Below are 72,089 nucleotides of genomic sequence, written 5' to 3'. Positions count from 1 at the left end.
ACACTGATTTGTATTTGTGTCCATGTTCCTCCGCGGGTCAGAGATGGCTTCATGCTCATCATACCCACTCCCAACCCAAGTGACTCAGTGTCTTGTTTTTGTCCCTTTCCTGTTTCGTTGTCTTCCTGTTCTCACCTTGTTCTTCCAGGGCCAAGGAATGTTGCCTTATTTTGCTAACTTCCGTCTGCTTGCCGAGTTTTCCACTCCATGTGTGAACCAGCGGTACGTACCTCGATACCACGACCCGGGCATCGGGTCCTCGTAGTCAGGGTTGGGGTCAATTGATGTTTCGCTTATTTAGCCAGCCATGTTGTCTTCTTTTTTTGTATGTTTCCTTTACACTTTAAATTCAAGTAGGTAATCTACAGTTTAGAAGACCAAATCTTATGAGAGCAAAGGTTTGATGATAATAGGTTGCATGTTTTAAAAGACTTGAGTCACTGTTACATCTATGGCCAAAAAGCATAACCGTCCTTTTTACATAGCTACATAGCCTACAGTGTAATGCAATGCCTTTTTTTCTTTGACAGTCATTCTTATTGTGTGGCCTCAAGACAGTAATGATTATTACAGTGGTGCTTTGCAAAACAGATTATTGCAGCACATGCTCAGTGGTTTCTGTGTTTATGAGAAGAAATTCACAACTCTTAGATGTGACTCAAAGCCAGCTAAAGAGCAAATAGATGACTGGAGTATTTGCCCTTAATCTGTGTCACACAAGTGGAGGAAAAGATTTGAGCAGGCAACGAGTCAATCATGAGTCACTGTCGCTATGTGTTTCAGCCGGTTCTACAAGATGATTTGAGGTTTAAACCGGTTTATCTGAATTCAAGTTTGTCATTCTTAAAAGAGTTTAGAAAACAGTCATGTAGCCAAGGCTGCATTTGCCCAAAGCAAATTGGCAGGGAGTTTTTTTTGTCCCATTAGATAGAAAATCTTAGCCACTGCGAGGACTTGTCGACACATACATCTATTGCATGTTGCATCAAACAACTATGTGTCAATGCAACTCTGCCTAGTTTACCATAAATTAATTTGCTATCACAAAATGGACAAACAAAGGGAAACGGTCTCCTGATGTGTGTGTCAGCGGGTTTTTGTGAAGTCATTCCAGGTTGTCTAACACTCATTTTGTCACCATCTCTTCGTCCTGCTCTGCACTGTTGTCTTGACTCTGTGTTGTGTTTCAGCTGGTTCTTTGAGGTACTAGGTTACCCCAAGTCCTCCCGGCCCAACATGGCTAACGGCGTTGCCATGGCGGCGGTCTTTTTCCTGGTTCGCATCGCCGTCATGCCGGTCTACTACAGCCGCATGTACGCTGTCTACGGCACCGAGGCCTTCTACCTGGTGCCCTGGGGTGGCCGTGTAGCCTGGATCTGCTCCAGTATCTGCTTGGATATCATGAACGTTATGTGGATGCACAAGATCGCCCGCGGCTGCTACAAGGTGTTGCGCTCGGGACGGCGGAGCAAAGCAGATACACCTCAGGAGAACGGGAAGACGGATTAAGAGAGCCAGGGTGTCGGTGGTGAAGAAACACCTCAACAGAGCCAAGGAGACGTCACTCTCAGTGCACCAGTCGGCACCGACTTGGACCCTTACCTGCCAGGCCGCTTCGGTGGCAGCAAAACTTGGGAAGTACTATGTTAAAGGACTGAGGATAATGAGGGAAAACGTTTTTTTTTTTTTTCTGAAAAGCAGGAGCAGTGCACTGAGATGTGACCTGATGGACCATTAAACCGGCCATCTCTAAGCCATGAAATGGCCTCTTAGCAATACTCTGTGTGCATGGCCAATTGTTTTTGTTCTCTTTAACAATGTACCACTCGAAATCAGAGGTCGGTCTGGGACAATGGACTGTTATCCCAAACACAAATTGTCAAAAAAGTTTACCGTTCTTTATCATACTTAACACAATATATTGTTCCTGAGAGAACTTTATGGACCTCTCGCTTTAATGAAGTTTCTTTTCGTATTATTACTGCTGCCTGAGTCCCAGAGTTTAAATGATGAAACACAAGTTCAAGCTGATGACATAGCAAAGATTTGAGGGGACCTCAAAGGTACTCGGTGATTCCTCAGTAATGGTCAGTGCCATACAATTCTTGTCAAATGCCCTTTTGAGGGAGAAGGCTCCAGCACCCCATTTTCCTCAGTAAATCATGAGCTAATTGCCAGGGACTGGACTGAGACGGGATTGGATTACATCAAGCGCAATCACAGAGAGGAATAAGCATGACTGAAATAAATCAGTTCATCGCCCACCTGCTGTCAGTCACTAAAGAGGTTCTTCCACACAGCCGATCTTGAAGGTGTTTGTTGAAATTAACAATATGTGTCCCGGCCTCCATTGCATTAAATGGTAAACTTGAATGATGTAGGGCATTGGCACACTGTATGTATAGTTTATTTTCCTTTTGTCTTGCTGGGATCCAGGCAAATGGGTTTTTAAGGATTTACACGATTAAAGATATGTGTTTTTAATCAACAGGAGACTGATGTGCAATTGGCTGGCATACTGTACCTTAGGATGCTGAGGCTGAGCCCATCTGTTAGAGAGAATGCTGAAAGGGAAACTGAATGTCAACGCTGCTGTACACTGAGAAAAGTAATGCAAGGAGAAGCACTCGTTCTACTAAAATAAATGCTGAGGCAACAGTTTACATCAGTTTTGTAACGTCACATGATGTAACGTGTATACAACCTGAGATTTCACCCAATGACTGTACAAGTCACAAAATATCACATTGCATACACAAAGATATATTGTTGACTTGCTGTTTTAGTGGGAGGTGGCATTATGTTTTTCTGTTCTGGGGTGAAACCGAGCTTGAGTGCTGACTCTGAGTCAGCGTCATAGACCCAAATTGTACCCATTTGTGGGAAAACAAAAGCAAAAAATTGAACCCAGATTTGCGACAAAGGGCGACTGCTTCACATCCTACATCTGTGCCAAGAGATTACAGTGGGAGGTGTTAGCAGGATTCTGACATTCTTCTATTCATTATCTATTATTAGGCCTGATGCAGATAGTGTATTAACTTGAGGTTTATGTCATATACACACATACTATATATGATGTCTTTTTTGGGGCACACACTGTTAATTTTACCCCTGTACGACATTTGCCAACAAGCTGCATGCTGCTATTTTCTTCAGACATTTGTGTTTTCTATGAAGGGATTTGAAATTTTTGCCAGCAAATTGATTTCAGTACATGCTAGGAATCTATTTGATATTGAACTTTTTCTCAAAACATTTAACCGTGTTTCAGATGGTAAAAGACATGTTTTGTAGCAGTGTGATGCAAAGAGCCTCTGCATCATGTGTAATATACTACCACCACTCTGCTGTCGATGTGTACGTTGTTATTAATTCGTCAGATGGATTCATTATACACGACTTGGGAACTCTGTGGGTTTCAGTGGATATTATGTGTGGAAAAGGTTGCAAGAGTAGTCAATTTTTTTATGCATCAATCTGTCTAAGCAGTTTTAGCGTTGAACAACACAGAATACACTGAGCATAGGAACAATTCAGTTCAAAAGTTTTTAACACAAAATTAACTGTTCAAATCAAAGTAAAACTTTGATAACTTGTTTCATAAATATGTACTTGAATCAGTGTAGTTTTATCTTTATATATTCTATACATCAAAAGCTTCTTTCAGATGGTTTGTGAGACAGAAACAGGGAACTCCAGTCTTTAAGGTAGGCCTTGCCATGTTACTTTTTGTGCTTTGTTGCCTTTTTAAAACGAGTTTTTATTGCACAGTAAATATTTTTGCTACATCTAACTCCTCACAATACTGAAAAAATGTGCCGTTTTCAATGTGCTTTTTGTTGTGTGTTTTCCATTTCTGATGCCTGTTTAATGTGATTGTGAGGCCTTTGTAATAGACCAGGTTCAAAAGGACGACAATTACAAAAACCAAGATGCTTGTTCAGGAGGGGAGTTTTAGTTTAATTTTGTGTTTTGTTAGGCTTCTAGTTTTAACATTTCAAAGGTTAATGTGGGTAACACTTGTGCCAGTACATAGGCTATTATTACTCAGTGGTGTGGAAATGTCAACATGGTGTCATCATGGGATGACACACTGTCCTAATGCGTTTCTGTGTCAAGTCCATGAGCATTTTCACACAAGAGTGCCAACCTGCAACCGATCAATTCAGATCAATTCTGTTCACATTACAGTTTCCACATGCTGTGGCTAACTAAACAGGCACAGCATGACTAGGCTCAGTTCAGTTTGGCTTGGTACGACAAGTGTGAAAGACTTCTTTCAGTTATGCTCACTGATTACAATGTGTTTGGAACAGGATGGACGTGGCAACTGATTATGGGTGGATGCCATCTGCAAGTGGATGTCACTACAGACCTGTATCTCAGATAAAAGAGTCAGGGTATAATGCCAGTGGATGTGATGTCTGTCAGTGTTTCATAGAAACCAAAAGCAAATCATTAAAGCGTTTCAGGACAGTAGGACACTTCTGGTAGAGACAGAAGTGGCTCTGTATGCAAGGTTATGCATGGAATATGGTCTTCTTCATGCACCCTCTATAACTGCATGTGGTATTGCATGGGGATTGCACTGTAAACAAAATAGCATATACATTTGCAAGATGTATTTTGTTCATTGTTTTGTTTTCTTTTTCTGGGTACATGTACATAATGTTTACTTAAACGTATTCTTGTACTGTGCCACCTAATGTAATCCACAGATGATGACAATGAGATGGTGAGAACATGATAAAGCAGATATATTTAGTATAATACCCAGCACAGAAATATCCGGTGAGGGAATACTTGAATACTAATCAGCACAGTTTATAACAATCTGGGCAGTGCAAATAAACATTACTCTTATGTGCATCTTGCGTTATATGCGTACCATTGTCTTTAATTTATTAATCCAAGAAAACTACACATAATACAAAGTAGGTGCCATGGTTATAGAACTTGGTGCAATTACTAGCCAGTCAATGGTTTGATATAGTTTCTGCTCTGAATGTTTTATGGCAGAGAGGTTTGAGCAGGGGGAGTGTTGGGTCTGTATGCCCTGCCATTTTATGAATGTATTGGAGAAGAGAAAATATTGGTCATTTATATTTTAATTTATCCTTTACAATAAATGCCAAATTAACTGAGGTGTATCATCATTTTGAAGATGTCATTTTTTTAATACACTTGGGTATCGTATGAAGTGAGCCCATGCTGTATTAGATGTGGAATCCAGTATCCTACCAAGAGCATGATCAAAATCGCATTCGCATCAAGGGACACGTCAACATAAGAGCCTCACTGCTCTTATGAACCGTTAATTGAAAGTACTAAATGAGGTCACTTTTGTTTGTCTTAATTTTACTCACATGATACCATTTGCCTCAATAAAGCAATATGCAGAATATTTTCAATGTCAATAAATATTTAGAGTGAAATTTGCTTTGGTAATTTTTGTGCTGACTTTTGTCTCTGGCATTCGTTGAAGTCCATAGTTTGATATATTAATGTCCTAATTTAAGGCCTGTACAACACTGGAAATATCTATCTACTTATGTTTGCATTATGTTGTGCTACTGACACTGGAGACAACCAAAAATGTAAAATTTGACATGGCTAACTAACATTATAGCTAATAAACAATTAAAAAACAAAATAGCTGACAAAACACTGATGTTTAGATTTCACTACCAATGATCCATATATTCTGTTTTCACAAATTCTACATATTCTTCTAAATCCTTCACTCAAAAATGCCCTATAAAGTGAAGTTTTGAGATTTATCCCTAAAAGGTTTGTTACCAAGGACATGGCAAAGAATGATACATTTTTGAGTGGACAAGATCAATGCTGCCCCCTGCTGGGAAAACAAGTCCACATCATATCTGAATTCCAATTAGCCACTCTCATTCGCCACCACCTTTTATTCAAACTTTTCATTTTACTATTTTGCTGTAATAGCATTTTAGTTAGTGACAGTGTTTGCAGTATTCCACACATCAGCTGGCCTGCTGTCGTCGCTCTGTGCTGCTGTTATGTATTTGGAAAAAGAATACATTATTTCAGTATTTAGAATAGGCATTTGGCACTACTTTTGTTAAGTGATACAATGGTCAGTATACCTTTAATAGGTTAAGTGATACGTCAGCGTAGGGATACCTGTTGTGATTGGATTTGCACTTGAACAGTAAAGACCCTAAACTGTATCTCGTGGTTCAACTCATCATTTTATTGCTGTTCGTGTAAGAGAAGAAACACAACAGCTGCACATTTGATCAGAGAAAACATTGTTAGAAGTGAGCAGCCTTTTGTTTTTATCTTGATCCTGTTGGTTCCAAATGAAAGTGAAAAAGATTTAAGGCAATCAAAATTTGGGTCTTGACTAATATTTACAGATACACTGGTGTAGATAAAACTGAGGGGGCAAAGATGAGGGATGGATTTATAAAAGACCCTGCATGACAATGCGCAGCAAGCTGGACTACCAGCTGTGGCCCTTGAAGGAAAAAGGAGCAGACAGTATTGTTGCATTCAGTCACAAATGGACTTGACTCAAGAAAGTCTGTTTAAGTACAATGAATTTTAGCACACTAATTAGTACAAGTTGAAGTGCATTTGCAATTAATATATTTAAGAACACTCTTAAAATTCCTTCTACTTATTATTGCACTTCTGTGCACTTTTTGGGACATAAATGTTTGTACTTTTGAAGCTAGCAACGCCATTCAACCTTTCAAATGTATTCCAATAAAACACTACTGCTACTGCTGCTGCTGCTGCTGCTACTACTACCACTACTGCCACTACTACTATACTACTACAGTTTTAAATGTATTCTGCTTGAAACATTATTACTACTACTACTACTTCTTATACTTTTCAAGATGTTTCTGCTATGTCACCATTACAGTGTTTAAAACTTTTTCTCTTAAATTCTACTTTTTAACCATAACCTTTTCTGGTTAATATACCAAAGTTGTTAGGTTCTGTAATCCCAGCACTATAGCTAAATTTGGGGCATCACACGTTGGACTTGATATGTATTATTGATATGTATTATCAAGATCAAGTGTGTAAATTCGCAAGTCAGCTGCAGAGGGATGGAAGGCTTATATGTAAATGGAGATGGTTGGAATCTCAAAACATTCAAATACACTGAACATAATATATATGAATTTGAACAAAATATTGACCCTGAGAATAATTTCTTCAACAATCTAAACAATAATTGCTGTTACTACACAGAGGATCAGTTTAACATGAAGGTTAATTCAGATCATGGAATGTCAATTATTCACTTTAACAGCAGAAGTTTATATGCAAATTTTCAAAACATCAAAGAATATTTAAGTCAATTCAAGAAACCATTCAATGTCATAGCTATATCTGAGACCTGGCTCAACTCTGAGAAGGGTGTGGATTTTGAGTTGAATGGATATGAATTGACTTACATGAATAGGGAGAATAAAAAAGGAGGGGGTGTGGCTCTCTATGTGGATAAAAGCTTTAATTATAAGGTAATGGAAAGTATGACAACTACTATTGATGATGTGCTGGAATGTGTCACCATTGAAATCTGTATGGAAAAAAAGAAAAATGTAATTGTTAGTTGTGTATATAGAACACCCGGATCTAACATTGAAATATTTAAGGATAGTATGGAGGGAATGTTTGCTAAGACAAATCAGAAAGTTATGTTCATTTGTGGAGATTTCAATATAGACCTGTTAAATCCTAATAAGCACAAAATGACTGATGAGTTTATTGATGCAATGTATAGTATGAGTTTATATCCAACGATCACTAGACCAAGCAGAATAACATCACACTGTGCCACTCTAATAGATAATATATTTACAAATATTATGGAAGACAATACAGTGAGCGGGCTTCTAATGAATGACATCAGTGACCATTTGCCAGTTTTTGTGATCTATGACTGTGACGATGGGAAGGATAAGGATGTCAATAAATTTAAATACAGGCGAGTGAGAACGGAGGAATCTATGAGTGCATTTAGAGATTAATTACTAACACAAAACTGGAAAAGAGTATATGAAGAAGATGATACTGACAAAGCCTATGAAACATTTCTAAAAATATTCAAATCATTATATGACAAAAACTGTCCAATAAAACAGTACAACAGAAAGCAAAATTATCCAGATAGGCCGTGGATCACAAAGGGACTACAAAATGCCTGCAAAAAAAAAATACCCTATATAGAGAATTCATAAAATATAGAACTATAGATGCAGAAAATAAATATAAAAAATATAAAAATAAGTTAACTAATATTATGAGGATATGTAAGAAGGAATATTATAATAAAATATTAGAGAATAATAAAAACAACATCAAGGGCATATGGAGTGCATTAAATAGCATTATTAGAAATGGATCAACAAACATAAGTTACCCTCAGTATTTTATTGATAATGATAAGACTATAAATAATAAGAATGATGTGGTTAATGGGTTTAACAATTTTTTTGTAAATGTGGGACCAAAATTGGCAGAAGAAATCAATGGCCCACAGCCAGAAGAGGGGGGGGCTGTTGATGTTTATGGGGATAGAAATCCAAGCTCAATTTTTCTAAGAGCAGTAGAAGAACAGGAAATTATCGATATTGTTAGTAAGTGTAAGAATAAAACGTCTACTGACTGGAATGAAATTAATATGACACTAGTCAAGAAAGTCATTGACGGCATTGTAAAACCACTAACTTACATTTGTAACTTGTCCTTCAAAACGGGCACATTTCCAGGTAAAATTAAAATTGCTAAAGTTATCCCATTATATAAAGCTGGGGATAGACATCACTTTACTGATTATAGCCCTGTTTCCTTACTTTCCCAGTTCTCTAAGGTATTGGAAAAACTATTCATTGAAAGGTTAGACAGTTTTATTGAGAAGCATAAATTGTTGAATGACAGTCAATATGGATTCAGAACAAACAGATCAACATCTATGGCATTAATTGAGCTAATAGAAGAAATAACTAGTTGTATAGAAAAAAAGAAGTATGTAGTGGGAGTATTTATAGATTTAAAAAAAGCATTTGATACCATTGATCATGATATATTACTCAATAAAATGGAAAGGTATGGTATCAGAGGGGTTGTGCTGAATTGGTTGAAAAGCTATATAGGAAATAGGCAACAATTTGTACAGATAGATGACTACAAATCAACATGTATGGATATTACTTGTGGAGTCCCACAGGGGTCAGTATTAGGCCCGAAATTGTTTATTTTGTACATAAATGACATATGCAGGGTATCAAAGATACTGAAATGTGTTTTATTTGCGGACGATACCAATATTTTTTGTTCTGGGGAGAATTTGCAGCAGCTTTTGGAGGTGGTTACGGCAGAAATGAGTAAATTAAAACGGTGGTTTGACATAAACAAGTTATCATTAAATTTGAACAAAACCAAACTTATGCTATTTGGAAATCGTAAAATAAACACACGTACAAGTGCTGATAGATAATGTTAATATAGAAAGAGTATATGAAAATAAATTTCTGGGTGTGATATTAGACCACAAAATCTGCTGGAAACCTCATATAAAATATGTGCGAGCAAAGTTGGCAAGGAATGTTGCAGTTTTGGGAAAAACAAGGCATATTTTGGATCATAAAGCATTGCACACTCTGTATTGTTCACTTGTATTACCGTATCTGAATTACTGTGTGGAGGTGTGGGGTAACACCTACAAAAGCACCTTACACTCATTATGTATACTACAAAAAAGAGCCATAAGGATAGTAAACAATGTAGGATATCGTGAACACACTAACATGCTGTTTTTAAAGACACATGCTGTGAAATTCATGGATCTGGTGGAATTTAAGACTGCACAAATAATGTACAAAGCAAGAAATAATTTACTTCCTGGCAACATACAAAAAATGTTCTTAGACAGAGAGGGGGGGTATAACTTAAGAGGAAAACTGAATCTGAAAAAACGTTGTGTTCGTACCAATCTTAAGAGTATGTGTATTACAATTTGTGGGGTGACTTTGTGGAATGGTCTTGATGTAGAACTCAAGCAGAGTAAGAATATCAAACAGTTTAAGAAGATGTACAAAAAAATGATTTTCGCGAGGTACAGGGATGAGGAAGGGCCCTTGTTTGTCTCAAGAATGTGACGCTCGCTGATGATGATGTTGTTATTGTTTTTGTTTTGTTTTTTGTTTTGTTTTGGGTTTTTTTTTTCTTTTTTTGTTTTCTCTCTGTGAGTGTTGGGACATGCCGGATGGGCACCTACAAGTTGATTATGTATAAAGACGATGAACATAGAAGTAACTATTTAAGTTGTGTATGATGGACACTGGGGTGGATAGTTGGACTATAAACAGTAAGTTCATTGATTAAGCTTAGCAAAGGGGTAGGACCAAATAAGTATTTTTACTTCTTCCTACTCCATTTCGGACATGTAATATTTATTTATTTATGTTGTTTATTGAGAATTTGTTGTATACGTTTACTGTTAATTTTATTGGTTATTCTTGTTTTGTTTTCTTACGTATGTGTATATATATATATATATATATATATATATATATATATATATATATATATATATATTTATTATTTTTTTGTCTTTTTAACATGTTCGAAATAAATCTAAATCTAATCTAATCTATTATTTCACATGCAAGCTTGCTACAAAAGAGACATCAAGTTATTCTCAAGCACCATAATTGGATGTAATTAACTTGATAATTTAATGACAGTGTTTCATTTCAGCTCAATATATTTTGAGTACATCTATTACAGCACTGAATAACATTTATGTAGTTTTTGTCATAATTAATCAATTTTATTCACAACAAGAAGAAGAACAACATGTTATGGCCAAATTATGGCCAGTGTATGAAACTCCATGTGATGCTTCATGTCCATAACAGACAGTGTCTTATATGAGCCACCAGAGAACCTCGTCCTGCATTCAAACTGAGCCTTTTTTTTTTTCCTTTTTTTTTTACTTGCTTGGAGTACCTGATGGGAGAGCTTTACTGCATCAGAAGAATTGAGATTCACTGTCAGATTAGTTAGTAATCACAGAAAAATATATAAAATCCACATTCAAATGCTTTTTTGGGATAATGTTCTTATCCCCTGAAGGAGAGATTCATCACGTTGCTTGCCTGTCTCCACAGGCTGGTCAAAGTGCAGGATCGTTATCAGGGCAGATGTGTCCTACCTTGAGGGACTGAACCGGTTGAAGGACACACACCTGTTTATCTGTGACTAACTGTGACACACGCTGTTAAAATGCATTGGACTTGATCCACACATTTCCACAAGACAGTATTTTCGATGTTTGACACATTTTTGTAATTTATCTTAGCTCAATCTATTTCATTCTAGTGTTTACCAGTGTTACATGTTACCAAACCTTTTATATGCTTAAATATAGCTAAACCCATGTTTACCTGTCACATAGTGTCAGCCCTTATATCCACTGTTTGCCAGTCATGGAGCATGCCAATAGGTGATGGTATGCTGCAATTACTGATTTTAATATTAGTTTTTTTATTTGTATTAGGTTTGATCTCCACAAGGAAACTGGGTCGTCATGCAGGAAAGAATAGGATATAGATATGAAATGACAAATAGAGGTAGACAAGTAGCCTAATCACATCAACTGAACATATTGAAAATAACGTATTGGTACAACCCATTATTAATTAATGAAGTATAATATTAACAAACAAAGAAACATATAACAAACATGTAACACAGTATAACACTTAAAGTATAACATTAAGTCTAGCCTGGGCCTGTAAGTCAATGTAAGTGTAAATGCCCACATCCTGCCCAACATTAGCATATGTTAGGATGATGTGGTAGGGCAGTGGTTCTCAACGTGGGGTCCGGGGACCACCAGGGGTCCTTAAGGGGGTTCCAGGGGGTCCCCAGCAAACTGATGAATTGTTAAACTTCAGCATTATTTCATTTACAAGAAGTTAACACAATAAGAGAATGTAGAAGAATGACTGTTCTGATCATAGTTTATCTGTTATCGCTCTACCTACAATACAGACAGTCATGGAGTTCTGGACAAAATCATATCTGACAATAAAAATATTCTCAGATTTGGGTCAGAGAGACAAAATCTCATCAAATGGGGGTCTGTGGCTCTAATGTGGACTGAATTTGGGGTCCTTGATATGAAAAAGGTTGAGAATCACTGTGTTAGGGTGTCAAAATGCTTTCTGCTTCAATGAGAAGATCTGAATGAATATTAACATGAAGAGCAACTATGGCGCCATTAAAGGCTCACTTACACCCCACTGTTTGCCATTATGTTGAAAAGTGATAAATTCCGTTTTGTTGTCCATAGTGTCATGTCCTTCTTAACCAGGCTACAAACTGGTAAACAGTCTGTGACCAGCCGCTGATCAACTCAGCTACTATTGGTGCTATAATACTGTACTGTAATAAGCTCTTAATTACAAAAGCATGTCTCTAAGGACTGTTTGGGGAACGAGCCTACCTAGACCTAGCTAATCAACAATCAATCACAAAACAAAATTATGCAATACATAATGCAACTGCATTCAATTCAATTTCTACCCAATACACAGGTTTTAAAAACACACTGACACAGACCATGAAGCCCAATATACAAGACAAAACAGCAACGATATAAAAAAGATAAATACCTGACATTCAAATGATAAAACCACAGAGAGAATCCAACTAACTGAATACAATGCAAATAAAATGCTGATAGTAAAGTGCAAAAGTGCAATTAGAAACCACATAATTCCAGTGACTTATTTCATGTGCAAATGAAGCACATTGCTGATTAAATAAATGAGTCTCTGGTCCTTTTTGCTGCTACCTTTTGCTACGGCTGAGTGAGAGCCGGGACAAAACAATGTAATGGACAATAACATGAGATGTATGCAAAAGATATATGCAGAAAGCAGATAAGACAAAGAGAAACAGAGGTAAATTCTCATTTCTCTTGCTCTGCTTGAGGTCAGAGGTCAGGGCCAAACCCTGGAGCTAGTAGGGATTCAGTGGCTGCGTGCCGTTTGTCTTTAGGACAGCTGGTTTCCTCTCTTCCTTCACTACCGCTCGTCTCCCACCGGGAGGTAACTCTGAGGCGAGGAAAGGAAGGGAGCAAAGTGAATGAGAGGAGGAGGAGAAGGGAACTATCGTCACAAAAGTACGCCTGCGTCAATTACAGATTAAGTTGACCCTATCACGAATTTCCAATAGGTCTCCGATTTGCAGAACGGTCCAACTGTTGTCTGGTGTCCAGACAATTTCAGATTATCACCTATCAGAGAACATAGTCTTGTTGGCACTCCCTTAACAAATAAATATGCTGATAACAATGAAACAAACAAGTCTGCCGGTCAGAATCCAGCATTACAACTATAGTAGGAGTTTAATCCTCCGATTCATTTAAGAGATAGTACTCTACTTACATATTTGCTTGAAAAACAAACACTATATTTGAGAATAAAGCCATGGAAAGTGAGTACTAACAATACTATAGTGTAGAACAACTTCTCTCTTTGACTACACCAACTCGTGTGTCATTTATTTTTAACCCACAGAGCAAGACAATTTACCTCGCACTCAAAAACACAACATTAAGTCGAGCTGACGTCAGACTCAGAAAACCAGACTTTCTTAAAGGGACCGTGTCTCCTTAACCCTGAGAAGCACACAATATAACTGCGTGTGTTAAACATACCCAAACCACAGATTATGGTGAATAATGTCCGTAGAGTCCGCCACAATAGGACCTTAGTCACACTTTCTGTTCTTTCCGCTCACTACCAAGCGATCGCTCAAAAATATGCATTTTCTTTCCTTGGATGAATATGAGCTGCTTATACAATCTCTATCTGGGGGTAACTTTAGTGATTTTCCCCAAGCCTATTCGATCTGGACTGAAATGAGGCAAATTGAGACATGCTTGCTGTAGGCTGTGCCATGTGTAAAACACTCCAAGAGACTAAAGGAGAGAGGATGTTTCTTATTTTATTGAAATGAAATCTTGCAGGGTGAAGTGCCTCAGTTCAGCTGAGCAGTGTCAGACTAACACTCACAAATCTTTTCATGTCAAAGATCCCCAAATTGATTTTAATTTTGTCTGAAGGAACCCCATTCTGAGAAGATCTCAGTTATTTATGATTGAGTATAGCATCGCACAGCTGGCCATGTGGAAAGGTAATAGGGCAATTAGTATGTCAAGGTGAAGACATCCATTACACATTGAAGGATTTTCTAAAGAAATGCTTTTCTGAGAGAGTAGGTGCGAACAGTGGAATAGCTGGCCCTTCCAAGAAATATTATTCCACAGAAAAGTAATAACAACGACATAAAAAAAAAATAAAAAAAAAACATAAAGTAGATAAGGTCGCTATAAACGCACCAGTGAGTGATGTAAGGCCTTAAAGGAATAGGAAATTGAGTGCATACAAGGTCTCTGTAGTGACCTTATATGCACTTATATGCAGTGATAGTGACTTTTCGTAGGGGTTCAGTTGGAAATATATATATATATATACATATATATATATATATATATATATATATATATATATATATATATATATTGTTTGTTTGTTTTTCACTTGTTGAGTACTGGATTGATCCAGAAAATACTCAGTATACTGTATGGCAATCGCGGGCCAGAGAGATAAGATAATGCGTATTGACCAACCCCCCTTGTCTGAAAGACAATTACATAAAGGGGAGTGGTTTGCCCGCAGTATATATGCAGACAGCTCCGGGGGTTCTCCACAGCTGCAGACATGGCCCCTGTCTTCTCCAAGAACATTGACGAGAGGCCCGAGCCTTACAAGGCAGAAGTCCAAGGTAAGTCCAGTAGTCTATCTTTATTATAGGGTCAGAAAAATTTTGTGACTTCTGCAACTGCCTATCTCTAAGAGGGAAACACTTCTTCAGCAGTGAGGAGAAAAAGATGGGTATTTTCTTTTGTTCTTTTGTTCTTTTTTTTTAATGCTGTTTTTGTTTGTGTGCTGTAGGGAACCTTCCCAGCTGGCTACAAGGCACGCTGCTGCGCAATGGCCCCGGCATATTCACTGTGGGGGAAACCACCTACAACCACTGGTTTGATGGGATGGCCATCATGCACAGTTTCACCTTCAAAAATGGTTAGTGTGCATGGTCCTAAATCTCAGATTAGCACTTTTGATTGTTCTGTGGTTTTAGCAGCTATAAGACACTCTACTCCTTATTCTGAGTTGCTTGTAATTTTGCTGATCTAGGAAGTTAAGATTATTCTGCTGTTGAACTCGACAGTCTAAATGTCCGACATGTAAAGTGTTATTGTAGATTAATGAGCTCATTCTGTTGCAGGTGAAGTGACCTACAGGAGCAGATACCTGAGAGGTGACACCTATCAAGCTAACATGGCTGCTAAAAGAATAGTTGTGTCTGAAATGGGGACAATGGCCTATCCAGACCCAAGCAAGAACTTCATTGTCAAGTAAGTTTATTCTTAACTTTACCCAGAATTGACTGATTTACCCAGAATTAACAAAACCTCATCATACTTCATGTTGTTTTTTAGCACCAATCGTAGCACTATAACATTTCTATCATGTTCCTATACACACTTATAGTTTTGCTGTGATATTTGTATTGTATTCATCCACAATTTATTATATGATTACCATTGTTGTTTTTTGTAAGGGTGCAAACTTTAATTTCAAAACCTCCTGTGATCTCCAAAACACGTATCACATGTTGCTGTTTTGTTTATAGGGATTTATCATTGAAATGCAAGTAACCCAGAAATATCTATAGGACCTACAGTATGAGGATAAACAGTCTTTTGTGTTGGATAATATTTCCGATCTACATCATTTAACAAAATTTCTCCTCAATTTTCAGGGCAATTACCTTTCTTAACCACACAGTGCCTGACTTCACTGACAACGGCGCAAGCAACTTCATCAAATATGGGAACGACTATTATGCCACTTCTGAAACAAACTACATCCGCAAGATTGATCCTGTGACTCTGGAAACTCAGGAGAAGGTAATATCTTCTGATCTCTGTCATCACCACACATCCAAATTAATTTTATATTTGTTTAGCACTCATAAGTTTATGATCTGTTTTACCTAGGTGGATTACCTTAAGTACATTGCTGTGAACATGGTGACGTCCCATCCGCACTATGACAAGGAGGGCAACGCCTTCAACATTGGGACTTCTATAGCAGAAAAGGGCAAGACTAAATACACACTGTTCAAAGTGCCTGCTGTTTCTGAGACAGGTATGTGAACGACGCTGCCTGCTCTCTACTTTGTCCTGACACTTCAGGGTGTGCTCTCCCTATCAGATGGACTACTTCATGTCAAAGTTAGAATACAACAAGCTTATGCAAATGTTGATTAGAACAGGAGAAACCACTGGACAGAGTGAACTGTGTCTGCCGGTGTTGGTTCCTTCCTTGGACTTGAGTGCAATGCAGTACACATGAATCAATGTCACTCTTTATTTACTCAGAGAGTGACACATCTTGGGCGCCCATGTTTTTTGCTAGGTGCAAATTTCAACATTTTGTAGTTATTTGCTACAAAGTAATACAAATTTACATACAAATAATAACTCTAGAAAAAGTAATTTCACTCAGTAGCTGCATCATCAAATGGAACCTAAAAGGATATCTGTTACTGCTGGCTCGTCCACTCAGCAAAATTCAGAAACTATCTATCACTGAATCAAAGAAATCAACAATACTACAACAGCATAACAAAATAATAAGTTCTCATGTAGTTGCTTGTTTATAACAATGAGTTTTCAGTTGTGTCTTAAAGAAGATACAGAGTATCTCGGTATCTAGGTATGACTTTCAGAGTCAAGACCTCATGAGTCAAACTGCATTTAGTATAATATATATGATATATAATAGTATCATTTCATCATGGATCTCAGCTGCCCCCCAACACACACACACACACACACACACACACACACACATTCCAGATTGTCTTTTACTGTAGGACTTTGCAATGTTTTTCTGTACAGTGATTATGCAAACAGCTGATGTTATTGTCACATGTACCATTCAAACACATATGCAGTAATACCAGTGTATAGCAGGATAGCCCATGCAATATGCCTTCACTAAATATTGTATTCCTCATTATTAACTAAGAGATTTGCTTTATCATTTACACACCAACAAATGATGATGGGTTGAATGGAAACCGATTTTGATTCAGTGTTTTCTGAATTCTTTGTTTCTTTCTTTCTTTCTATCTTTCTTTCTTTCTCTCCCGTCACCAGACAAAGCCAAGAAGGGCCCTGCGCTGAAGAACGTGGAAGTGATCTGCACGGTGCCCTGCCGCTCCCTCCTCACCCCCAGCTACTACCATAGCTTCGGCATGACGGACAACTACTTCATCTTCATCGAGCAGCCTTTCAAATTGGACATCCTCAAGATGGCCACCGCCTACATGAGGGGAGTCAACTGGGCCAGCTGCCTGAAATACCACCCCGAAGACAATGTAAGGGGGTCACTGATTCTTGAATTCATGCTTTCTTTGTTTAATTTACTCTAACTTTTACTGCTCAACTCATTGGGGAGAGGGTCTGTAGTGCAAGAATCCAGTGTACCAGTGTTATGGAGCATGGTGGGATGCCAAGGGATTGACACTCATATCTTGATGCATTAATATATTGTTTTTCTATATGTTTATTCCTTGAACAGACTCTGATTCACCTGATCGACAGGAAGACTGGCAAACAGGTTGAGACAAAGTACTACACAGGAGCGATGATCGTCTACCACCACGTGAACGCCTTCGAGATCGACGGTCACGTGGTCTTCGATGTTATCGCCTACGACGACAACAGCCTTTATGAGATGTTCTACCTGAACAATCTGAAAGAAAATGCCGAAGTCCACAATGAGAGCTACAGTAAACCCACCTACAGGAGATTTGCTCTTCCCTTGCAGTCTGACAAGGTGGGACTCGAGAAGTACAAATTACTGTAAAGTCACCCTGAACAAGAGAGAAGCAGTTCCTCTAACAATCCTGTTTCCCTGTTTGACCTGGTCTGTAGGGTGCTGAGGTGGGAGAGGACCTGGTGAAAATCAAATGCACCACAGCTAGCGCAGTGAAGGAGAAAGACGGCAAGCTCATGTGCCAGGCAGAGGTACTTTGTGAAGGTAAAACCCAAACCAGTCAAACAGACATTTACAATGATCCAAGTTGTCACTGTTCAAGTCATATTCCTCACCTTGTGTCTTGATGAGTTTATGATTTGTCCATATGTCATATTATTTCCAACAGGTTTTGCATTACCCAGGATCAACTATGACATCAATAGCAAGAGACACCGGTTTGTCTACGGGAACTGTGTGGAGACATCTGCGGTGGCAACCCAGGTGAAATTCAGTATTGTTTATTATACAACTGTTGCTGTATAGTATTGGTGGGAACATCCGTCTGTGTGATTCCTTGCAGTCTCATAAGTGTTATGTGCCAAAGGAGACTCTTGAAGTATATAGCTTTCAAATATAGATCAAATGGGAAACAGATTGTTCCTGCCAGCATTGTGTTTTTTTCCAGAGGTAGGAAGCAATTTGCAGAATTGAGAATCACCAATTGACGTAACAGAAGACGGGAAGCAGTTTGCTGAAGCGAGAATTACCAATTGTTGTAACAGAGACAAAGCCACATAATAACTCTGGCTATAATATGCCGTCCATGGGGTGCACTTGTACATCAAGCTGCCACACACTATGGAAAGTTAGGAAGGCTTCAAAGAGCTGAATTACTTTCCTCTCACAGATAGCAAATAGGCAAATGGCTGGGAGCCTCTCATGCTGCTGACTGCATAGACAGAGTTGAAAGGTTAAACTGTGGCAGAGAGGAAGGCACAAGAGGAAACATCTTGGCGTGGCTCAGACAATTAGATATTTTTATTCTTTACCAGTAGACGCAGGGGATGAACTATAGTGGGGAACTACAGCCCCGAGTTTCCTTTGAATTGTACAAATATTTGGAAAATTTAAAGGTGTATAGACATTTCAAGGCGAAATTTCACTCTATCATGGCACAGTGGGTACTTTGAATGGAAGTGTATAATTGAGTTCATTCATTGTTTAAATGACTATATCATTAGTTTTAATTAGTTATGGGGAAAAAAACACAGTATTTACTGAAAAGAATAACCCCACAGGACAAATGAGACTAGTTGTTGCATAGACTAAGAAAATATCTTGATACATGAGATATACTGACACTCATTTTACAGATCAAGTTGTATTCACTTCTAGGTATAATTTTAGAATTTGCATACATACATTTGATGTGAGAACTGAGAATAGCTTATTTGCGTACATCCCAACATACATTGCACCAGTTTAATTTCTAGAAATAGTTTTCCCTGTTTTTTCTGAGATGAGCTCAAAATATATGTGTTCTATTTACCTTTTTGGCTTTGTTATTCAATGCAGTTCAATGCAACTTTTGAGGAAACAAAGAGGAACACAAAAATGGATGAAACCTCTTGTCCAGTCTCTAAAATATAGTTGGGCCAGTCACTGAATTTGAATTCTGAGAAAAACCTTATTCAGTGAGATTTCTCATCGTGTCAGATAAAGCTTCACAATACTCTACCAACCATTTAGCTGAGAATTCACAACAACTGTTGTTGCAAATCATTCACTCATTCAATCACGGCTATAAAATGAATTGTGAAGGTCACTATGACCTGGAATCATTTTTTTCAAATCAAGTCGTCCTACACCCATATTCAAAACATTTGTATTAATGAATGTCAGTCTACTTTTAACTTGCTCCTATGTAGTACTGAGATGTGTTGATATTCTTGCTATTATGTAGTACTGAGGTGTGTTGATAGTATTTATTATTAACTATAAAGTAGATCATCAACCCAACACCTGGCCGGACCTAGCCTGACCCAATTCCATCCAGCTAATGCCAGGAAAGAGTTCATCCAGTTTCTTTGATTTAGTGTCCTGACAGTACTGAGAAAGTCTTTTTACAACTTTATAGCTCAATTCCAAGTTTATGACTTCTTAGAAAGCCAAAGAAGTTGGTACAAAGTACTGAGGGCATTACATGGCCACACAATCTTTGGTGCCAAGATAGCAGCCTTTATGATAGGTTCTATTTCTGTAAGCTAAAATAAAAGATAAACACTTATGCAAAGAATGAGGAAAGACATTATTTGGCAGTTTCTTCTATGGAACAGACCAAAAACTTTGTAAAACCAACCAGGCAGCGTGCAACAAGTGCCGGGACAAAACAATGCCGATGAGATAAGAAAACAAACAAGAGAAACAGAAACATGATGAGGCGGAAAGAAAGACATCTGGCCCAGTAGACTCTGCCTTACATTATCCCATTATTGCTTTAATTGCATTATTGCCTTAATCGCATTAAAATTGCATTTTGTTGTGCATGTAAGTGTGTCTAAAGGTTGAAGACTTTATATCACAGTTTATATAAGTGAAACAGGCAGGCATAACATACATAAAGGGATTTATGTGATGTGTGTAAATTATTGCTGTTCACAACCCTTCTGGGTGTGGTAACATATACAGCAAGTCAGGGACTAATTCTCCTTAATCTATTCGTTTAGATCACAAAGTTTGACACAGAAACCAAGCAGATGGTCAAGTGGAGCGAGGACAACTGCTGGCCTTCGGAGCCTGTGTTCATCCCCAGGCCCAATGGAGAGACAGAGGATGATGGTGAGAATATGTGGCTTTTGTGTGGCATTTGACAGCATTTCTTAAACTATACACTGAGAGTACAAAATAAAAGTGAGGAAAACCAGCTCTTTTGAAGTGGAACGACCATGCAAATCCAGGTAAAAGCAAGATCCCTTAATGATTTCAGTCATTAAATCCACTTCAGCCATGATGGAGAGATGTAGAGACACATTAATGAAGAACTTTTTAGACCTGTATCAGTTGAGACATGAATTGGGCAAAAGGGGATCCAAATTAATATTAGGAAGGTGTTCCTAATATTTTGTACACTCAGTCTCCATCGAGGCCCAACATGGGTTGTGAGTCTGATCCTTTTGTGTTCCTACATGTATGTTTTGGAAATTGTGACTATGTTTACTGTATTTGGGATTGAAAAGAATTTAGAAAACTTGTCATCATCTGATATCAAACTTCCACAGATTTTCAATGTCTGCTGTGCATTCTCACAAAAGCCTTTCCCCTCCCATTTGCAGGTGTGGTTTTAACATCAGTGATCAACTCCAACCCCGGGAAGTCTGGCTTCATCCTGCTGCTGGATGGCAAAACGTTCAAGGAAGTAGCTCGAGCATACGTGAATACTGAGCTCCACAAGGATATGCACGGATTCTTCATCCCACACGGAAATTAGTCAGATATGAAGAAAAAAAATCCCTTTGCAGAACTCTCAAATATGTAACTTCCAAATATCCAAATAGTACGGAATGGGATTTGATTTGTACATTCTAAATTACATTGGTGCATAGTCTTATTCTTTTAGACAAAAGTGTGATGGGGTCGTGCACGGATCCATTTACTACAGTATTAGATGGTGCGTCATCTCTGGGAAATTAAAGGGATTGCCTTTAAAGAATTCTTTTCATAGCGTGTTTATGAATAAAAAAGCAAGGTTATTGATTTTGTATGGCTTAACGTGTAGCTTAAGCACGTTTATATATTACTGTTTATTTCGTCTACATTACTCTATTGTACTGCTACTGCTATTATTGTACTTGTACTCATCCTTTTCATTAAAAGGTAAAAGATTAAATGTTCAAAGATTTATTCTCACTCTTCAGTCTGTAGTGCAAGAGTTCTCTCAGTTATCTCGGAGTACAGCACTGAGAAATTCTTTTTACAGCTTAATAGCTCTCTTCCTAGCTGAGGAGACTCAGCATATCAACATACGTGGTGCACTGAAGGGACACTTTGAGCCTCACTGGCGGGTGAAAGTTGTCGTGTTGCCTTGAAGCCTTTGAGTTCAAAGCTCAGTGAGAAAGGCTTGACTTCTCCATAGGGGTTTTTATCTAAAATTATTTTTCAGAGTGCATTGAATAAAACAAGCAGTCTTCCTTTATGGATTGTAATTATTTGCAAGCTGCTGAAGACAAAATTATTACAATGTTTTCTCACAATGAAGTTCATTATAGAGCAGTTTATAATCTTATGTGTTATCTGTTAAGAATGTCAGTTCTTGTTAAGTTCATGCAGTCAGCTATTTATGAGAAATTATCTGGTAGGTATCTATGGAAAAAGGAATGGTTTTGTTATTTTTCAGGAAAAAACACAACTATTAAACTGCTGGTTTTCCTTGCTGTAGGAGTTGAGAGACAAATTGACTGAATTAATATTAGTATTAAGAAACCTGTTTATCAGAATTCTGCATGTGATCAAGGGTATTTATCCATATGCAGGTCATCCATGCCCATATATCATCTTGTTTAGTTAAGTGTAAATCATTTAATTGTTACATACTTTACCATCTGTAGCTTGTGCAAAATCCAACAGCAAATGTTTTGGCCAGAATCAGGGGGAATGGAAACAACACGACACAATTTTAGCCACATTACTGGCTGCTGTTCCACGTTTGACATTGAGTTTCAGGTGATATCGGTTTATAAGCTACCTAGCTGTCTTACATCAACAGGCAAGGTTCAATGAACTGTTCCAAAGTCTAGAATGTAAACAAGGATGCTGAGTGATTCTCAGCATCCTCTGTGCCATGCCTCCTAATGACCACTAGGGGCAGATAGGCTAACAGTGAATGAGTGAATGAATGGATGAATTAATGAATGAATGAATATGTGAGCGAGTTACTTTCTTCATGATAATAAACTTTATTTATGTACACCATATGTAAATGCAGAGTTTACAAAGTGCTTTACAGCAATGTGTAAAAAACAAGAACAACAAAATGCATATTGTGGATTTTAGGAAACATTCAAGAAAGAATAGGTTGAAAGAAGATTAAAAAAATATGGAAAATGAAATAAGGGTCCTATAATTACACAGGACAGGACACAAAATGATTTGACCCCTACTGGAGAGTTATTCAAAGATACATTATCAATTTACTACAAGACGCTCCATCTTAACTTGTATAACTGTAAATAAACTTCCTTTTAAATGAAATAAAAATTCAATTTAAAAGGAAAAAAAGATTTTCTTTGAGGCAGCAGAATGTGAAAACGTATGTAAGATTCAAATCCCTGTGGTGTTACCCCAGCTTTACCACTACATGTGTCAATGTAGGCGACTGTAGGTGAGTATCCAGTGTTCTTCCATACAAGTCTCAGTCTGCCACATTTTCAAGATGAATCTGTTATTCTATGAATACATTTTGCTAAGTAGTCAGGAATAAAGTTAGTGTCCTGTGGTGGGGGTTTTTCCCAGGCTACACATACATCAACAAAACCTGCTTTGTAACCACATACAGTGGTGAATAAAAAAAAAAACTAGTGTATTTGCTGTAAACATTAGAGACATTTTAGACCCCGTTTATGGAAAAGAAGGGCCTTGAATAGTTCCCGCATCACAGGGTTATAATAACCACGGCATCTTCAATGGTTTCCTGCTCTTCCCTATGTGAAAGAACAAGCTATTGTGAAGTCAAAATGACAGTCAAGAGGTCAGGGCTTCTTCTTGTATGGCTTGGGAACCTTCACTGGCCCAACAAGAACATTACTGGTAGAGTGGCTTGCAAGATATTTACAGCAGGCAGATCATAAGGAAGGCCTGCACCATCTGAGACTGACCTGACCCGACCAGGTGGCAGGGTGGCCTAGATTTAAAAAAAAAAAAAAAAAATGAAGTTGCTATAATCATACAGTACCAGTTTCATCATATAGGCCTATAATCACAGTACTTATTGTATCAGTGATAATCACAGCAACTATTGCTACACATTTTAATCACAATAATAAATTCCCTTTCGGGTATTATAAGTTATCATTGATGTTTTTTCTGCGGCTGAGTGCAGGGTCTGAGTTTGGCCACTAGAGGGAGGCAATGACTGTCTTTACTCAATCACTCACTACAGAAGTGGTTCTCAACCACACACACACACACACACACACACACACACACACACACACACAGTGCCAATGGAAAACACTAGCAGTGCCACTCCAATATCACTTGATGTGGTCGTTTCATTTCTCACTGGCGGAATTTAATTGCACATCAAAACTAACAAAGTCAACAACAAAGTCAAATATAAGGTCAATAAATAGTCATGGAAGACACAATGAAAGGAAAAGGACTTGTGATGGAGATGCAGAAAAATGCAGGAATTAGGTGTTGTAGGTCACCTACAGTGCAGTAGGTGATCAAATCACACAATGCTTGGATAAATGCAAAGTTATTCTTGACCTGTAAATACATTGCTAAAATGCCCCCCTCAACAAGTCATTTAATTTCATATTCATCCTTAAAATCTCATGTTTTCTCAGTGACGTGAAACAAGTTGAGTAATCAGTCTTATGTCAAGATAATGTCAGTTGATTAAAGAAAATTATCACATAAAATAATGGCAGATTTTTTCTCATTGTTTTAAGGAAAAGAACATTTTAAGACTGAATACAACATTAAAGATGGATGCTTTTGGAGTGTATATCCCACATATTCAACTGGTGCAGCACGTCTGTAGGTATTTTTACCATGGGAGTACAGCTTGGAACAAGGCGTGTACTGTAGCTACCAATACCATGGAGCATTTAGAAGGTGCTTACTCTCTGAGGTTAACGATGAGAGGTTGACTCACAAGATAAATGCAGAATTCAAAGGTAGTCTTTACAGTGACAACCACAATCAGCAGATCATTCTAACAGACACACTATGATGTGTGAGAAACACACACACACACACACACACACACACACACACACACGTCTATAATAAACAGATCTTAATTCAATATATAGTATGAATAACACACCAGTGTATTTGAGTGCAATCAGTATTGTACTAATTTTTAAAAATAAAATTGTTTGTCCAATCGCCACTGTAAACCAAATGACATTTTCTAAATAGGTACACATACACACACACACACACACACGCTTTTTTGTATGTAGTCTGTGAAATCTTCCAACCTTCCAAACTCCTGCATCCATAACTTGATCATTACATACTACAAGACCAAAGATACTACTACTGCCCACAGACAATGAAATGGATTATTAAATATGATGAACTATACTTATTAACCAAATAAGAATTAGCTTGAAAGGGGCAGAGCAGTAGAAAGGGTAGAATTGAGGAGTTTTCATTCCAAAATCAGATAGCAACTATTTGAGTAACTGTTGGCATGAAAGTAAAACTAACAATGGATTATCATTAAAATTATTGGCTTACTAAAGACTTTTGGTCACAAAGTAGTAACATATTGGATGATATGTAAGTTGCATTTTTTAAATATTGATTAATCAGTATCAGGTAGTAATTTACTTATCAAGTTACTTTACTGTAAATAGCCACTTTTGGCCTTGCCAAGGCTGGTGATTCACCACAAATGAAGAGTTGTGTTAATGTACAAAAATGTACTTTCCAAAAATCACTTTTTGGAAAACCTGACTCCTGACAAAAAATGATTGCTGGCATTTAAGTAAAACTCACTTTGGAATATCATAGCAATCCTCACTATCTTACAACCTTTGCTAGCAAAAACTGTAACATGGAAATTAGAGCAGGAACATCTGTATTTTTGAAATATTTGATCATAAATATCACAAAACAAATTCTTCTCAAAATGGATAGCATTTGGAAATGAAACCCTATAAACGTTTACAACATTAAATCAAAATCATTTATCAGAAATTCCAGCACAGCTGTGAAATCACCTCTTTTGGCAACAAAATCTAAAAAAATTATAAAAATATTGTAGCCTACTCGGGGAGATATATGTGTATTATAATGTATATAATCTGTCTATGAGGCCCTGCAGTGGACACCAGGCTAGTGCATACTTTCTTTAAGTCAGCTTAGACTATGGACCAGCATGTGAGAGCAAAACCAGGAAGCGTGTAGCCAGTCATGTTAATAGAACACAGTAGCTGCATTCAGCCTGGATCACCTGGACAAAGTAAAAGAGCGCCTCAAGAAAGTTCCCATAGTCCAACAACATCAACAAGGCAACAGTAAACATGTCATCCCCCTTGAATGATGCAGTCCCCCTCTGGGCCAATCAGTAACCAATATGTCATCTTGTTTTCACCTGTAATTGCAGCGGCCCCCTTGGGCCAATCAGTGTAATTTTAAAAAAGCAGCGGTGAGATGCATAATTTCCCTAGGTCTTGTCAAAATCAGTGGTGTTTGAGCTATCGCGCAAAACACTTGGATAAACTAACAGACGAACAAACAATATAGCGCCCCCTCGGCCCAATCAGTGTAATTTTGAAAATGCCTGAGTGCAGCGGTGAGATGCATCATCCCCCCCAAGCTCCCCCAAAATTTGATCAGTGGTGTCTGAGACAGATGGACAAACAAACAAACAAGAGAGAGAGTGGATTCAAAAGTGAGCATTGATAGTGGGGGTACATCTGATTAGCAAGTGTTCTCCCAATGGCGTCGTTACAAGAAGAACAGAGGAAGAGTTAGTGTCCAAACATTGTCCTCGGTTCCCTACAAGTGTTGCCTAGAAGTGCGGCTGTATCCATGGTGATGGAATCCTATAGGTAGGGGAGTTCTGGTTCTGTGGAAGCACTTGAGCTTGCCCCAAAAACCTTGAATGGCCTCCTTTCCCTTCTCTCCTTTCCTCTCCGGACCACTGATGGGTGAGCGGGGCTGGTTATCAGATTGGTTGTTGACGCCACGCTGCTTTCACCCAGCATACCGTCACATCCAATCTCAAAGGAAAGGTGGTGAGGAAAGAAGGCCTTTTAAGGAAATTGGAACACGCACAAGTACAGAGGGTAGGCTGCACCGTGGTTGCCATAGTGATGCTGTGCGCTTCCTGTCCTTGGACCAATGGCAGTAGAGGATTCTGCTGTGTCCGATCATGTCACTGGCTCGGAGTAGAGATGTGGGAGGGGATTCTACTGGCCAGTTAGGGGTCTAGCATTCAGGGATCAGGTAGTCGGAGCAGCTCCTTTTGTCTATAAATGTCTGCTGCCTTCAGCCAGTTAGTTGCCCTCTGCCTGACTCTCCTCCTCTTTGGCCGGAGAATCCTGGCTTTTCTCAGTATCGTCTTCCTCATCACCTGACAGATGGGGAGAGACAGAGAGAGAGAGACAGGAAAACAGAAAAAGAGACAGACAGAGAGTTTATTGCATAAGTTATGAGACTACTGGTGAAGTCGTTTGACTTTTATATCATGAGCGATGTGACTGAGGTCGGTTGAATCATCTGTCCAGTGACAAAGAAAACACCAGGAACAGAAGTCGCCAAGGTGAAACCAGAACGATTCAACTCATCAAGTGTAGGGGAGACTGAGGAAAGTACTACTACTAGCCTACTACTACTGCTGCTACTGCTACTACTGCTGCTACTACCTACTACTACCGCTAATACCTACTACTACTGCTACTATCTACTACTACTGCTACTACTATCTACTACTACTGCTACTACTACTGCTACTACCTACTACTACTGCTACTACCTACTACTACTGCTACTACCTACTGCTACTACTGCTGCTACTATCTACTACTACTGCTACTACCTACTGCTACTGCTACTACCTACTGCTACTGCTACTATCTACTGCTACTACTGCTGCTACTATCTACTACTACTGCTACTGCTACTACTACTACTACTACTACTACTGCTACTTCCTACCGTTACTACTGCTACTACCTACCGCTACTACTGCTACTACCTACCGCTACTACTACTACTACTACCTACCACTACCGCTACTACTACTACTGCTGCTACTGATAGGCTACTACTGCCCATAAGCAACTTATGGGTCCATATCACTATTAAATCATTAGATACTGACTGAATGGGTATTGTGTCCACAATGCCAATCTCCCATTCACTGTCAATGGAGAAACCTAAACAAAGGAGTCCTGAGAGGCTGCAATGTCTTACTGAATCACCAGATGGCGCTGTTGTCTATGTTGTTATCAACCTCTTTCCCTTTGGAATATTATAGTGAATGTGTATTTATCTCTATTTGTCTCTGTTGCTTTACTGGCATGATTCACATTATCAAAACAGAGTACAGCAGCATTTACACCAACTCATTTACGCCCTAGAATTTTATGAATAATTCAATAGGCTGAGGTTCTGAAACCGAATGCTGAACCCCTGAAAAGTTTAGGTGTCATTTGTTACACTGCAAAAAACTCGTTCATCCTAACATCCCTCTTACCCCAATTGACATTTTTTGCAGTTTAAATACATTAGAGACCCAATTTATGATAGCAGTATGTTGCTCCCTGTTGAAAACACGACTGTCTCTATTTATGTCTCTATGTCACTGTTTAAATGCATTTTGAGGCTGTAGAATGTTTGGCTCTGTTGGTAATGTTTGTGAGGTAGTTTTTTTTTACAGTCTACGGTTGAGATACAATGCATTAGGATGCACAACGCTTATTTTACATTTACAACTGAAACTTTTCAAGACTAATGTATGTAATATGAGTCAAAATTTATGTGTATTAGGATGTGACATGCTTCTTAAGTGTGTGTGTGTGTGTGTGTGTGTGTGTGTGTGTGTGTGTGTCTGATATCTCCAATTGGAGATATCTTCACTTTAGTTTTGGCTAGTCATAATGTAATTAAAGATATCCTAAATTAGCATTTTGACTAGTCATGATGTAATTAGAGATATCTTAAATTAGCATTTTGACTAGTCATAATGTATTAAAGATATCTTAAATTAGCATTTTGACAAGTCATAATGTAATTAAATATATCTTAAATTAGCATTTTGGCTAGTCATAATGTCGGCTAATTAGAGATGTAATTAGAGAACTGCCACTACTACGCCTACACTGCTGCAGCAGCTGTAGTAGTAGTAGCAGCGGCAGCAATGTTGTTGCTTGCCACTACTGACTACTACCACCAGGCTTAACGGTACTACTGCAGCAGCAGGAGCAGCAGCGGCAGCACCCACCACGTTCCCCGGAGCCTTGGTAAAGCTCTTACTGTGGACTTTGACAAGGGCCTACAACCCCATCAAAACTAACGAGAAAAAAAAAACAACAACTTAAAAACAAAAGCCGGTGGCACGAGAGACGCGAGAGGCACCAATCTCGTCCGTCCGATGGACTCCTTCCTCGCGCGTACCGACCTGTCCGTCCCTCGAGACAGACAGATCGGTACACCGAGAGGTGGAGCCTGCTCCAGCCTGCTCCATCTCTCGGTGTCTCATGCCGGTGTTGACCGGATTTGAAGGCGTGTTTTCACAGAGTAGGCTACTCTTTCCATTTTTCCATTTGTAGCCTATTACCTAGAACTTTATTTCTATTTGGAGTAGGCTACAAGTCATACTTTTCAAGACTATGCAAATATGGAGGGCCAAGTCTGTCATATTAAGGAATCAATGAGTGAATGAATCAATAAATAAATAAATGCATTAACAAATAAAGGAATAAATAAATCAATAAATAAATGAATCGATAAATGGTCAAATAAATCTGGGAATATTTAGAGAAATCCATAAATTAACACATGATTTAAAAAATAAGTCAATAAATGAATGAATACCTAACATTTTTATTTATTATTCATTCATTCATTCATTTCTTGCCACGCGTTTGATTTCCATTTCCTCAAGCATATGCTAATGAAATACACATTTGTGGATGGTTAACTATTTGTGGAACATGGCAGCCTACACACGTGTGGATTATCTTCTGTGGGTTAATAAAAACTTCCATTGCTTTCCAAACGCAGCCATTACCACAACTACAACGCAACAACTTGGGGCTGTTGTACTACCCACCGGCAGAGAGCGACCACCACTGGCTGATCCATGTCAGGGTGCAGTCATCGATTGCACTTGCCTTGCTGTCCTTTGCTCTCTTGCTCATTAGCATATGCTTGAGGAAATGGAAATCAAATTTTCAGCAAGAAATGAATGAATGAATGAATGAATGAATGAATGAATGAATGAAAATGTTATTTATTCATTTATTGATTCATTAATTTACTGATTTCTATAAATATTCCCACATTTATTTGACCATTTATTAATTCATTATTATTATTTATTGATTGATTTATTCCTTTGTTATTGCATTTATTTATTTATTCATTGATTCATTGATTCATTCATGCATTCATTCTTTTAATGCTTTATTTGTTATTGCATTTATCTATTTATTGATTCATTCATTGTTGATCTTCATGATCATGTCGTTTCTCACCTGACGTGTTGATGTTGAGCTGAGCCAGACCCTGCGACAGGTCAGTGGGTTCCTGCACTCCGGGGGCTGCTGGGAGTTCGTGGATAGCGTTCCTGCGGCCAGACCGTCGGGAGGCGATGAAGTCCTCATAGGTCGCCTCCACATCCGTCATAGCTGACACACCTCACCATAGCAGGACCTGGCACGCACAGCAACACACACTTAACACACACACACACACGTGTACATGGACACAGACACAGAGATGAACCCACGCTACGTCTGAGACACAGAGAGTTTGTGCAGCTTGCAGCTACAAGAAGGTTCACCCACTGGACACAATGCCACAATGTGATGGCACGAAGAAAATGACACAATGGGTTCCCCCTGCACCCATACAGTGCACCCCTCCCTCCTTTTAATTTATGACATAATCCCCGACTAATCCATTTTAATCTCAGTCTAGGGTATGGGCTACACCAGTGACACAGGGGGAGATAAATGCTGAAAAAACAATATTGGGGCAGTGGAATGGAAACAATGAGGACGTTGCAGTTGAACTGAGGCATAGCAGTGAAGCAACCAAAAAACAAAACAAAAGGGCAATTAGAGAACAAAGGAGGATGGTATTGTTTTCAAATGTCATCCCACTTGATGTAACCGCAAAGCGTGATGGGAGCTGCGTTGCCATGGAGATTTAGGATAAGCCCCCTCTGTTGACATGCTAACGCTCTGTATCAGTCTGCCTGGGTGAGGCTGCCCTTGAGCACTGCCTAGGTTTCGGCTACCCTGCCCCATTTTCTGCAATGAAAGGCTCAGTCCGAGTTATCTTTGAGTTGATCAATTTTGGGTATGTGCACAGAGATTCTGGAAGACTTTGACTTGCAGAGGTTTTTGCAACTTCCTGTATCTATCCTAGCTCAAAATAGCCTATGGGTTGGCTTTGCTCCAATGGCCAAAACCTTTTTTTCCTGATACTGTTATCTGCAGTGTAAAAAGCTCATCATTCAAAAAATTCCATTCCATGTTGGTTTTCTGTGGCAACAGTTTTGTCTACTTAGTGATTAACGATTGGGCTTTTAACTAATGAGGAAGTTACAAAACTGACCTCAGCCCCCACTTCCATTTGTGGCTATATTCAGTGCTGAGCAAACTGTGATTGGCCACAGCTATTTTTGGACACCCCCCCCCCCACACACACACACACACACACACACACACACACACACACACAAACACACACACACACCCCTCTGTCATCATCTGAGCATGCTCCCGTTCAGCTGTCACTCTCAAAATGGTGTCAGGATGGGCATGACCTGACAGACGTTACTTCATGTACAATTATCAGGCTCAACATAGGGATACAAGAGAGGCAAAAAGAGGATAGCAGCATGAAGACCTGCCAAAGATCAATCTGATTATTACTTACTATTAGGCTTTATATGATTGGAGTTTTCCAAAAGTGTTTTTACAGTTAGTAGATATCTGGGTAGTCAAAAAACAATTACTTTTAATTAGAAAATAAATGGATATTATGAAATGTCATAAATGTCAGAAGTCATTTATTTGCATTTGTAAACATCTGAGTAAGTCATGCCTTAATTTTGAGTTACAGTCAATTGAGACATGGGCAAAATACTTCTGTCTATAGGTCCTACTTTTTAAGCATCTCTACTGTACCAATAATAAATTGGCCTACATTAAAAAATATATGTTTAAGAAAGAATTTTAGAACAGGTAGAGCTGTATGCTTTTACCATTTAGCCAGCCAGTGAACAAATATCAATCTATTTTTAAGGATATTTATATCATTATTAATTAATTCAGTATCTGTTGCTATTGCAGGTGAATGTAGATATTTTACACTGAAGAGATTGTTTCAGTTAGAGCTGACAGTGATGGAACATTCTTTGCAAATGTGTCATATATCCTCATATTCTATGACACATTAATTGGCAGCTTACATAATTTACTCACACTGTTACACCCATGGAGCAGAACATCAGCAGTTCAGCGATATGTATGTGTGTGTGTGTGTGTGTGTGTGGGTGTGTGTGTGTGTGTGTGTGTGTACCCTGCTCTTTCAGAAACCACTCTTGCTTTTACTGGCCCATGTCAGTAGAGGCATGCTGAAGCTGAAGCTTGTCCTTATGGCATTGCTCCCAAGTGGCCACTAGAGCTCAGCTGGTCAGGACAACAATATTCCTAAAATAGACTCCAAACAAATGACAATCACTGAATAATACAGCAGGCCAATGTGCTATGCCCTCTCTGTCACTGACTTAAAACTGGAAAAAGTTAAAAGGTTGTCTACTCTGCAACCATTTGTTGTGCTGCCAAACAGAAAATCAGTCGTGACGGTACTGAATGTGGTAATGATCAGGGAAGTAAAGGCATGGAGTCCCGTTCAGCTCATGCCAGTGTTATTCGAGGTAGGCTGGGCATAACTGAGACTGATGCCCATTGCTCTCTCTCTCTCTCTCTCTCTCTCTCACACACACACACACACACAGGATCCATCTCTGGATAGGCCTGTGATGTCTGACAAACGTGTAAAAAGGGGTTCAATTTACATGCAAGAAGGTACGTTACATATGGACTTTTGAGCCCAGAATTGCATAGGTTACACCTATTTCAGTTATTTAAATAAGTTTCATTAGTTTCTGGGTGTGCATAAACAATGTTGAAATGATAATGCTGAATTGAATTCACACTGTCCTACCAAAAAAAATCATTCCTATCATCATCAAGATTCCTATAGGGATTTAGGCTATAGTGTGTTTGTAATGTTTTGGTAGGGTATGTTCTAAATCATTGGTGTCTTCCAGCCTTTATCTTCCCATTAGTAATAAATGGAGGCGCTGCGGTGCACCTAATATAAACAGTCGTGCGCAATGCTGTCCTAATAAATCACTGTTTCAGTGTTGACACAGACCTGGTCCAGGCCTAGTACAGACATGCCAATAATGATGGAGGAGGAGATCGACATCTTTCAATCGATTTCAATAATAAATCATAAGCCATATGTCTTATTCTGTTGACAAAGACCCCCATGGAGTCAGTGCCAGTAAACGCAGCACTGGATATTAACGTTATACAGGGAGTAGAAGACATTTTACCTCCATTCATGTTTTGCTATGGTAATCCTTATCATCACTAGTGTACCTGTTTGGGTTGAGGACTTCCAAATATTCGCGGGGGTCAATCACATCAGCATGAAAGCCACTTCGGTTTTCCCCGTTGCGCTCACGGAGTGTTTATCACCAGTGTCAAGCTAGCCAGAATAAAACCACTTCCGGGTACAAATTTCAGAATAAATGAATGATTGACGAGCATACGTTACAACCACGTTTGAAGTACCACAGTGAGCATATATTTAAAGAGTAGTCTGTGGTAAATGAAAACGCAATTTATATTTTTCTCAAAATGCTCTGTAACCAATACCTACACCACAATACATAGTTTTGTTTTCAAAAGCCACAGATTTTGCGTTTTTATTTTGAAGGCAAAATAGCCTAACTTCTGATTTTACCCTTGCTATCATTGGCTAACTTGACTCAGCTGGCTTTCAGGCAAGCAGATGAACGGGACGCAAAAAACGCAATGTGCGTAAAGTGCGCAGCTGTTGGTGTCATATGGGCTGTCAAACAAAAATATTCCTATAATATTGCCATAGGGACTTGCTGTGATATTTGTATAGTATCCTTTTAAATGTATTATAGCATTTACAATAGTTCTTCCTAAGCTCTGTCCTATGTAGAAAGCATATCAATTAAACAGTTTAATCTCTATGGTGGAAACTTTTTGACAATCCCCTGAGCAAAAATACGATACAAGGCAATTCAAGGCGTTGACTGGAAAATGAAGATTTGCCAAATCTTTCCTGCATTTAATTCCCGGCACAGTTGTATCAAAAGGTGGGAATGGTCTGACCCTACAGTGTCTAAGCCCAAATATCAGGGGCTCAACTAGGTAGAAGTAAAAAAAAAAAAAAAAAAAGGTTGGTAGCCTAATCTATAAACTCATGCTCAGTCAAGCGTTCAAGGCCACCACTGTTTTCATTTTTTTTTTTCTTGGTTATTTTCATGTATGTACATGTGGCCTAACTTAACTAAGGATACTGCACTTACTATGAATTTCTAACAGAAAGATATTAGTAAGGGCAGGTAAAATATATTTCACAGAGGAAAATAGTCACCACTGTCCTCTCTCTGAATAAGACCATTCTGATAATTATATGTAGTTCTAGATCAATCAAAATGGGCCTATAGGGAATACCAAGGTCTACTCTACAAATGCTATCTGTCTGTCTGTCTGTCTGTCTGTATACATTCTTGTGAACACAATAACTCAAGAACAATACATGACTTTGTACTGACACCACAGGTTTCCACATATAGAGTAGATGATTTGATTAGATTTTTGGAGCACCTAGATGCATACATTTGCATATTAATGAGGAAAAATAGATTTTCTTGAAAGTACTATAACTCCTTAATGCTGCAAGAAACAGAGTTCACATTAATACCACCCAAGTGTTATGTGAAGTCATATAGTATTATTTGCTATTTGACTATGGATAGGGTGAAATTAAAAATAAACATTACTGGAGTCTTATCCAGACCAGACCAGATTTGGTATCCTTGAGATGAACAAAGTCTTCCAATATGATTACTGTGCTCGCTATAGGGATATAGGCTTAGATATGTTTATATTTGCAGTGCTAAAGTCCCATTAAGTAAACAACATCAATAGTACATACATCATCATTTCATTTTATGCAACAGAACCAGCATATCACCCGACGTTCCCACTAGGTCATCATCGGGGCTGTGCTAAACATGAATGATAATACTTGAGATGAACCCATGAGAACCACTTGCTCTTCACAAGGCCCACACACCAATTTGCAATGAAAGCTGACTGGTCAGATGTCAGTACAGACAGAGCAGTTATTGTTTACTGTCTGGGGTGTGTGTGTGTGTGTGTGTGTGTGTGTGTGTGTGTGTGTGTGAGAGAGAGAGAGAGAGAGAGAGAGAGAGAGAGAGAGAGAGAGAGAGAGGGAGAGAGAGAGCACACACCAAACTGTCTGTGGGTCTGTCTGACAAACAATGATCTTGTTGTGGTGGAGGCGTGGAAGCTGTAGCCATTCAGCAACACGTTTACTGCAGTCTCATAGCATCTGGCTGTTAATCACTCCATTCAACTGACACATGTGTTCAATATGGACAATCTGGGAGCTTCAGTGTGTTTGCTCTGGTCAAGTGTTTGAGCTCACAAAGGCAGGGGCATACACTCGTTTTAGTGTTTGGAGGCTACAATAATAGTCACCTCTAAATGAGGTCTGTCATATAAGGGAGATAGGCTACATACCAAACCAGGGATGAAGTGGAGGGTAAACCCACCTAAACTCAGTTTACCCACCTTTTGCTGCTGATATAAATCTTTATGATGTCATTATAGGCTACAAAGTAGTACCAAACTGATGTAAGTTATGTGAAGACGGGGTAAAAGCATAAAACACTTTTCTGCTAATATAACTGATTAAATGATGACATTAATCATTGATGTCTATAGTGGTGTTTGTTTGCCTTATAATGACTTACTGGAGGTCATATGTCATAGTTTACTCACCTTTTTATTTATCACTGCACCACTGGACCAGATCTAAAAATAAACTATTATTATTCAGCTCAGGCAACACTGAAATTTATTAGGTTTCAATGAAAATGAGCCATGCCACATTTCTAATTCCTAACAACTGATATCTAAACTACTGCAAAGTAGAAAGCGCTAATACATGTACTTTATTCCCATATTTGGGAATAATACTGGGCTCTACGGAGGGTAGGAGGTTGCCTCCCACGCCCCACCTGCTGTTCAAAGTAAACAATGCACCCACCCCCTCTTTGCAAGCCGCACAGTATCACCCAATGAAATACTCGGATGTTACAATGTGAGGCGGTTTCCAAGACAAGCCAGTTGCTATTGGCAGCCAAAGATAATATATGTCAAGATCGTTCACAAACAATCCCAGCCTATGTAAACTATGTAAAGACCGGAAATCATGTCTCACACAGGTACAAGCGACTAAAATTACAATATCAATGAATAATCAGCCAGGAGGATATCTAGCTAATGTATACAGCAGCTAATTTACGCAAGAACCTTCGTGAATGTCCATCACTGACATCAGGCGAGTAACACCTGCCAAACAACTTGCGTAGGTCTCACAACACTACCAGTAGCTTACTAGACCCTAAACATTATTGTATTTGGGAAACAGAGTAAGCCTATCGATGAAGAAAGAGCAAGTGCGCCGAATTTGAGCACAGACCGTTAAATATAATTTGGGACACTCTGTTTGACTCCTAGCCAGAAAAAGCGTTGTAGTCTGCAACGGTGTTTAAACGACGGCGGAAGTACGCAGACGTGAATCCTCTCTCTTCGCTCGGCTACTTTCTGGTTGCTTGTGGCACTGGCAGCATCAGACAAGGGATGATGATGGAAGAATTTGAAGGTGAGATATATTGTGGGTTCAGGGGGTTATTTTTACGTATTGTTTGCAAAATCGAGTCCCCAACCTTTCCGTTTCATCCTCCTGTTTTGGGGGATTTATTGCTGCTTGAAGTCGCCCTTTTTTACAGCGACCTCTTTTTATTGTTTGGTGTTTAGCCTAAGTAATGCTAGGCAGGGCCGAGGATGAGGCTATACTGTAGCTTCGCTGTCTCTGACTGGGTGTGATCCCTACATCAGTGTTAGCTACCGGAGCTAGCCTGTGTTAGCTTGCTGCGAATGAGCCTGTTTGTGGCTGTCTTGCTAATTACAGTAGCTAGCTGCAGCCAGAAGTTGGCTATCTTGAATGTTACATGAGTATTTTAAGTCCTTACAGTCCACACAACCTTTCTGTATGACCCTGCCTCCTCCCCATTTCTTTCATTATATGTAGCCTAATGATAAAACTTGCCACAGATGCAGCATAAAGTTAATTATCTTGTAATGAATGAAAGTTATTACTGGAGCCAATCTGAAAGCATTAATTGGCAACGTGTTGGGACATTGTGGCTGGGTCATTGTGCCAACAGCTATGACCAAAATAGTAGTTTTGGAGGCATAACTACTCATTTAGGCTACACTGTCTTGTAATGTTGCCTGTGTCATGCCCTCATCAGTATGAAAGACAGACAAAGTTAGCCAAGCTATTGACCATCACTGTTCATCACAACATTCACCCCTATCACTACATTTTGATCACTCTATTCACTCTATTCTCTACTGCCCCTCTATCTGACTACTGCAGACGGTGAAGCTCCTCCTGCCGAGGAACTGTGTCCATGCAAAATCTGTGGAAGAAGCTTCTTCCCCAAAGTCCTGGTAAAAAAACAAGCGCTCTCTGGTTTTGGGTCATTTGTCACACGCCGAAATGCCTGTATTCACAAGCACCTCTCTTACCAACAACAACACAGAAAGGATTTAGAAATAGTATGATACACAGAATGGCCAATGATGCATTGATTTTATGGTCAAAGTATTGTGCTGAGAGGATAAATTTGGTATGTTGAGTAATGCCGTTGGCCACGTTTAGGCCTGTGTATTGGTGATATTTCCCACAGTGATTATCAGCTGACAGGATATCAGCTCTTTGGATAATAGTGTCACTGGCTACATTCCAACCAGCCAGTAGGGACCTGTGAAAGGCACTTTGTAGGGAAGGTGAAAAATTCTTACCCAAGTGCTGTAGCTTTTTGGGGGCAAATAAGTGAACTTTCTGGATTTGCCAAGGCATCTAACCACAGAACAGAGGCAATATTCACATGTAGCCATTATAAAAGAGCCACGTCTCACTATGAGATTAATGCACTATAGAAAAGGACTCACAACTCTTATTTATTTATAATAGTTTTATTGTTATGTAAGCATTTTGTTAAACTGCAAAGTAATACACAAAGATTATCATTATTATTACTGTTTGTGATTATGTTACTGTGGTTATGTAACTACTGATGCTAGATCTGCTCACCCGTTCTGAGAAACTTTGCATACAGCCTTTGGGTTGCTAATGTGACTGCAATAAGTTATAGGAACATATTGTTTGCTTGTAATGCAAACACACATACACACACACACACACACACACACACAGATCATTAGTTGTTAATGCTATGCTAATGCTTGATGCATTAATGCTTAATGTTTTTCTAGGCCCGTGTGCGTGTGCAGTTAGGAGGTTCAATGAAATTGAATGTGACACTAGGTAGAATGCAAACAAGTATTGGACCCACTCATCACAGCTGGAGTCATTATTAATATACAATTAGCAACTCCCTGAATGAGACTTGTTGAAAAATCATGTTTGGTTAGAATTACAAAACAATTATTGCTACAGAAATTGTTTTCTTTCTGGCTCTTGTAAACAAGGAAATGTGATTTTAAACAATTTGAGAGCTAGTATAATAGAAAGCTACATTTCTCAAGTAATGGCAGGTGTTTCTAAAATGTGAGTGTCGAAACTGATTTAACTTGCACTGTATTTAGCCATTGCCATCTCTTTCCCTGCCTGCAGAAGAAGCATATTTCCATCTGCCAGAAGGCAGCGGCCAAAAAGAGGAAGACTTTTGACTCAAGTAGACAGAGAGCCGAGGGCACAGACATCTCTACTGTCAAACCCATCAAAACAAAGGTAAGACTACACCTGATGAGCGGACACAAAGCGAACCAAGACCCAAACCACAGAGTTCAATAGGAAAATTAACAGGGAGAAGAAACTACTAAAAGTTGTAAATCCCAGTTTTGAAGCTCTGTTTCAGAAACTTGATGAATTGAAGCTAAATTGTACATGCTGTCATGAATATTTATTTTTTTCCATTACACTTATGATCTGTCATTTACAAATTTCTATTCCTATTCCCATTTGCCTTAAATGTTGCCCATGTATCATCAACTTGAGATCATTCATTCATTCATCCACTAAATATTTAAGACACAAAATCTAACCTAATGCTTTGGACAGCTCTAGTTTAAATAATTGCCACTAGTCAAGGTGTGCTCTACAACCTTTGGGTCTGATCATGAGTCAAGAGGCTTTCCACTTTTATAGCTGCTGTTGCTAACCATAAAACACTCCACACAGCTCAAGACAGCGGAGCTACTGTCATGAATAGCTTCGTGTGTCTTGGTCCGTCCGACAAGAAACATTCTTATTTTGACTTGAGTCACTGGAAGCCAGAAGTGGGTCAGCTGTTAAAATGTTGCTAGCTGCTGTATAGGACCTGTCATTTTGAGGGAACATAATGATGATCCCTGTAATGAACAGCCCACGTTTTGCAGCTCGGCTGTTCTATTCATGACATTCAGTAATTTGTGTTGGCAAGTTCTTATACAATTTAAACCACTTTCAATTGTATTTCAGTCGCACAGTTCATCCTCCACTGAAAAAGTAAGTTGATTCGTCTTATTTAATTTGTCTTCATGTTCTATATTCATGCAATTTAGTGGTACAGCTTTGCTGTATGCCTAGGCCTACTAATTAATCTACGGAAGGCCAAAAGGTATTTACCCTCACTGTTTCTTGCTTTGTTAATACTCCTTTCCTTCACAAGAGTCACTGAGCTGACTGGTCTGGAACTGTGTGTGTACTCACACTGGCGTTCTTAGTAAAAAATAAATTGATCAGTGGTATTTTCCACTATTACTCTTTGCCAAAATGTACCCCATTTCTGCTATTGAGAATATTCAAGCATATACAGTTATTTTAGCAATTTCTTAAACTTGCACTGGGTGACAGTCTTACTTCTAGTTTGTGCGGCTGAGCTAATTGCTATCTTTGACTCAGATGACTTCTTGACAATCCACTTTTAAATTGCAGAGCTTAGTGTATGGCACTACCTCTGTAGAGGTTGCCATGTAGCCCGAAAGTAGGTCACTCAGACTGTGTAACAGATTCCACAGTCCTTCTCTGCCCAGTTTGAACTGCACTGCCTGACAGTTGTTTGGATGGCAACTCAAACAAGGAAATGATGCTTTCTGTTGTCTTGGCTTCAACTAACTGCTGTCAACTCGCTCTCTCTCTCTACTGCTGGAATAAAAATAGCTTCAGATTAGTGGCCTGAATAGGACATCAGCTCTAGGTCTCATATGTCTCACAATCACATCACTTGGCAGTATGGGTAATAAGTTCTTTGTAAGTAATCATTCATAATCAAAAAATGGTGATGGAGGTGACAGAATGTGTAGATGATGTATAGAAATATATCATGCAATCAAACTTTTCTGTCATATGAGGGACATAAATGATGTGTTCTAAAAAGGAATGAAAAATAAAAATCGCTTCAGTTCCGTTGAAATCATGTTTCACCCTGTGCTTGGCAGACAGACAGGCTTGCTCAACTTGAGGACTGTAACCAAATAGGAGGAAGTAGGAAGTCAATGAGGCTATCATGTTGCCAAGGAAGCAACTCCGATGACAGTGGACTACTTCTGTCAGCAGTGATTAGCTGTAGATGCCACTCACACTGCCACTGTGGGAAGACAAGGGACAAGCAATTGTAGGCTGTTTCTTTTTATACTGTATATGTAAATAATATTAGAATCCTTAATTTTTAAAGTGCAAAACAAACTAATGCTTAAAGTTAGTGTCATTGATGGTTACTTCATTCAGTCTCATTAAAATTTGGTCATGGAAATTTGAAAAGGGGTCATGGAGAAGTCATGGGAAAGTTTTGGAATTTAAGCAGTGAAAAAGTGTGGGAACCCTGAATAAAGGTTGAGAGTCAGGAGAACATTTCAGATTACAACTGGCTTCTGAGTTTCTTATGTTTTTGGTATTTTTGCCTTCATTAGATTGTTCAGAATAGAGAGTGATAGGAAAGACTAGGAGAGAGTGGGAGGCCATGCGGCAAAGGTCCTGGGCTGGATTTGAACCCAGGCCAGGATACTGCGGCCACATGCGCCCTAGCCAACTGAGCCACCAGGACGCCCCGTCAATGAATGGGTTAAAATGGGTTACAGGTGTTTGCTGATGGATTCTAATATGGAAAGAGTAATAATATTTGAATAAGCCCGGAAATCAGGGCAAGAGAATAATACTGTTGGATTAAAAAAAAACACATGTTCAAAATGTTTCAAGTGTCCAGAGGTGTAACGCCTGCTGTAACGGAGCATCTCCCCTGTGTTGCCTCCCGCCAGGCGGAGCCCCCTAAGAAGCCATCCAGCTGGCGCAGAAAACATGAAGAGTTCATCGCCACTATCCGGGCCGCCAAGGGCATCGACCAGGTCATAAAGGATGGGGGACCATTACCCCCACCGCCCCCTCCCTCTTATGACCCAGGTAACACATAGGTACAGGGCAATTGGACTTGATCAAGAAACTAAAAACAATTTAGATAATGGGTTCAGTAGAGAAAGAGACACCGTAAAGAAAGTGAAAGTAAAGAGACAGTGGGGGCAATCACGTTTCCAGAGGCGGGACACTGTTTGATTTATTTATTTGCAGCATTGTAAAATTTGAAAGGAAGATGGAGCGGAATGGCTTGGCCTTAACATGTGCGAAACCCCATTGACAATATTTATTGAGTTGTAGCGTAGACTTGTATTACTAGAGAAAAGAGGGGGGGGAAAAGATCAGTACAAATCAAATCTCCCTCATGCAGCAGTCCTTAAAGCTGTCTCTTAACAATATGCAGGATTTCTGGCACTGTAGAGCGTTAAGATCCAGTTACGAGCGTATCTTTTCACCTCCTCTTTTGTGTTTAGACTATATCCAGTGTCCGTACTGTCAGAGGAGGTTCGGCGAGAACGCAGCGGACAGACACATCAAGTTCTGCCGGGAGCAGGCCGCCCGAATGCCCAACAAGGGCAAGTTAGGAGATGCCAAGAAACCTCCTGCTCGCACACAGGTAGTAGCTGATATGCTCAGACTGCACACACACACACACACACACAGACACACACACACACACACACACACAAAGATAGGGATCTGGACCTGGCTTTTAGTGGAAAAATAATATTTGTATTGGATAAGTGCAAAGCTGCCATCATAGCCACATTTTCCAAATCAGGAAGCATCATGACACATTGCAAAATCTGGTAGTGTTTAAAACCCTACACCATTTATAAACATAAATATACACTGCAAAATCTTGTAGAGCTATTCTCAATACAATGTTGTTCCTTCTCTAGTGTTGTTAATAAACCCATAACAATTCCCTCTATGTTTTTTCCATTGTGAGACACCCACTATGCGGCAGGCATCGGATTGCCAGCTACTTAGCAACAGCTATGATGCATGACTAGGGAGTTAACATGTCTGCCAATAAAAACAGCGAGGTCCAAACTATTTTGGCTAAGAACTCTGAATGTACCTGCCTTCATTATCTCGGTTAAGTTTACCCACTGTGCCATGATGGAGTAAAATTGCAACTTGATATTTGCTATGTATCTCTGCAATTCATTCAACTGTTCATTTGTATAGCTTTCACAGTAGCTTAAAACCTGTATCAAGACACCAAAACACTGCATAGCAAACTTGTACGCACAGGCACAACCGCAGCACAGGGTATGACACGGCCACGGTCACGCACACACACACGAACACACAGGCTCATTTTTATTGCACATTGTAGACACGGGTATGGTATGACTCAAGGAAAACAACAGCTTACAAAGTTTTTCCTGTGCAAGGAAGGAAATCTTTTTTGTTCACTTTCAAAAGTGGTGATTGGATTCCAAAATTTGCCAGCTACATAACGCACAGCCTTTTAAAAATCATTTAGTTTCTAATGAGAATACCAATTTTCCGGCTCCCCACCCCATGCTTCCATGGCTTCCCTTTTGTGTTGTGCCCTCTTGGCACCCCTAATTTATCTAACACTGGCTCTCTCTCGCTCTTCAGTACAAGACTCCTACTCCCGTGAAGAAGGTCAACTCCCCTGTTGCGTCCACCATCCCCTCTGCCTCCTCTCGTTTACCCCAGAGATCCGGCTCTGGACAGTCCACTGGTAAGCTGGATCTGCGTTGTTTACATTTGCGGTACTTGTTTATTTGGTGGGTTACTTGGTGGTTCTTTAGTTGACCATCCAACTTCCTTCTACATGTTTTTGTTGCTTTTCAGTTTAGTGCAGAAAGGGAAGACAGACATTTTAACTCATGTGTTTTTTGAGTTTCGGGACAGCTCAGTCAAACACATTCATCCACTCAACCACAGCGACAATTACTGGCACACACACACACACACAGACTCTGTTCCTGTCTCTCGCTCTCATTCTCTGTCAGTCAGATGACAACAAGGATATCTTGGGCGAGCCTGAGGGCTACAGGCATTTCTCTTTTTTTACACTGTCTACAAATTCAACAAATTCAGACAGACAGAGAGCAGAATTTGTTCTCCACTGCATTATTTTATCTTAACCTTTTATTATCTTATTATAAAGAGAGAGTCTTAAATACAAGATAAAGTAGTACAGTGTATCTTAAAAATCATGTTAAATTAGTGCTTTGTGTCAAATGATTGTCTTTGGTAAGTAGCCGTGTAATAAGTGGGATAATGTACAGCAAGCCGGCCATCATTGCAGAAAAAGCAGGGTGAATCAAGACCCTGATCCGCTTTGTGATGGGGCTTATTTTGCGATAATGACCGGCTCGCTGTACATTATCCCTTACATAAGCTCCGACAGGGTGAATTCATCAAGATCTTGATGACCCCGAAGCAGCTTATTTTGCAATTATGGCCAGCTTGCTGTACATTATCCCACTTATTGCATGCCTACTTACCAAAGACGTTAATCATTTGACACAAAATATTTATTTTATGATTTTGGTACAAGCTAAAGTAATTTGCAAGCCTTCGCCAAAAATAATCCCGGAGGACTGTCTGCAGTAGGCAACTTTTGTTTTTCTTTTTGGCAAAATGTGTCGCGGCGTATTTGATTATAAATCAACAAAATCGACCGGACTTCTTGACTGTAGAGTGATGTGATTAGATGTCAAACAGCCATTTGTTATTCAGAAATAACAAACCTTCAGAATGCATTCATTGGCCAATCAGAATCGGGTATTCAACAAAGCCGTGTGATAAAGTTAGTTAAACGGACACTTCCTAAATTCTGATTGGCTGAGTTGTGTTTGAAGCTGTTGTAAAATACCCAAACTGTAATGGGGCAGTTAGTTACTTACTTCATGAGTGTCTAATATCAAGAAAACACATGATAATCCATTGTAGTTTGTCACCAGAGCATTCATAACCCAGTTACATTTCTTAATGGGTACAATTCATTCAACTTTAAAATGCTTTGGAATGAGTTGCAACAACCCGTGATAGTGAAGCTTGTTCCATGTTCACTTCTGACTTTGGTGCTTTGGTTTTTCAGTTTGTTTCAGCCCAACCTCCATTCATTTCTAACAGACTTCTACCATCATACCTTATTTTAATTTTTGATAGTTTAGGTATTTAACTGACAATCTTATCCAGTCAGCACAGCTTACAGTGAGTGCAACAGTAGAACAGTTTTCTTTCCTGTATGTTTTGTCTGCTTTTAATTAGCCCTTTGCTGTTGCACTTTGACATTTGCTTGTAATAAAAAGTGCATTATAAATAAAATCCATTATTATTATTGAATGTTTTTGTGTTCCCATCCAATGTTGTATTTGCAATAGATTGCCCAGTGAAAAGACCTCAAAGACCTTCCCTCAGGCTGGGCTGGATCAGCTATTTTAGACTCTATTTAATGACTGAGATTATCACATGGACTACAATGACGCATTGAATGTGTGTTGTCTCTCTCTCTCTCCCCCTCTCTTTCTCCTTCTTTCTCTGTCTCCCCCTCCCTCTCTCTCTCTCCTTCTCTTTCTGTAGGAATCCCATCTAGTAAGGTCTCCTCTGCGGGTTCGGTGAGGAGTATTCCCTCCGGCCTCACAAGCCCTCCGTCAGGGTCAGTGCACACACACACTAACACATAGCACAGCAAAACAGATTTGTTTGAAACTACTATAACTCCTTAATACTTTAAGATACAGAGCTCATATTAATACCACCCATGTGTTATGTGAAGACAAGTATGTCAACACAGACATATATGCTAATTAATGTATTGATTAGTTTAATCAATGACCTAAACATAACTCGCTATGTTTAATATATCATGGTGATTATGGTGGGTCAGTAGGCAGCTCAAGTGCCTCTTGTTCTGAACTTCCACATTGCAGCTTTAAAGCTTGATTCATCTTTACAAACCCAGCCCTCCAAGTAACTATACATTTGACTCATCCCTCCCCTCCCTCTCATCTGTCTCGTCAGTGTGGGGGGTAAGACCCGAGCAATGAGCTCTGGCTATGGCTCTGTGAAGAACACTCAGTCTGGAGTAGGACTCAACAAGAGGAGAGTAGACAACTACAACTCTAGGTAAGCCAACATTCAGATTTTTTAGCCCCTCCTTGCTAAATCCTTTGACAACTTTCTAAGACATCTGCTAGAGCGGCCACGAGGGTCACAAGACAATTAATCATTTTATAGACACACAACAGGAGAAGGCTTTGTGAGAGTGAAGTTGTTTGTTAGTATCCTGGCCTCTTGTGGCTTGTTGCAGTATTGCATGCAGCTGTAACTTCAAAATCTCTTCTATTCCCATTTAGTAATTTGCCTCTGCAAACACACTCTAGTAAGGATGCAAATGGTTTCCACAATTCGCCTCCACTCATGTTAATGAAGCAAAATATATGTTCATTAGGCATATTTCTGTTCTAAAATAGCACTTAAGTCACTTAAAAAAACAATGGCCCTTTTTTTTTGTTCTAGTTTTTGTTTTTTCCCCAGAAATCGTGCATTTTCTGTAAGTTATGACTGATACTTATGGGCATATTAGAGTAGAATGGTTCCCAAAATAGGACAAACACATTATGAATATTATTATGTACGGCCTTTATTTAAATAATCATGTATGCTATACAGCTGTAGGCTCTGTTATTTATTTAAATGATAGTTATGATTTGGAAAATCATTACACAGTCTTGCTTCTCTTATCTCTTCCCACCAACAACAAATGTCCAAGCAGAGCAAAACCATAACCCAGCTTTAATTAAATTAAGTTTAAAAAAATATGTAATATATCAAAATAAGAATGGGGGGAAAAAAGCTATTATCACAGGCAATCATTTTATCTCCAGTACTGAGTCAGCAAACATAGCCCTGGAAATTCAAATTCAATAACTACAGATTGACAATATTGCCTGCAGTACACTTCCCAGTTCCCTCCAGGTGCACACATTTTGGGGTTATGGTGTTCTATTTGTACGCTGTATCACAAATATTCCTCATCTTTTTGAGACACTCCCACTGAACAATGTCCTTTCATTATTCACACTTGTTTCACTTTTTCTCAGAAAATGTCTTTGCCAAGCTTTGTGAAAAAACTTTCCTCAGACTGGAATCTCTATGGCTCAATATGTAACAATGACTAGACAAGACACACTGGAGTGTCACCATACGAGTCAAGTTACTTTCAATTCGATACGCTTGATCGACATGATTACTCAATAAGGAACAATCAAACACCAGTTGTTCAATTGATGTCTAGCCATATTCTTACTATTACATTACTCTATTATTTAGAATATTTATGCAGGAGATCTTTGTAGTTGATGTTATTTCTGTTGATATGTTATGAGGTTTTATCTTTTTGATTGCGATTTTCGTGATAATATTCAGCGGCAGTAGTCTTTGAAATACATTTTCTGTTAGGTGTCTTTGAGTAGCTTAAAAAGCCCTACATAAACAAAGCATTTTATGAGTTGCTAACATTATTGTTATGCATCACCGGCGCTTTGTCTTCTCTCTCAAACCTCTCAGGAATGATGCCAATAGTGGGAACGAAGTGGACAACGGTGGAATGAAGAGCAAGTTCTGTCACGCGTGTGGGACCAAGTATCCTGTAGAGTCCGCCAAATTCTGCTGCGAGTGCGGAATCAGGAGGATGTGTATCTGAAGGAGCACAGAATAGAAGAGAGTAGGGGTGCACCGATACTGACACTGGCATCAGAGAATTTCCCCAAAACGAAACTCCGATACGTACTGACGTACTGATGTATCATCTGAAATGGAGAAAAGATGTTTTTTTGTTTTTTTTTGTCCAGAACACTAACGTGGTCCGACTCCGGATCAGATTGGTCAATAATTAAGAGTTCAGTACTCAGAGTCAGTAGTTAAACACTAGTATTGGTGCATCCTTAGATGAAAGAATAAGAGAGTAGAGGAGGTGGAGAGGGAATAAAGCTAGGAAATGGGTTCAAATGTGAAAAAAGAGATAAAGGAAAGGTGTGGGGGACTTGGTAAAGGTGGATAGTGCTTGTGCCCTTTTATCCCGATCCCCAATCAACCGTAATCTGAAATCCTGAATTCCTTTCTCCCATCGCCCTCCGCTCCCTCACATACAAAATATATTCCTATTGAAGTGCAATATGATTGACTACTGAAAAAGACAATGTGTTATTGTAAAAAAAAAAAGGTTTTGGAATTTGGGAAAGGTTTCACATCCCTTTGACAGGGACCAGTCCAAGATGAAATCGCTGTTAAATCTCAGTGCTACCTGTTCGGTTTTTGTACGTTACTTTAAAAGCAATGTTTGTTTCCAACTCTCTTATTGCTACCATTATAGGCCTAACATTTCTATACAGGTGTTTTGAAATGTAGCATTACTCAAACCCTTTTATTCCCCCTCATTTTATACAATGAAATGGGTTATTTATTTTCGTATTCTTTTCCATTTGATTTTTACTGAATGAACAATGACTCTGCATCTTTTTTAAATGTTATCTACAGAATTTAAATGTTTTTATTTGGATTTGTATGAAACTTTAATGCACCTGGATATGTTGCATTTATTTTTCCCTTTACAGTGTTTCTGTTGAGTCAGTATTCAGTTGGACATGGCAGGTGTTTAGGATCATTAGTAGAGTTCTGCTACAGTCCTTTTTAACTGTTTTGTATTGGCACGATTCAGTTACGTGGGTCTTGTGATGTGCCCGCTAAAGATTTTAGGCATGCCTTCTCTTTCCCACAGGTTTATTCAAAACCTTGGCTGTTCAGGATTTTGTTCAGAATTGTTTCAGTGACTTCGTATAGGCATCCCCCCGTGGCGCTTAAGTATAGTCAGTTTCCTTGCTTATACTTTTAACTATGCTACTGGTACTGCAGTAACTTCACATAGCCTAAGGCACATGAAACATACAGGACGGTCAGACTATCTAAGCTTCCACATCTTATTCAGAGGTACTTTGTTAGGGGATAAGAACTCCAATCCAGTAGCACCCGTTGTTGCTGACATTTTTCTTTCCAAGCATCAAAGTTACCACAGCACAGACATCATCACATTTATCTGGAAAAGCAGGTGGTCTTTCCTGTTGAGATACTTCCTTGGAACAACACTATTTCCTATCACCACAACGGCAATCATTTACACCCACACAGTCTATTTCGACACGGGAAACTGAGCGGGGAAAGTGCCTCTACTTGAGGTGTATGGGTAATGATCAGTCACTCACTAAACTGTCAGTCATATCACTATGATTGAGTATTGTAGTACTGGAGAACTTTGAGGAGCAAGACATTTGTGTGAGACCCCCTCCCTCCCCCAGCACCCCCAGAAGCAAACTGTATTTACTGTACATGACAAGCAATGCTTTCACGTACTGGATAGATGCATTTGCCTATACTGGATACAGCGGTTGTTAGCCCAGATACGGTTGTGCACTTATTGCCATGTACTGTATATCCACCCTCAATAAACTTCTATGAAGAGAGCTGTGATGCAATTGTGAGAGTGTCTGTGAGAGAGTCAGTCTACACTGTTAGTAGGTAAATTAGGGAAATAATTAAATACAATGCATTGCACAGAAGCCTTTACTTGGTTTTATATATAAATATATTTGGAATTTATGTATCATGGGTTATACAGTAGTTTAGATAGGTATGAGTAACAATATATGATGCTTACTATGCTGAAAAAATATCCATTTTACATACAGAAATTAGTTACACGGCTATGTGTTTTGCATAGTCCCTGGAGGAAACAGAAAATGGCTGCTACATTAATTATGATAGCTGAAACTGGGGGCAAAGGCAGCATACTTATCCATTTTTTTGTTACGTAAACCAACAAATGGCATGCTTAAAAAGTGACGTAAGGTAACAAATGTGGCAGTGGAGCATTTCAGCTCACCAAGCTATATCCCTGATAAGGTTTTCAAAAAATAGACAGGCACCATTAATCAAAGCACCAAATGAAAGCGACGAGGAAGCGTCTTAGATGTATCACAGAGCAGAGCCAGATCTGCTGGCTGAAATCAGCCATCTGTGATGGAATGTGCTTTTAAAATGTCAATCATACTTAACATGATGTATGAGAGTACCAACGATCTGACACACAGCCTAAAACAACTCCCCAAACAAAAAGGACAGTGGAGCTTTAGATAACCAAGATAACAAAGATGTGCCAGGACTAGTTATTCTTATCCAAAGTGAAAGCAAAACTGCATTTGAGCACCTTCATAATCCCTGGTCATACTTGTGCAGTCAATGCCAAGTGCAAGCAATAGTCACAGCATATCCCTCAAGATCCAATGGCTAAAAAACATCCCTTTTAGCTGCACACATCAACTCTAATACACTTTAATGCACCATCTTCATCAGTCTCAGAGCATCTTTGTATATTATGCTGCTTTCATGGACTCCATAAGACATTCTTGTGAATTCAGCATGATCGGAGCTGGTATAATGCTGTAGGTCCTGACCACATTGAACCCAATGTGTTGGAGGGACTTGAATTTATTTTTCTCCAGGTGGCTTAATGGCTGGTTTCTACTTAGCTTGGAAACTCATCAGAAGAGTGAGTGGTCATACAACATCCAAAACAGCTGCAGGAGAGATAAACTGGTACTTGACAGGATAGCTTAAACAAAGTGGAGACTTCCTCTTGTGTAATCCAATGAAGGTTTAGCAGGACTTGCTTCAGAAAGTTTTCTTTTTCTCTCAGTGGCTTCACAGTTTTCACTAGTTTTGTCTCAGTTTGCCAGGTCAGGTTGAGACTTATTTTTAACACTCAACATCTGGAAGCATGTAGTCAGTGTAGTCAGGATCGCCTTGGCTTTGCACAGTTTTTTCACCTTCCTCTTCTCCTTCCTCTTTGGATGTCTCATCTAGTCAATGGAAGTCAACAGACAAAGCTGGTTAATTAGTGTATGGAGCCTAGTTTAGCCCTAAGATTTCTGTCAATTGGTATAATCAGACAAGGAGCATTGTATTTATATACAGTATATATAAATATATACATTCATACATGTATTCATTTGGGCTGATTTTACAGACATGGATTAGACATAGCCCTAGATTAAAAGGTGCCTCTCAGTGATGGTACACATATATGCCATCACTGCCATATACAGTATACAGTATGGGTACATACCTATAACAAATATACGCAAACTCAAACTAGGCTTACTCCAAGTCTGTGAAACTGGGCCCAATCCAAGGCTGGTCTAAGACACTCCTAATCTGTCAATCCTAATTGTAATCACCGAATACCATTCTGCCACTATATGGGCAATTTGAACAAAGTCTGTCTACTCAAAAGTAACACAAACCTGTAGCAATTGCAAAACCAAACCATGTTACAGTGTGGTATGCCTGTGTGGTGAGACCTTAAGCAAGGTCACAACAAGGCCCTGGTTTTGCTCTGCCTTATGACTCAAACCTTGAGCCTGGTATAACCTGAATTAGATGTGTTATGAGGAGCAGGAAAAGGTCCACTAATGTTCAAAATAAATTACCCAGTGGTTAACAGAATACATACGCAACACATGTCATGGGTAGGGAGGATGTGACATTTTACGTGGAATTTTGCGAAAGTGCCAATCACATTCCAGCTTGTTTTTATTTAGTCTACATCTTACCTTTTTTTTTTTTTTTGCCATTTCTGCTTTCTTGGATAGCTAGAGTAGAGAAACAGGAAAGACTGAATTGAAAGGACCAGCTTTCTGAGTTCATACCATTTTAATGGACGGTCTGTCTCAAATACACCTGCCAAACTTTGACTTGAAAATGCAACCTGAGTAATCAAAAAGCAGCCAAATGTCTACGTTCTTTTCTAGTTCCTGATTCCAAACCTCCAAACAAAGTGATTCCTTAAGTTCAATACGATGTACAAACTCAGAAGCATAATGTGAATAGAGCCAGTCCATCTCACCTTCCACATGTACATCTTTTGCAGTAGCTCGTCTCTGCATGGCACCAATTTAATGAGGTTAAAAAACAAATGTGCTTGTGTTTGGATACTCTCAGGGAGCAGACCGGCTGGGTTACCTATTAATGAGTCACACTGTTTGAAGGAAACACTTGCCCTGCCTGCCAACATTCCACTGTCTTAGTCAATTAATGAATATGCCAAGATCTCATCCTGAGAAATCAAAAGAATGAGCATGCCAAGTTCTACCATGGCCACCTTGTTGCTGCCCCTTCTGGAGAGCTAAGAAGAGTTTAATTCCAAAAAGACATCCACCCACTTTTAAAACATGATTTAAAGCATGAAAAAAGTTATTGAATATTGACCATGTTAAGATATTTATTTACAATAGCAACAATAATAAGGATGTAATTTTCTACATTTTAACAACTTTCAAGTGATGGCTACACATGTCTGACAGTGTGGTCCATAACACTTTCATAGTGAGATGCCAGGCTAATAAAAACCCTGCTGGCATGCCTTGCTGTCACAGCCACAGTCTATTTATGTGTCTGCTCTCACCGGTATGATCAGTTGTGCAGTTGTCTGGGTCCTTACCGGACAATTGCAACCCAGCAAGGACAGGACTGTGTTGGTCAGGGGGGTTGTCACATTCAGATCCTGCAATTTGCAGGTCATATTGTAGATGGAATGGACTATGTTCTGCAAAACAGAGGGTATATGAGTCCTTTGCAACTAACTAACATATATATGCTACCAGTCAAAAGCTTGGACACACCACACTTTTCTTTATTTTTACTATTTTCCAAATTTCAGAATAAAAGACATCAAAACTATGAAAATAACACAAATGGAATTATGCATTGACCAAAAAAGTATTTAAAAAAGGCTTTAAGATAATGAAAAACATAGTACATTCAAGCAGGCGTGACCAAACATTTGCTGCTAAATGATTAAGTTGGCTAGTGCAATTTTGAATCCATCAGCCACTGTGCCCAGTTAACCAAAAAGTTAGTTTCATACCCTCAGTTAATGCAGGAAAGCAACATGTAGAGCCAGCCTGCATGTCAGCTGAGAGCTGAAGAATACTCATTACTCACGTTGTCTTGTGTGCAGTTAGGTGGCATGTGTTTCAATTTTGGGCAGGTCGAGTTTTGCAGCATCATTGTGATATTTCTCTCCTAGAGGATAAAGACATTACAGTGGTAAATATCAGTGATACAATTCAGGACCAATACATCTACTAGTTATTCATGAGGTAATCAGGTCCTCAAGGGGCAGCTATTTCCTAGTCTAAGCTTTGTTAATGATATTAATATAAAGTATGTTTAATACATTTGAGGGTATTACTCTATTGAGAATGGAATGTGAACACAGTTCTTTTATTTTACTTTCAAAGGTTCTTTTTTAGGGCATTTCAAAGGTGGTGAAGAGGTAGGGTTAGGTTGGGTTAGGCTTAGCTCACTGTGTTTACGGTGTCCATAAACACAATTCCTATGACTTATATCCAGACTGGAGTCACACTCTATTCACAAATAAATCTTAGTGTTTGCTTTAACCTGCTTGTTGTACCCGATAGGTGGGGTTTTCAGTACAGGACAATACAAGGAGTAAAATCACTGGCAAGTATTTGAAAGTCAATATAGAAAAACACCTGGCACTCCAATTAGGTTATAACAAATGCTAAGAATTATTTTACCCAAATAGGCTTATATCTAATATGCTTCATGTACCATTGGGGATATTTTGGACAGCTGTCTGACTTTGAGGGTGTAGTAACCGACCACTGGTTAAAAGACCACTGGTTCAATTTCTGACACCAACAGGGAGTGTGTTTCGCTGTGAGTTGGCAGTTGAGGGGCGGCTGAGGTGTGCTTAAAGAAATAGGTCATCCCAAAGTGAAAATTCAGTCATTATCTATTCACTCCCATGTCAGTCGAAACTCCGCTGAAGTTGGTAGGACCACCGAACACATGGTGAGTTAGCGCCCGTAGTCTCATCTCAGCCTTCTCCAAAACTACTGAAGTTCAACACTTTGCTGCACAAGCTCTTTGGAGAAATGTGATTTTCTGCTTCTTTTGGAGCTGCAAAAAGATGCCTCTGTTAACTTCAATAGTTTGGGAAAAGGCTGAGATGGAACTATGGGAGTTTTCATTTAGGGGCTGAACCTTTGCTTTAAGCAAGACACTCAATGACGTGCAGCACTGTGGCAAACCGTGTGTTCTGACCTCTAATAAAATAGATATGTGCGTGGCATTATGTGTGTGTACGGATATGTGATATTCAGATGTATGCTAGCTTTGCTGTACTAATTGTGTCTTTCTTTCTTTATGTATCTATGGCCTACAGGTGAAGCAGACAGCTGCCATAACGCAAAACTCTTTAAAGTTGTTTCATCTCTTTCCGACTTCATGTAAACTTGAGAACCAGTTTCTCACTAGTTTCCTTGTCTTGCTGTAGTTTTCTTGTTTTTCTTGCTGTACTTTTGGGAACGGGGCATCATTCAGTGTGCATCCTGTGGTTGAGGATCAGCATGCATCCTGTCTATATTAGACAGTATGCATCCTTCGCTCCTTGAGCTTTCATTGCCTAGCTGTGATGCTTGCTCCTTGTTGATTAACAATAAATTCCTACTGCCCTTGTGTGCACAACTGGTACAAAAAAGTACTATTCACCTCATCAGCACGGGAATTGGTGCCTTACTTACAGCAACTGTGATGTCCCCCGACACAAGGAACTCATAGTCGTCCGTGATGCTGCGAGGCTTGACTTCGCTGTCACAGGAGAGAGCTAGAGGCAGAAGCAGAAGAGCAAGGAGAGTGATGCAAAGAAGAGGCTGTGTGTCTGTGTGTGTGTGTGTGTGTGTGTGTGTGTGTCATGTCACAGTGTGAGAGACAAAGGGAGACAGGGAGACAGAGAGGTCAGTTTACTAATCACACAAAGACCAATTGTGTATTTGCATCTAATACAAGAGTTTCCAATCTTTCATGTTAAGGACCCCAAATAATAAGATTTTGTCCCTGTGACCCCCATATGGGAAGATTTTAGTTGTTAGAGCTTATTTCATGGTGGATGAACTAACAGTGGTGAGTGAAACATGATCAAAATAATCATTCTTATACATTCTCTAATTGTACTAATTTTTAGTCATTCATTTTGCTAAGGACCCCTAGTGGGGGTCTGGACCTCACTTTGGACCTCTGATCTAATACAAACAGTCACAATATGACGAACCTAGTAGTAAACTGCCCATATTTCATTTTCGTTCTCCCTCTCTATCTATCTATCTATCTATCTATCTATCTATCTATCTATCTATCTATCTATCTCACTCACTCATTCACTCACACACACCCACACCGATTACGCGTTGACATGAGAGAGGGTCGTGTGCAGATTTTCCCTTTCGAAAATGAACTACAGTAATCCTATAATAAATGTTATAAGGGTACTATATAAATATCACAGCAAAACTATACGATCCTATAGGAATATTACAGTGATACTACAAACACCATAAAGTACGATAAGGTCACTATAAATTAATTACTGAGTGCCACAGACATATTACAAGACCCTATAAGAACATTATAGGAATATTATTACCTTTTCCTGGACTTTCTTTGCAATACAGCAGGTACACAACCTGTAGACTGAACTGCAACTTACAGTATTAAGCGCTTCTCCCGAGAGATTCCCGTAAACGAGAAGACAAGCAGTTCCCGTAAATCCCCCAAAGTATTTCACTTTCCTTCTGACGGGCAGATGGGAAATTATAAACTCGGGATTTCCCCCTTGGACAAACATATGAATCGGCAACCATTCAGTCAGTCAGTCGGCACAGAAGGCAAGGAGACAGATGCGCACGATGTCGGCTCCCGGTAAGATTTAGATGCAGTAGACTACGCTGATTTACATGGTACAATAGTTCAGGCCACGCACCTATGCTTTTCCACCTTTGTACTAACACTGATGTAGTCTCGGTTTCAATTAGGCTCTAAATTATTGGATTTAATGGCGGTTTAATACAGTGCGTCACCAGTTAGGCCACTGGAGCTACATCCAGTAAGATTTCATTACTTACCATTGGTCATTCTTGATTCATATTCACTGCGAGCTAAATCTGGAAAGTGACACTCTCAGTTTTGTCTTCATAGCTGCTCAATTGCATAATATATCAGGTTTTATACTTGAATGGTGCCTTGAACAGATGGTGCCGTCCTCTCACTGTTCCCACAGTCCTTGCAGATTTTGCGCGCAGGAATACAGCCCTGTCCAACGTCCTGCGTAACGCAGCTCTGAAACCGCAGCATGTGATTTAACTTCCGTCCTCACAAGAGGTTTCACTTTACCGGGCAAAAAGCAGCATGGCAAAAAGCAGCATGTGGAGCCATGCTGCGGGGGATTCATCAAGTGCTAATACCAGGCTGTGTTGTGATAGGTGGTGGTTATATGAGCCCAGCGGGTCATTTGACGTCCCTGTCCCTCTTAAACAGAGAAGAAAATGTAATTTGTGGGACAGTTTTCCATGCCTGCCTATAGGTCTATGTCCCGGTTTAGGATACCTCTAGAAAAGGCATGTGGGCCTGAAACAGATTAGACCATTGCATGGCCCTCATTGATTGATTCAGATTGATTGGTGTATTTCTTGATTGATTGATTAATCGATTGATTGACTGCACTGATAGACTTAACTGTTAGGCTACTTGCCCACTGCGTCACTCACTAGTTCCGTATTTCACTCATTCATTCTGTCAGCACATGGCAGGCTGTATGAAAGACGGATGTTTGTATGTAACCTTTCTTATAGGCTTAAACCACATGGACGCTGCGTTTCAGCATAGGAAAACACATGCAACTAACAAAATGATTGTTGGCAAGAAAAAGTACCCTTTTAAGGATAAATATTAAGTTATTTAACTATAACTATTTAACTATAAGAAAGTAGATATCTTTTTCATATACTGACTACATGTTAACTAAACATTAGTGACCAATGAATTTCAGAGCGAACCTTTTTCCTCATGGATATAGCTATAACATTTTGTAATGAAAATCTGCTGCTCCTGACCATGTCAATAATACTGTCTCACTAATGAAAAAAAAATGGTAAGGGGAATGGATTGCTCACTCAGCTTGAATTAAAAAAATATCTCTCCCATCTGCAAAGTCAGCAGGGTGGTGTAGTAAGGAGGGGGGTGAGGACACCCTGCTGTGTCCTTGAGCATGACACTGAATCCCCACCAGCTCCACGTTTGCTATTTAGTAGCTGACCCTGGCCTCTGATCTCCCTATGAAGGGAGACACGAAATGACAAATTTCTCCTTTTGGGGATCAAGAGTATGTACACCAATCCTTTTAAAAGCCTGGCTGCTGTATTCTGAACAAGTTGAAGATGAGATAAAGCTTGACAATCTTTAAGAGTGTCAAGGCTACTAGTGTTAGGATTTAGCATACAGCTGTGTATTGTAAGCATAGCAATGAAAGGAAATGTTATGTCTATGAATGAAATGACCAAGAGGAAGCATGTAGAGAGAAATGAGGTTAGGACCCCGAATGGAACCTTGAGGTACTAAATTGTGCAGCAGAAGATATAAAATTGCCCATAGCAACAGAGAACTACCTGTCAGAGAGATATGACATAAACCAATTAAGAGCAATGTCCGTGACTGCCACATAGTCTCATAGACAATTAGGATTTTGTGATAAACGGTGTCAAAAGCAGCACTAAGATCAAATAGGACTGGGATTGGACATTCACCAGCTAAATGATCATTTGTGACTCTGAGTAATGCAGTCTGTACTAATGCTGTACTATGTTTTGAATGGAAACCAGACAGGAATTTTTCAAATAAATTGTTACTGCTTAAATGATCAATTAATTGTTTATACATAACGTTGTGTAGAACTTCAACCAAAAATGGACATTGGTCTTAAATTACTGGGCATGACCAGGCTTTTTAAGAAGGGGCTGGGCAAGTGCGTGTTTAAAATAGAAGGCAACAGAGCCAGTGACCAATGGGCTGTTTATGATGTCAAGAATAAACAGGCAAATAGTTGTAATGACCTCCTTTAGTAGTATGGACAGCAAAACATCACAGGACCAAAGTGAGCAATTAAGAGATATAATCTAGAGTTTGTTCTGAAATCTGATGAAAAGCAGAGGCAATCTCACATAATAAACTTAATTTTTCCTAATTACTTTAGTTTTTACTGAAATTCTGTCTAATCATTCTGTCAGTTGTTTTTTTCCTGACTTTCTGTTTCCTCTGTTTGAAATCATTTAAACTTGTGTTCTTACTAATCCATACTGTAAGCAGTGTCCAGCACCACTGAATGAAGCTCAGTATTGCACACAACCAAGACTTGGCCTTGGACTGTGAGTGGATAATATATAATGCCTCACTGCCTGTCACTGACACATCCCACATTTGACCAGCAGCACTTGGTGTCTGCAAGGCTGTCACTGCAAGCCCAAGAAAAGGTGGAAGACATGGATGAAAAGTTATTTAAACATGTATTGTCATTTGCGCAAAAAAAGGAAAAAGTCTAATTTAATATTCAGTGACTGAGGTTACAATAGGCTAGTGTAACTGACATGTTTGCCAGTGCCATAATGTGAGTCAGTGCATGGCAAATTGCCTGTCATTTTGACAGGGGCAAGAGATGTGCATGTGATACTGCTGTGAGGTTTATGGGAAATGGCAAAGTACTCTTAGTTCCTTCTTTCACAGTGCAGAAAACTGAAGCTGAATGTCGTAGTCACCAGCATTGGGACTAACAAATCACACCTCATGTCATTTGTGTGTGTGTGTGTGTGTGTGTGTGTGTGTGTGTGTGTATCATATCTTAACAGTGAGTGAAGATGAATGGAATTTTGATTGCATGTATGTGTGTGTGCATGTGTGTTACAGTGTTGGAGCCTAATTAAAGACATCCATCAGACTATGACAGTGGTGCTGGGAAGTGTTGCATCCTGGGATAGGAACGTGACCAGAGTAACCGTGACAACAGCAATATCAAACACCCAGGTGAAGTTACAAGCACAAGCAAGATTCCTCTTGTCTCCTGGTGGGTTGTGATTCACTTATCAACTATTTAATGGTTTTCACAGAGGACAGAGCATTGGATATCAGTGGTAGAAGGTGAAGTGTTTTAGTTGTTAGATTTCATTATTAGGGCCGGAGCACCGACCGGTGCGAAGCCCTATTGTAATGCAAGGAATTATTATTTTCCTTTTTCTGCCGAATGATTCGCATTTTTGAGGGGCTAAAGGTGCTCGACAAGTTGCGAAACTTTGCACATGCCTCAGAAGTGGTGAAAAATTATATATTTTATGGGTCTTGTGCATGGGTGTGGCAAAATGGCTCAATAGCGCCCCCTACAAAATTAAAAAAAAATACCCCTCGCACTACGTTTCACCTACATGGATGACATTTTGTAGGCACATGTATCATGTCCAGACTTAAAAAATACCTCAATAGGTGCCATGACCTAAACCCAACAGGAAGTCAGCCATTTTGCATTTATTGTGGCATTTTTGGCCATTTACAGGGGTCATACTTTAACGAACTCCTCCTAGGAGGTTAATCGGATCCACCTCAAACTTGTTCAGCGGATATAAAAGACCTTGACGACGACAAGTTGGTAAAAGCTTGAGTTTTCGTACAACGGCGTGGGCGTGGCGAGGCGTCGAATTTCCATGCTTCGCCACAAAACAGGAAGTGGTTTATAACTCCACTGTACATGGTCAAATCTGCCCCAAACTTCACGTTTGATAAGACTCCCGGCCTGAACACATCTACATGCCAATATTCAGTTATAGTCATGGGCGAGGCGTCGAATTTCCATGTTTCGCCACGAAACAGGAAGTGGTATGTAACTCCGCTGTACATGGTCAAATCTGCCCCAAACTTCACATGTTTGCTAAGTGTCCCGGCCTGAACACATCTACAGGCCAATATTTACTTATGCTCATAGCGCCACCTACTGGCAACACAGGAAGTGGTTTGTAACTCAGCTGTACATGGTCAAATCTGCCCCAAACTTCACACGTTTGATGAGAGTCCCGGCCTGAACACATCTACAGGCCAATTTTCAATCATAGTCATAGCGCCACCTACTGCCAACACAGGAAGTGCTTTGTAACTCCACTGTACGTGGTCAAATCTGCCCCAAACTTCACACGTTTGATGACAGTCCCGGCCTGAAGACATCTACAGGCCAAATTGGAATTATAGTCATAGCACCACCTACTGGCAAGACAGGAAATGACACGTTCTATACTGAAAAGGCTGTGGCACACCCCGACATGCGCGAAGTGCGAGGGCCCGATCATCGCTTTATTTATGTGTCAATTTCCCCAAACTTTCCCTCTGTTTTAGATGTTGCATTTCATTCTATGTATCATTCTGCATGGTTGAGGTTACATATAACACATAAAGAAGAACAGGGGTACTAGGCCAATCTTTTTTTTTTTTTTTTTTTTTTAATCTTTTTCTGGATTGCATTGTATGTAACAAACCCCTCTTATCTGACCCCCTCAGTAGGATACAAACAAACGCTGAAGTGTATTTCGAAATACTACTTGACCCAGGTCTGAAGTCTGAAGTCTGATAATGTCATAAATGATGGATGATGTAATAAGTTATCAAAAAAGAAAAATGTCCCTCTAAATGGGTCGAAAATGTAATAAAACCTGTTAATGTAATAAATTCTTGGATAATGTGATAACAGATTAAGCTGCAACCTAATATATATAAATACTAACACTACTAATAGTAATAACAATAAACTTTACTCATATAGCATGTTTCTAAAATCAGTTTACAAATTACTTTACAGAGAGTGAGAGAAACAAAACACAGAATAAACAATAAAGGCAACAACACAAGATTAAAAACAAAAGAAACAATTACATGAAGGCCAGCCTATAAAAGTGTGTATTGAGAAGTGATTTAAAAGGAGACACTGACTTTGCTAGCCTAATTTCCTCCGGCAGGCAAATGCCCAATCACCTTTTGTTTTCAGTCTAGCCTGAGGAACGGCCAACCTTGAAATCAATTCTGAAAGTGACAGGTAGCCAGTTAACCAGTAAGAGGAAGAGGAACCTTACTGGTTACCTGTCCCTTTCAGAATTGATTTCAAGGTTGCAAGGATTGGAATGCTGTGGTCTCTATGTTTGGCACCTGTTAAAACGCTGGCTGCTGCGTTTTGTTTGAGTTGGAAACATGAGAAGGACTTTAGACTGAGACAGGAATAAAGGGAGTTGCAGTATAAATGAGAGAAGATGAAGGCATGGATGACCTTCTCCAGGTCAGTGGTAGATAGGAATGGTTTGACTATTTCTCAGCTGAAAGGAACTAGGACTTTACATGCTCTTCAAAGCTATGGTCAAAGTCAAAATACACCTCTAAATTTCTGGCCACTGGCTTCACATTTGAAGATAGTCTACTTAGTTTATTTTGGATTAAGATAGTGGAGCTACGGGGACTGAAAAGAACAATTTCTGATTTACTGTTGTTGAGCAGTAAACAATTTTGAGCCATCTCGCTCTTAACGGAGGGTGTTGAGGCAGTTTGGGTTGTTAGGTCAACATCAGCATAGGAGTGAAAAGAGACGTTATGTTTCTGGATAATGTGAGATAATGTGGGAGCATGTACAAGAAAAAACAGTTCAGCACTGTGATGCTAACTCAGTGCCTCAGACGGTCCATTGAAGTTGCATCATCAACTGTTTCAAAGGCAGCGCTTGCGTCTGAAACAATTACAATTGCGCAATCACCTGCATTTGCTGTTAATAGAAGGTCATGAGTTACTTTGATCAGAGCAGTCTCTGTGCTGAGAAATTCTCTAAATCCAGATTGAACTTTCTCAAGAATGTTGTGGTTAAAAAAAAAAAACAGCAGCTGAGTTGAAACACCTTTCTCTAAAACATCTGATTGGAATGGCAGTTTTGAAACAGGCCTGTAGTTACTGAGGCGTATGGAATCTAATGTAGGTTGGGTTTCTTCAGGAGAGGCTGGACTGTCTTAAACAAATGGAAAGAAGCCAGTGTTCAGTGGGCTGTTGATGATATATGAAGGAATACAAGGGCTAACAATGTCAATAACGTCTTTAAAAATGTTGTGGGAAGAATGTCTATGGGACTGGCAGATGATTTCATATGAGAAACAGTCTCCTCCTAACTGAGGATGGACCTGAATAAAAACTAGGGCCACATCCACACTAATACGTTTTCGTTTTAAAACGCATAACTTTTGCTCCGTTTATGCTTATGTTATGATTACGTTATGATTATTGGAAATATGATCAGAGAAGAATGACATTCTTCCTTCCTGAAGCTTCCTTAACTGTTCCTTGGTAATTTAACATTCAATCTTTCATCATTTCATAATGGACTTTGTTGGTCTTCCATTTCCATTGTTCTTTTCTAAATTCTCTCCTTAAGGCCTGAGTGTGATTATTGAGCCATGGTAGGGAATATTGATACATTATCCAGGAATTGATTACGTTGACTGGTTTTATTACATTTTCAGCCCATTTAGAAGGACATTTTATTACGTTCTAACACGTTCTTACGTTTTCCATCAGTTATTACATTATCAGTTGCTACAACCCTTGATCTGGGTGTATGGTCCTAAACCACGGGAAATTCATGTCAAAATTACATGTACTCTAACTTAGCTTAGAAAACCTTAATTTACTCAGTGAGGCCTGTGAGCATAAAAAACACATTCAATTACAATCAACAGTTATCAGTAAACTTTCATTCCAGCAATCGTTCCACAATTCTTACACAAAACAACATTTATTTAATGAGATAAAGTGCTATTGTATAATATCAGTCAAGTACTCTGTTACATGTTCCTGTGAGGTGTGTGAAAAAGGATAGGGAGGCTGTTGTACTTCACCCACTGCCTTCTCCAGAGGGGGATTGGAAGGGGGGTGCTTCTGCATTGTATCCCTCTCATTACAGCAAATCTTTGCATGCAACCCAAGTAACCCAAGGCACTTTTTGCTGCCAGTCCACTCCAGCGGCCTCTTTGGAAAGGGGGGCGGGGCAGGATAGTGGCATGAACTGACAGATTTGCATGCAGGTAACACAGGCTTCCACATGGTTTGTCTTCACGACAGGTCGGTTGTAGTAAATCTTAGTTTTATTTATTTTGTAATTACATATTTTTCAAGGCCTGTGTGGTGGAAGTTTTCTGTAATAAAAGAGACTTGGAAAGTAGAGTTGTCCTGCTGTTTTTATTGTTTTGTAAACAAGGCATAAGATGTTCACCCATCAAGTGTGTGGAACCAAAGAGCGCAAAACAGTAGTTTGCCTGCAGTATTAAAAAGGTGAAATCCAGTTTACAAAGGGGGCTGGATCGCATTCATCAGAAGTGCTAAGATAACAGTTTTGGTGTTTCACAAAAGCCCAGTTCAGCAACATCCTCTAGGCCCAATTACTGAAGACAAGAGACCATTCAACTGAGAATGGCCAGGTTCCGGGAATAAAAGATTTCCTGTTCAAACAAGGACCAATTCAACTAACCACTGTCTTATCTGTCTCAGGTCAGGTCAACAGCATGAGAGAAGTGCTGAACAGCAGTTTGTAAATTTCCACACAGAGATGAGCTCTCATAATAATACAAAGAGAGTACAGTAAATATATTAAAGACAGAGTAATATATTAAAGACAGAATAGTGTAATAGTGTAATTTCCTCCACAGCCTGCATTCATTTTACAGTCATTTATGGCACTAAACGCTTTTTTTGTAAATAAAAACAAAGTAAAGGAAGAACAATGAAAACATTTAGAATAAAGTCTAACATTTGATTCTTATTGCTATGTTGTGCTTCCATTCCAAACACTCAGTATAGCATGTAAAGTTTTATTGATAGATTCCCCTCATTTGTTTCTTTTACTGCGTAGATAACTCAGAGAAATGTGTTGGGGCCTGTGTCCCACGTTTCAAAATTTGAGGATATTAGATAAAGTTCCTGACGCCTCTGTTATTCAGTCAGCAGAATGCACCATTCATCTTACATCAGAATTATCAATCACTTGATCTAAAATTGATTATTCATCAAAAATGGATTACCTATCATGAGAAACATGAGTGGAGGTTTTGCTGTCTGGTAGTGACTTACTGACTCATTCATTTATTCATTCATTTTTGCTGTTGCAGTCAAAATGAAATTTTGTGTGCAGAACTCACACACACACACACACACACACACGCACACACACACACACTTACGGCAAGACAAACAGAAGGGAGGGTGTGACTGGGAAACACACCCTAGCATAGATCATTGCATCATATCCTTGATAGAAAATCACGTTACTGTGAAGAATTCCTGTAAATTATATTGCGACAGACACAAAGATGTATTTTGTGAATGGGAAACTGCAGCATTTCTGTCAATCTATCCTTTCATGCTTCTGTAACTTAAAAAGAAATACAGAAATGTGCTGTGACTTGTTTTGTAAAAATTCACAAACCCCAGTGTGCGTGTGTGTGTGTGTGTTTTATAGACTATGGAATGACTTCCAAAACAAAGTTCCTCTGGCGGTCAAAGCAATGTTGAACACATCCAAACACAACTGTGCTATAACGAATTATTCCCACCAACAAATGGACTTTACTATACATTTTATTTTGTAGAGAAGGTTCTAGAAGGTGTAGGAGTACTCTGACGTTACTGAGTGAAAGCAGTCTCTTTTTTTTCTTTGTAGTTATTGTTACTAATGACAAATGGCTTCAGGACAAGAACAATAAATTTCCAAATAGCCCACTTTTCCAATAGTACTCACTTTTTCCGCCAGCATACTAAACAGAGGGTGCAGAAAGCATGGCAGTGTCCATGTTCATAATAGTTTCCCTTTGGTCGTGCTTAATGGGATCTTTCTATTGAGAAAAAAAAAACAAAAAAAAACAAACTCAGTTCTCATTTCAGTTGAAAACAGGGGCAGAGGAAATGATCAGTTGGTAGGCTTGCCAATAAAGTGGTTGTGCAGACATCTAGGTGAAGGAAAAAAAGCTTTATGTAAGGGCATCTCAAGGGACAGACCTTCTCACACACACTCACAGATACACTCACAGTCTACAATTTTTTTTTAAATTTTTTTATTTATTTGTTTATTTATAAGGACAAAACACATTAATCAACATTTCTGTAAATGTGCCAGTGTTAGCCAGCTGGTTAATTTTCAACTGCAGTCCTTTGGCGAGATGTTTTACAACGTATAAAGTGATCAAATTTACTGAACGAAGACAACAAGATGCCATAGAGACAGCAACAGCAACAAAACAAGAATTCTCAAGACAGAACACAAGCCATGCAAAGCAACAGGAAACAGCAAAACATCAGTACAATAATACAGCACATATAGCCAACAACAGCACACAGCCACGCAATACTGACCACCATCTAAGCCATGCAAAGCTGGCCACCTAATCACGGGTGGGAACAGAGTGGGTGAGTAATGAATCACATGAAACAATAAACTGGCAAAAACAGTATTCAGGGTACTGGAGGAATTCCTGGTTGGGTTGCGCGGATACATGTTTCCAGAAGGAACAGAGACTTTTATTGTGTAATGATAGAAAAGAAAAAAAAAAACACAATTGTAAACAACAATGGCTATTTGTCTATTTGACTTATTCTTGTCTAAGTTCTCATAGACTTTTATAAGGAAGAAATATTTTGTAAATTTCCAGGACTTGGAAAGCACACACAGAAATCACAGTAAAGTGTGGAAAATATCATGAAATTTGTTGCCAATGTTTTTTTTTTATTATTTCCAATCCAAAATGATGTAGATGCCCTTTGTTCTACATGGCTCTATAACAACTGATCGGGATAACAGAACCAATCTAAATCCAATGGCACCATCTAGTGGTTATTCTTCAAACATGCACTCATGCACACACGCACTCACATACACACACACAATTGGAAAATGAAGGTACTTTTATTCTACAGTATACAAAAGCAGAAATTACAAATGTTAAAAACCATTACCAAATGGCACTGTGAAACATGCAAACTTATTTATTGGAACAAACTCAAGTCAACCTCATTTCATTTCACCTTTCATTTCCTTTTGCTTCTGTCAAGCCTGAAAGAAATCAACGCTGAATCAAAACAGGTTGGAAAAAAGCAGATGAAATAGGAATATCTCTGAATGAAAGAGAGTGATATTGATGGCAGAGATTTTTGGTGCACTCATTTGTAATATGGGGGATCAGGCCTGATAACATGTCCATATTTATTTTTCAAATTTCCTTTTGCCTGTAATGATGCTAGAATATGGGATGAGAGATATCATGAAATAATGAAGTGAAATATGACTTGTAATATAGATTAAAAAAACAAAAACAACAAACACAAACAATTCTATTTGAAGAAATACGACACATTTATCAACACCACATAGCAGAAAAAATAGATTCAAACAGGTAGTGAGAGCAGACTGAAACCTGCTACAGTAAATCAGTGAAACTTAAACGGGGGGGGGGGGGGGGGGGGGGGGGGGGGGGGGCAGGAGCCTATCCCAGCATGCACTGGGCAGAAGGTAGGGAAACACCGTGGATGGGTCGCCAGTCCTTCACAGACATAGACAGACAAACACACACAGACAGACAAACACATTAACGCTCACATTCACACCTAGGGGCAATTTAGAGTCTTCAATCCACCTGAACTCAGTACAAGCAAAAAGAGGAAACAGAGGGAAAGCGTCAACTTAACGCCATCTGCTGGCTGCATTCAAATAAAAAAACAAAATCACCATTCCATTCCTTTTCCCATAGGGGGATTTTTTTGTAATTGATTATAATTAATAACAGTTTGAAGTTTCACATATCAGCACTAAGGCACATCCGTTATGAATGATGTGATTGAGACCTTCGCTCAATACAAGTACAAGACCACTTCCAAGTCACTGATTGGCACTGCTCCATGCGGCCTCATCATCATCTTCATCTCAGAGCTATACACAGGAAATCACCAGGCACTCTGGGATTGTGGCCAAGCTCCAACTAGGAGGTGATGTGATCATTATGATGGCTGATAAGGTAAGCTTTTAGAGGTTTCCTATGTTCAATAAAAACAAACCATTAACTTTCTGGCCAGTTGATCGATCTATTCTGCTGGGCAAGGAAGGTGGGAAGTTGGATTAGAAGAATGAAGTGAAGAGCCACACACTACACTCCAGTACACTTTTGCAAATCTGAAACTGATGTTTCAACCCCACCGGGTCTCTAAATAGTGTGCAGGTTCTACACTTTGTTCTTTTAGATTGGACTGACTATGAAGAGCAAGTTATTCTGGGGTTTCACCATTGAAGACATGGTGATGACAGTTGGAGCCAGGCTGATCATCCCACAAAGTGCTCAGCTCACAAAGGAGGAGACTGAGTAAACACAAGGCCAGGCTTTGGATGTTTGCCATCGAGGAGTATCACATTTGGGACGTCCCTGTACCACTGTGTGTCTCTGGGCCGCAGACCAAATGTGGTTCAACTGCTGTTTAATGGCCAATTATGAGGGATCAATGTTTCTTGATGAGTAGATTTCATACAGTCATCTCTGCCAGTGCAAGTGTAATTATAACGTAATGAAATTTGGTCAATGTGCCTAATCTATATACATTTGTTTATCCTTTTATGCTTTTATACTTAATATAAATCTTTGTATCTTTTCTTAATGAAATGTGTTTGAGTAAATATGTTAACTGCAAACCCTTTTGTCAGTTGCATGCGTGCACATACACTTACCACAGCACCAATGCTTTTTTCACCTAACACCATACATAACCTTTGAGCAGAGGTGGGCAATCATGTCCCATGGAGTATTTGTAGGTTTTCATTCCAACCAAACACTACACCAGGTGATATCCCTGATTAGTTCTTTCCTCTCTGGTTGAAGGTGCGCTGATCAGTGAAAGCACCTGGTGTAATGTTTGGTTGGAGAGTCTGTCAAATGAAACAATCCCATGGCATTCATCACATCTTCACTTCCAAAGCGCTTTCCTACCTTAGCTGAAGATAAGCTGGAGGTGATGAGAGCCCATCGCATTGGACAAGAACGCACATCTGGGAGACCCCTAACCTTGATCTGATGCTGGCCTTTACCGTTCGAGACCACGTCCTGAAGGCATCCAGAACAACCTCAGCCAAGTTCCCCAGCAAGGAGATTGGCTTTTTGGCTGATGACAGCATAAGGGTGAAAGGTCGTTGGGTGTTTTCCCAAGCCATGGAGATGGCTGGGAAACAAGGTTAGGATCCCTTCCTGCTCTACCCAGCCAAACATGAGCTTTTTGGTAAACCAGTACCCATAGATCATTGCCTCTTAAAGGACAATTCTCGCATGATTGGAAGTTTTTGATCATTTCCTGCATTCCCTTACTGTCCAGAGCTTTTATCATGTTATGAGATATTTATTTTTCCTCTCTTAGCTGTTTTTCAAAGTATTTTGAGACAAATGCTGTCTGTATTACGAGTTACTCCCAGCAAAGAGGCATCGATTTTAAGCTGCAGTTGTGTAAAATCTAGCTTTAATCTCCGTTTCATTTTACAATGGAAACATCTTGCTTTGGTTTGAACATTGGCTTGACTTGGTTGTGATTGATTTGGGAGGTAAACAACCACGGGTCAGAATGTTCATATTACAAAGCCACAAAACGACAGGTGGTCTTCCAAACCTCAAACATTATTTTTGGTCATTTGCGTAGAGACCGCTCTCGACATGGCTCAACCAAACCAATCTAATGCTAATAACCTATAATCCTTTCTCTTATGTGTGTGGCGTACTGCAGAAAAACAAACTAACACCACACTAAAATGGCATCTTAACAGCCCAATCTTTCATAATTACTCACTGCTCTCTGAAGGTGTCACATTTTCATTTCCAGCAAGGTGTTATTGGTGTACTCATATCTTGGCAGATATCTTTAATGATAATGGCCTTCGCTCTTTTAATGGCTTACAGATTACATATGATGATATCTGTATCTCCAACTAAGGTCATCTGTGAAAGCATATGGCGTTCCTTGGAACAGACCACTTACTACACACTCCCTGCCCTCTATACTGGCCTGGACACACCAGGCCAAATTAGGGACTAGTATCTCACCTGCATTCTTTTTTTTTTTTCATTCTCTTCAAGTAAATCTCTCCCCATCACACAGGTTTGTAGGCTAGGGAGCTTGCTCATTGAATTGGAAAAAAGAAATGAAATCTTTTGCATCTAAGAACCCCAATCATCAAGTGAGGCACTTTATTTTAATTTTTCATTTTATTCACAAGGCCAAACTCACTCCAAGGAAAATCCATTTTATGAATCTCATCCCATCTCCACACTCTGGTGTTCTAAACAAGTGTTTAGAACAACAAATGTACTTTCATGAACTTTGTACAGGTTGTATGGTATCAATCGGCAATAGAGAGTAGTGGACATTTATTTATATGAAAAAGTTGTGGATTATTACTTTGAAATACTGGTACAACAGCATGTCTCTATGACAGAGAAACACAAAATGGGTGGAAAAGGCACTATGCCTTTAGACCTAGGACACTTATGGAATCAACATCAAAATCCTGCTAATGTGTGTGTCATACATTTCACACCAACCTAAGCGAATATGGGTCTCATTGTGAGTGTGTGTGTGTGTGTGTGTGTGTGTGTGTGTGTGGAGGCCTGTACTGCAGTCTTTGATGAATGGCATATCGAGGCCCCTCCCCCCTGTAGCATGCCAAATCAGCAAATGTAAAAACATGAAAAGCGACATGCGTGTGCCAAAACAGCAAGACAAACAGCAGGTTTACAGCTGAGTCGCAAATCACAGACTGTATTTTTATAAACTATGTTCCAAATGTGAATTCTTGTAGCTGGGTTTATTTCAGACTAGTCAGATGATTCACCTTTGATACTTCACCCATCTGATTCACTTAATTTGTGCTTGTCACTATTTATTAGACACATGGCACCAGCACTGTATGTATTGAATATTTTCTGTGTGCAAATCGTCTCTATATTTCTTTATAATATAAAGTCTGTGTAAGTGTACTGTGCACAAATTAATCAGGTTATATACCTAAAATGTATCCCTGTGTTTAGGAACCGCTCTGTATTGATTCTAAAATTGGTGGAAATGGCCGCTTGTTATCAGTGGACCCCGTTTAAGGAAAAATCCACCCTCGGATACTCTTACGCTGTTATATATCATCAATCTACGATGTTCAGTGCATTCCAGGAGTTCCTTTGTGATGAAGTGTTGTAATTTACTTTTTCGGTGTACCCACTTTGTCTCAACCTGTCGCGTCTACTTCTACTTCACTTAGTGATTTCCTCTGTGATGAGGCCGCTGTCAAATACATATCAATGATGTCCTGTAAAAAACCCGGCTGATTAAAACCCCCATTTTAATCACTGCAGTCATTGTTGGCCACTCTTGTTGCATATGCCCATATGACAGTCTACAGCAGTTTATTTTTTATCACAGTTCTTCCCATTTGCTCTTATTACATTTCACAATCTACCTCTGTTATATCGCTGTTAGTGCAATAAGGTTTCCAGTTATTATTGATAATGCATGTTATGCCACATTATTCATTATAATAATAGTCACTTATGATTGCATGTCTGTCTGTTTTTGCAGAACACAAACCCATATATGTTCTAGCTGCGGATGTTTGGATCAATAAAGTTTCCCCATTGTGTTAACTTCCTATGACACTGCCTCATTCACTCCCTCTGACCAGAGAGGCTGGTGTTGCTAAATTCAAGCCCAAACCAGTGCCATTTGAGGTTCTCCCTCTCAGCATTAGTATTTTGGGGCTTCCTCCTAAAATCTTTCCAGTCTACAAGAAGGGACATTAAAGACCCAGTTCTGGTTGCTTATCCAGTGTCCCATGGCTCATCATTACGTTTTCTACCCCCGCAGCATCTCTGCTATCGCACAAATATATTAATATTTTATCCAACACAACAAACTAATTTGGAAATTTGGGTAGTTAAATATGCTTTTTCTGGTGTTCAGATAGAAATCCAAACTGTCCCTCAACTGTTGCAAAAAACAAGAGTTTTTAAAACTCAAAAAAAATCCAAAATATTACACCTGCTTTTTTCATGAGACAAACTGACCTGATAATAGTAATCTAGCTACAAACAATGATTCCTTGTTGATTTCACCTATTAAAGATGCTACACATAGCATTTTATCATCAATAAATCATTACCACATTAATTTTCAGACAGTAGTATAATTATCATAAACAAACAATACCATTGCTGAGAAGCTATCTGATTGGATTTTGTGGCAAACTGCTGCTGTACTGCTGCACAGCACAAAGCCAGCTCGCTTTACAGCACAAAACAGAAAGAGGGAGCTGTTCCTCCAGAGCAGCAGAGCTAAAGCTTTCAGAGTTTCTCGCAATGGCAGATGGTGGAAGGAGTGAAAGGAAGATTCATTTCCAGCATGATTATCTTCTTCAGTAAAGTGAAAAAGAAAACTGAAGAAGAAAACATCCCATTTGCGACAGGAAGCAACGGGGTTTATGGGAAATGTGTTCTTAATTTTAAACACTAGCTCTAACAACACCTCTGGGTTAAGACAGAGGCTACCAATCATCTTGACCATGGTCTCATTTGTTTGCAGTAGTTATACCAAGGGACCACAATTAATTTGACAATGATATATTGATGATTTTTTTAAAAATGCTACACATAGCATGTACCAATAACAAGCCCATGAAGGGCAAGTTAAAGAAGGAAGCCTTGAGACAATGGAGACACAGATTGTGAACAAAGGGCATAAGTTAACATAAGAAAGATGTTGCTAAGGTTTTCTACCATCAGTCAAGGAGGTTCACTCAGTGTAAACAATAGAAATAAGGAAAGAAAGGAGGCAAAAAGGATGCAATCCTCTTAAGACTGTATCTCAGTTGAGCCGACGGGACAGCCTGGTACAGAATATGACGTAGCGCCACAATATCTGAAACACTCAGCACTTCCTGACCTTGGGAAACCAGTCTCAAAGGTGTGTGTGTGTGTGTGTGTGTGTGTATGTGTGTGTGTAAGCAAAAGAGAACGAGAGAGAGAGAGAGAGAGAGAGAGAGAGAGAGAGAGAGAGAGAGAAAGGCAGGCTGGCGAGATGGATTGTAGGTGATGTCATCAGACCCCCTAGGGATCTGGTTACCATGGATTGTATGTGTGTGTGTGTGTGTGTGTGTGTGTGTGTGTGTGGGCGAAGGAGAGAGGGGGGACACAACAGAGAGAGAGAGAGAGAGAGAGTGAAAGGATAAACACAGGGGAGAAATTGGTGCCATTAGTGAAGCCCTCAGTAAACCCAAGAGATACTTCAATGACAGATTCAACCATGTTCAATTGCACGCACGCACACACACACACACACACACACACACACACACAGAAACCACAATGTGAATATGCACACACTGAATATACCCTATATCATATTGGTGTATCAGAGGCAACTCCCAACCTCACCTCACCACACAACACCTGAAGATGG

The 72,089-nt window shown here is 39.3% G+C and overlaps 5 protein-coding genes across 8 annotated transcripts in view; 3 read left to right on the top strand and 2 right to left on the bottom strand.

The window, feature by feature from the left end:
• Positions 1-5,159, top strand: part of tlcd4a (TLC domain containing 4a) — a 21,417-nt gene extending 16,258 nt beyond the window's left edge. The window contains exons 6-7 of the mRNA XM_071906415.2: positions 149-222; positions 1,191-5,159. Coding sequence (XP_071762516.1) covers positions 149-222; positions 1,191-1,509 — 393 coding nt within the window. The 3' untranslated portion in view covers positions 1,510-5,159. The remainder of the gene's footprint in view (positions 1-148; positions 223-1,190) is intronic.
• A 9,636-nt stretch (positions 5,160-14,795) lies between these two features.
• On the top strand, positions 14,796-21,722 carry bco1 (beta-carotene oxygenase 1). The gene is made up of 11 exons (XM_071906422.2): positions 14,796-14,859; positions 15,030-15,158; positions 15,364-15,493; positions 15,901-16,048; positions 16,139-16,289; positions 17,306-17,526; positions 17,730-17,987; positions 18,086-18,191; positions 18,316-18,410; positions 20,636-20,747; positions 21,242-21,722. Exons 1-11 carry the CDS (start codon positions 14,796-14,798, stop codon positions 21,394-21,396), a joined length of 1,569 nt encoding a protein of 522 aa, XP_071762523.1. The 3' UTR covers positions 21,397-21,722.
• Positions 21,723-26,654: 4,932 nt separating this feature from the next.
• Positions 26,655-33,595, bottom strand: pkia (cAMP-dependent protein kinase inhibitor alpha). The gene is made up of 3 exons (XM_071906413.2): positions 33,497-33,595; positions 30,350-30,527; positions 26,655-27,222 (listed from the first exon to the last, which is right to left on the bottom strand). Exons 2-3 carry the CDS (start codon positions 30,498-30,500, stop codon positions 27,146-27,148), a joined length of 228 nt encoding a protein of 75 aa, XP_071762514.2. The 5' UTR covers positions 30,501-30,527; positions 33,497-33,595; the 3' UTR covers positions 26,655-27,145.
• Positions 33,596-36,766: 3,171 nt separating this feature from the next.
• Positions 36,767-49,120, top strand: zc2hc1a (zinc finger, C2HC-type containing 1A). The gene is made up of 10 exons (XM_071906419.2): positions 36,767-36,851; positions 37,632-37,705; positions 38,895-39,011; positions 39,741-39,767; positions 41,516-41,657; positions 42,083-42,225; positions 43,224-43,329; positions 45,183-45,258; positions 45,624-45,728; positions 47,172-49,120. The coding sequence occupies exons 1-10, from the start codon at positions 36,830-36,832 to the stop codon at positions 47,305-47,307; spliced, it is 948 nt and encodes a 315-aa protein (XP_071762520.1). The 5' UTR covers positions 36,767-36,829; the 3' UTR covers positions 47,308-49,120.
• A 97-nt stretch (positions 49,121-49,217) lies between these two features.
• On the bottom strand, positions 49,218-55,817 carry LOC144543490 (uncharacterized). 4 transcript variants are annotated; one of them, XR_013507944.1, is made up of 5 exons: positions 55,643-55,817; positions 54,266-54,402; positions 52,659-52,739; positions 52,120-52,260; positions 49,218-50,515 (listed from the first exon to the last, which is right to left on the bottom strand). XR_013507944.1 is itself a non-coding variant. In XM_078291414.1 (5 exons), the coding sequence occupies exons 1-5, from the start codon at positions 55,650-55,652 to the stop codon at positions 50,381-50,383; spliced, it is 450 nt and encodes a 149-aa protein (XP_078147540.1). In that variant the 5' UTR covers positions 55,653-55,817; the 3' UTR covers positions 49,231-50,380. The 4 variants fall into 4 exon arrangements, 2 of the variants coding, with proteins under 2 accessions (XP_078147540.1, XP_078147539.1); XR_013507945.1 differs by lacking the exon at positions 55,643-55,817 and adding an exon at positions 55,165-55,207 and having other exon boundaries at positions 54,266-54,394; XM_078291414.1 differs by having other exon boundaries at positions 49,231-50,515; positions 54,266-54,348.
• Positions 55,818-72,089: the final 16,272 nt, after the last annotated feature.

Source organism: Centroberyx gerrardi, chromosome 22, assembly GCF_048128805.1.
Source record: "Centroberyx gerrardi isolate f3 chromosome 22, fCenGer3.hap1.cur.20231027, whole genome shotgun sequence".
In the NCBI taxonomy this organism is placed as follows: Eukaryota; Metazoa; Chordata; class Actinopteri; order Beryciformes; family Berycidae; genus Centroberyx; species Centroberyx gerrardi.
This window is presented reverse-complemented; position numbering and strand designations above follow the sequence as displayed.

Coding starts and splice junctions, on each gene's coding strand:
- zc2hc1a (XM_071906419.2), top strand. CDS start 36,830: ATGATGATGGAAGAATTTGAAG. Junction 39,768..41,515: donor GTTCATCCTCCACTGAAAAA/GTAAGTTGATTC, acceptor GCCTCCCGCCAG/GCGGAGCCCCCTAAGAAGCC. Junction 42,226..43,223: donor AACCTCCTGCTCGCACACAG/GTAGTAGCTGAT, acceptor CTCGCTCTTCAG/TACAAGACTCCTACTCCCGT.
- bco1 (XM_071906422.2), top strand. CDS start 14,796: ATGGCCCCTGTCTTCTCCAAGAACATTGACGAGAGGCCCGAGCCTTAC. Junction 14,860..15,029: donor TTACAAGGCAGAAGTCCAAG/GTAAGTCCAGTA, acceptor TGTGTGCTGTAG/GGAACCTTCCCAGCTGGCTA. Junction 17,988..18,085: donor TTCCCTTGCAGTCTGACAAG/GTGGGACTCGAG, acceptor CCTGGTCTGTAG/GGTGCTGAGGTGGGAGAGGA.
- pkia (XM_071906413.2), bottom strand. CDS start 30,500: ATGACGGATGTGGAGGCGACCTATGAGGACTTCATCGCCTCCCGACGG. Junction 27,223..30,349: donor GCTCAACATCAACACGTCAG/GTGAGAAACGAC, acceptor CCCATCTGTCAG/GTGATGAGGAAGACGATACT.
- LOC144543490 (XM_078291413.1), bottom strand. Junction 52,740..54,265: donor CGGGGGACATCACAGTTGCT/GTAAGTAAGGCA, acceptor TTTATCCTCTAG/GAGAGAAATATCACAATGAT. Junction 50,516..52,119: donor CTGCACAACTGATCATACCG/GTGAGAGCAGAC, acceptor TCCATTGACTAG/ATGAGACATCCAAAGAGGAA.